Source organism: Sminthopsis crassicaudata, chromosome 4 (genome assembly GCF_048593235.1).
Source record: "Sminthopsis crassicaudata isolate SCR6 chromosome 4, ASM4859323v1, whole genome shotgun sequence".
In the NCBI taxonomy this organism is placed as follows: Eukaryota; Metazoa; Chordata; class Mammalia; order Dasyuromorphia; family Dasyuridae; genus Sminthopsis; species Sminthopsis crassicaudata.
Window position 1 is genome coordinate 312,192,890 of NC_133620.1, and position 72,089 is coordinate 312,264,978.

At 36.5% G+C, this 72,089-nt stretch overlaps 1 protein-coding gene, 2 long non-coding RNA genes and 1 other non-coding gene across 8 annotated transcripts; 3 read left to right on the top strand and 1 right to left on the bottom strand.

Moving 5' to 3' along the window:
• Positions 1–5,341: 5,341 nt before the first annotated feature.
• Positions 5,342–41,473, bottom strand: LOC141538619 (uncharacterized). 2 transcript variants are annotated; one of them, XR_012481082.1, is made up of 3 exons: positions 41,217–41,473; positions 12,353–12,434; positions 5,342–6,794 (listed from the first exon to the last, which is right to left on the bottom strand). It is a non-coding gene; the product is annotated as an uncharacterized LOC141538619 (long non-coding RNA). The 2 variants fall into 2 exon arrangements; XR_012481081.1 differs by lacking the exon at positions 41,217–41,473 and adding an exon at positions 28,268–29,531.
• LOC141538618 (uncharacterized) lies at positions 27,038–33,066 on the top strand. The gene is made up of 3 exons (XR_012481080.1): positions 27,038–27,220; positions 27,752–27,813; positions 32,273–33,066. It is a non-coding gene; the product is annotated as an uncharacterized LOC141538618 (long non-coding RNA).
• An 80-nt stretch (positions 41,474–41,553) lies between the features above and the next one.
• LOC141538617 (DNA-directed RNA polymerases I and III subunit RPAC2-like) lies at positions 41,554–49,096 on the top strand. 4 transcript variants are annotated; one of them, XM_074260222.1, is made up of 6 exons: positions 41,559–41,704; positions 43,292–43,337; positions 44,674–44,709; positions 44,809–44,884; positions 46,141–46,187; positions 48,300–49,096. In XM_074260222.1, the coding sequence occupies exon 6, from the start codon at positions 48,369–48,371 to the stop codon at positions 48,711–48,713; it is 345 nt and encodes a 114-aa protein (XP_074116323.1). In that variant the 5' UTR covers positions 41,559–41,704; positions 43,292–43,337; positions 44,674–44,709; positions 44,809–44,884; positions 46,141–46,187; positions 48,300–48,368; the 3' UTR covers positions 48,714–49,096. The 4 variants fall into 4 exon arrangements, with proteins under 4 accessions (XP_074116324.1, XP_074116325.1, XP_074116327.1 ...); XM_074260223.1 differs by lacking the exon at positions 43,292–43,337 and having other exon boundaries at positions 41,554–41,704; XM_074260224.1 differs by lacking the exon at positions 46,141–46,187 and having other exon boundaries at positions 41,558–41,704.
• Positions 43,462–43,641, top strand: LOC141542055 (small Cajal body-specific RNA 16). The gene has a single exon (XR_012482059.1).
• Positions 49,097–72,089: the final 22,993 nt, after the last annotated feature.

Genomic DNA, 72,089 nt, shown 5'->3' on the forward strand with positions numbered 1-72,089 from the left:
GTTGAATTAAATGCTTTTCCACCCATAAAGCTATCTTTAGTCACTCTAGTGAGTGCCATCTAGTGGCATCTCATATTACCTACTAGCCCAAGTCAAATAAGCATTTTAGAGATACAAGGATCCTTTGAAATTCAGATATGATTCTCCTAAGCATTTAAGGAAAATCAGAGAACCTGTTCCAGACACTCGTTGTTTTTTTTGTTTGTTTGTTTTTGGGGGGGAGTGGGAGAGATGGATGTAGGAGATGTAGGGGAGACAGCAGTGACTCTGAAGCCTCTTTGACCTAAGAGTGCTCTTGTCTGTCAATGATTCCTCTGGCCTAGGAATGTATAAAAAGTCTTCTAGACTAGGAAAAAGCCCTTTGACCTAAAAGTCAATAATTGTGGAGATCCTCTGGCCCAGGAATGTAGTGGTGTTTCTTCCCTTAGATATACTAACAATTTTGTCTGTCAATCATTTCAAAGTCTTCTGGCCTTAGAATAGTCATACAAACATTAACAAATATATTCTGTTGGTCAGTAATGACCAAGTTCCCAAGACAATAGTGAATAGACCACCCCTCAAACCTACCTGTAAGCCATAAAATTAGCAAATATACTCTGTTGGTCAGTAATGACTAACCCTGAGACAATACTGAATCTGTAAAATTACCAAATATAGTTCCTGGAATAGACCACTCATCAAACTTACTTGTAAACCATAATATTAGCAAATAAGTAACATGAAGCTCTGATCCAACTTCATTGGATTCCTAGCTAAACTCCCTTATGAAGAGTTCAGTAACCTAGTTAACTTGAAGACTGACTGTGAATTCTTTCACCATATCTGCAACACCAGCCTGAGTGATGAGGTCTAGAGTTAGGGTGGTCAGGGAACCAAATGATGAGATTAGGATTCCTGGTGGTCAGGGAGTTAAATGATGAGGTTAGTTGCAGATTTGGGGTTCAGGGAACCAAATAAAGAAGTTTGGCTCCCTTAAATCCCCTTGGGATTTGGCACATGGGTTGGGATTTTTGGGAACCCCCCTTCTGGTGGCACAGAGATCCATCATAAAGGAATTTAAGAACCTGAAAACCTAGATTGATAAAAGAGGTTTATTATAGGCATTGGGAAGTCAGCCTTTGCTATGCATGAAGAGAAAGGCTGAATTCCTTAGGGGCAAAGTCCTAACGGAGAGATACAAAGTTTCTAGCAGAGAAATTCCAACAGAGAGATATAAAGTCTTGTTAGAGAAATAGGTGAGGATAAAGAGAGGATAGCGCTGGAAGAGAATATCATCCCAGTGGGCAGAGTTTTTCTGCTGTGCCAAGGATGGCATTTTAGCTCCTCTGCAAAGAGAGTATTTCAGATTGGCTCTTTTATAATAGAAGCTTTGGCTAAAATAGAGGCCTGCTCCATTGGGGCTGAGTTTTCAGCTTGAGCTGAATTGAATACAAGATCTTTATCTGATTTCCCTGGGTCGGTCTCTCACAGAGGCAAGGTTGAAGGAGAATCTCTCCTTCAAGGAGCTTCAAGTGCTTTACTTCATGGCTCATTCCCAAAGTCAGAGAGTGAGAAAGAGAAAGAGTTTTTGGGTTCCCCTCATCATGTTGGGATGCTCTATCCCTCAACATAGGTAATCAGGGTTAAGTGACTTGTCCAAAGTGACACAACTAGTAAGTGTCAAGTGTGTAAGTCCATATTTGAACACAGATCCTCCCAATTCCAGGGCCTAGCCACAATGGTACCTAATTGCTCCCATGTGCTACCTAAGTGCCACTAGGCAACCACTTTTTCATTTAAAAGTGGAATTATCAGCAACTGTCACCAAGGAAAATTATAACAACCTCCAGGTACTGGGTGGATTTTGTCCTGTTTGTATCTGAAAGACTGCAGTTGCCCCTATTATCCAGAATCTAGCTTCTGTACTCTACAAGTGATTATAACCAAAGAGCCTATAATTATTTTCCCCAGATTTTTTCTATTACTTATCAGTTCTGCTCTGAGGCTCATAAAGATCCCCATATAACTTTTGAAACAAGTAAAATTCCTAATACAGGCATTAAGACTCTTTGACCCATTATTCCCTAAAAAAAAAAAAATAATAACCTAATTTTCATATATATATCCTGTTACTTCTGGGCTTGCATACGGGCAAAACTTCTTCCTGTCTTCAATTTGGAATTTCTCAAAGCAAGGGTACATTGGTAAAAGTTTAACAACCAGCTCTCCAAAAAAAAAAAAAAAATTCTCACGACATACTTTTCATTCTAATCTATGTTATTTACATTTTCTCTATCATTTTTTATGTCTTGACAATCAACAAAACAAATCAAGTTCTGATTTATAACTTCTGATTTGCTAACTTCCAAGATATGTCAGGAAAAAAAGAGAGAGCAAGATAACATGTTTTGAGAAAATTTGAGGATGATGGGAATATTTTCTTCTGAGTGAATTAGACCCTCTGAAAAGGCAACCAGTCCAAGTTTTACTATAAGAACTGTTATAGAAGGATTCTGGGAAGATGATAGAATAGGTCAATAAATTTCAAGTTCTCCAGATTTTTCCCACAAACAGAATAAATTTGCACCTTAGGGAGAACATAAACTGGTTAAAAAAAAAAAAAAAAAAAAAACAACAAGAAGACTTGAGATAGAATAGGAATTCTCCTGGTATAACTCAAGAAGATCAGATCCCTGGTTTAATCAATGTGAAGCATAAACACCCCCTGGCTAGCTCCACAGAAACACCAAGTAGGGAACCTTGGGACTAGCTGGGTTTAGCTGGAGGTTTAGCAGAAACCACAGAAATTTTCATATCACAGACAGTGTGTGGAGTTGGGGATCTGAGTCAGAATACTGAGGGAAACCTCTACTGTTCAGGAGTGCCAGACCCAGCTGTGTTACGGAGACCTGGCTATGAACAAGAAGGTAGCAACATATCTGGTGAGTGCAGAGTCAGTGGGGCAGGGATGCTGCTGGCACTTGTGTAATGTCACAAAACTGAGGCAAGACAGAGATTAGTTTAATTTCAAAGTGGAGAATTTAATAATAAGCCAGCTGACTGAAAGGACTAATATCCAAATCATTTGATACAGAGTGACTGAGGAACAGCATTTATATAGGATTATAACTAGCAAAGCAAGCAGGTGATACAGAAGCAAAAAAGAATTATATATATTTCTCACAGCCTAAAGCAATAACAGGATGCATACAATGATGGGAATGGGGCTTAAGGGGACCTTCCAGGGTCAGTATTTTCAGAGAATAATAACTGATCTTAATTGTAGAAGCACCTCACAGGTGTGATGCCTAATTAAGCAGAACAACAGAAATAGGCAAGGACATTCTATGGTCATACTTGCCACTTTGATCTAGTGTGTGAGGCTAAGTTCAGGTTCTTATGAGAAACTTACAGGTTCCTTTTTAGTTCAATATTTGCAAGAGGAGTTCTTGTTTTGGGGTTCCAGGTCAGAGAGGAGAGCTAAAGGAAGCTAAAAGCATCATTCCCACACAACACAATTAGAAGTGCTTACACTACTACTTCTCATTTTTAAAAAATAAGCCAGCAGAGAAGAAAAAAAAACAAAACCTAATTATAGAAACTTACTGTGGGAATAGAGAAGATTGGGATTCATCTTTAGAAAAGGACACCGACATAAAAAAAAAAAAAAAAAAAAAAAAGCTTCTCCTACCCCAAAAAGTAACATTAAATGGCTCCCTGCCCAAAGAGAACTTTAAAAAGAATGTAAAAATCAAGTAAGACATTGAGGAAAACCTGAAAAATAAAAACCATCCAAAAAAAACAAGATTGTGAAAAAAAAAAAAAAGTTAACCAACTAATAAATAAGATACAGAGTCTTAAAGATGAAAATAGATCTTTGAAAATTACAATTGGTCAAGAGGAAGCCAGTGAAGCTATAAAAGACCAAGAAATAACAAAACAAAATATAAAGAATAAAAAATAGAACAGAATGTGAAACATCTTATAAGAAAAACAATAGATCTAATGAACAAATCAAGAAAAGAAAATATAAAAATAATTGGACTACCTGAAAATTATGACCAAAAAAAGACACAATAATGTAAGAAATAATCCAAGAAAGTGGATTGATAGAGTGATAGAACATATGAGGAAAGTAGAAATAGAAAAAATCCACCAGTCACCACCTCAATGAGATCCTTTGAGGAAAATACAAAGGAATATTTTTTTATTAAAGCTTTTTATTTACAAAGCATATGCAGGGATAATTTTTCAACATTGACCCTTGCAAAACCTGGTATTCCAAATTTTCCCCTCCTTCTCCTCATCCTCTCCCCTAGATGGCAAGTAATCCAACATATGTTAAATATGTTAAAACATATGTTAAATCCAATATATGTGTACATATTTATACAGTTATCTTGCTGCACAAGAAAAATCAGATCAAGAAGGAAAAAGAAAAACTGGGAAAGAAAACAAAATGCAAGCAAACAACAACAAAAAAAGTGAAAATGCTATGTTGTGATCCACACTCAGTTCCCACAGTCCTCTCTCTGGGTATAGATGGCTCTCTTCATCACAAGATTATTGGAAGGGATGTGAATCATCTCATTGTTGGAAAGAGCCATGTCCATCAGAATTGATCATTGCATAATCTTGTTGTTGCCATATACAATGATCTCTTGGTTCTGCTCATTTCACTTAGCATCAGTTCATGTAAGTGTCCCCAGGCCTCTCTAAAATCATCCTGCTGATCGTTTTTTTATAGAACAATAATATTCAATAACATTCATATATCATAACTTATTCAGCTATCCTCAACTGATGGTTATCCTCTCAGTTTCCAGTTTCTTACCAGTATAAAAAGGATTGCCACAAACATTTTTGCAAATGTAGGTCCCTTTCCCTGTATAGGAATATTATTGCCAAATTTTGAAACCCCCAGATCAAAAAGAAAACTTTGCAAGAAACAAGAAGAAAAAATTCAAATATTCTGGAGCTACAATTAGATAAATAAATTACAAGATTTATCAGCAGCCATAATAAAAGAACTAGGCCTGTGCCCAAAAATATTACCCCTTGTAAAATTATCTATGATATTAAATGAAAAAATATGGACACTCAATGAATTTGCAGATTTTCAGGACTTTTCTTTCAACCAAACCCAAACTCAATAGAAAATTTAACATATAAGAGCCAATAATCAAAGATCAATTTCAAAGAACTTCACTTGGAAAAATTGTTTATTTTTTTAACAGTATATATATACATATATATATGTATGTATATATATGTATGTATATATATTATATATTTTATATATATAATATATATATTATATATATATATATTATATATATACTATATGTTTAAGTTGACATCAGCACTTGGGTAGCTCAAAAGAAAGATTTGGGCAGTTAAGGTAAAAATAGTAATTATATAATATATAAATGAGGTACAGTGGAAAAAGAACAAACACAGAGGCATTAGAAGGGGGAGGAGGACTTGTAGTTCTGAAAACCTACTTATATCAGGAAAAGATTAAATAGGTAACACTATATATATATATATAAAATGAAGAGTAGAGTACCCTCCAAAATCTATAAAGAAATAAAGGTGGGGGGAGGAGGGAGGAGCAAAAGATAAGTGAAGAAGACAAGGGAATAATCCAAGGTTGGAGGGAGATTAAGTAGTAAAGTAGCAAGGCAAGTTAAGAAGCAGAATTAAAGCAAAGAGTTAGCAAGTATAGGAAAGATGTGTGTGTATATATGTATGGTGGAGTGGAAAGGAGTGTGTGTGTGTGTGTGTGTGTGTGTGTGTGTGTGTGTGTGTATTATGGTGGAGTGGAAAAGGGTGTGTGTATGTGTGTGTGTGAGATTTTAAGGTCCTTTGACCTTAGGGGCTTCTGTTCCAACAATCTATCAGTGATTCTAAATTCTTCTGGCTTTGGAATCTCTGATCCTAATGTTCCCCACCCTCAACCTAAGAATACTATTGTTCTAACAATCTTTCAACAAACATTACTGTCTGTTGTTTGGTGATAACTAAATTCTTGACCATTCCTTGGTTCTACTCTTAGGCCATAAAATTAGTATATCTATAACATGAAGAACTAGATAAATGTGTCTCCTTGCTTCAGGTTCCTTGCTAAATTCTCTTGGAATTTAAACTGTTTCAATTGTCACTACAATTACAATAAATTTTGTCCCTTGACTTGAAGATGGGTTCAAGCCTACAAATTGCTTTGAGACACCTCTCAACACCAGTCTGTGACCACCCCCCCAATCTTCTGGGGTCCCTTCCCAACCTCAACATGTGTGTGTGTATATATGCCTGCTTGGGGAAAGTAGGGGGAAGTGAAAGGAGAAAAAAACAATAAAGTTTTAAAAAGTGCACAGCAAAGAATAAAAGAACAACCTACAGGGAAGATGGACATTCATAAATACATATTTTTTCTTTTATTTATCCTTTCTTGAACTGGTAATTTATTCAAGATAGAGATTAGAGAGTTTTTAATATTTTATTTGAGAGGGAGAGATTGTGCTGTGGTCATATTGCCCCCAGGGCTAATGTCTCAAAGCATCCAGCAGAGAATGTGAGTTCTCGATGACATATATATGGCTCTAAGCTCAGGTAGCTAAATAAAGGTGGGGGAGGGGGAGAAGAGGTAGAGGGAGGGGGTGGGATGAGAGTGGAGACTGAAGTCCAGACTCTGGTGAGTAGGAATTTCCAGGCAGGGACCATCAATCCGGTTTTGACAGGTTGGGAGTAGGACCATAAATTCTTACAAATTGGAAGGATTTAGGAGGTGTCCCAAACTAGAGCCAGGAAGTCTGAAACAGAGATATAGATAATGCCAATTAGGTATCTGAGATAGGACATCTGAAGTCTTACCTTATGGAATGCCAAATCTCCACAGCCCTAATTATCTCAGTTCTAATAAGCAGAAAAGGGGGAGGGGGTTGCAACCAGGGGGATCAAGGCAGAACAATTCAGGGAAACTGAGGCAGAACAATTGGGGAAACTGAGGCAGAACAATAAAAGGGAATTGTGGCACAACATTCAACACTCTCTCTTCTGAATATTCAACTCATTGAATTACCTTCCCCTAGATACTTGGAAGGTTTTAGCACCATAACTTTGACCAACCCTAGAAAAATGCCAAGGACTTATGGAAACAATAAGTCTCTACCTGACAACCCCAGAGTTAATCAGCAATATAAATACCCTGTTGCAAACATGTTAGGTACTCTGCAGTGCACCATCTCAGGCAGAGAATCCAGTTTGATTTAGATTAGACTGCGAATTAGATCTGCAGTCATTTGTGCACTTAACTCAACATGCCCAGAACTGCCAGCAGGAGGGCTGCAATGCTAAGGGCAGTGCCAGCCCTATCCCTACTATGAAGGGAAGGAATGGCAGAGTACCTCTCTGTCTGATAGACTCCAGGGGGAAAAATGGGACCAAAAGTGTCTTTATCTGTCCCCTCCTGGGAGAACAGACAGACTGGGAAATACTGCTACCAAGATACAGAAAGGATCCGGATTTCTGAGCGGTTTTATCAGAGTATGTACAATTAGATCATCAAGGTAGGCAAACTTTAGAGGTCTGATACCAAAACTGTAACGTCCTTTGAGAATGCTAAGATATTAATTAAGGAACTGGGTTTACAGGACTGGAGAAACAGATCAAAGAGACTTCCAATCACAGGATACCTGTATCTTGGAGATTTCCTAAAAAATAATCCCAAAAACTGAGTCTGCCAGGGCAATTCTAACAGAGTAAGAGGTTCCAAAGTTAAAGCATAACCAGCAATCACAGTCCAGTAAATTTAAACAAGGAGTAAAAACGAAAAGAACTGCTAAAAAGACAGTTTTCAATTCAATCTGAACTAGTGAGATAGGAGGTAGGGCAGAAGTCCCTAAGGTAAAGTGAATAGGAACTAGGGATTCCCACTCTTTCAGGTACTTTGAGAAAAATGCACCAGTTTCCCTAATTCCCCATATCTCTTCCTCCCCTTTTTTTTCTTTAGGCAAATGAAATCATCCAAAGAAAAACAAATAAATTATCAAATAACATCCCACATATAAATTCTGTGAGTAACATAAAACAAACCAGTACAGAAGGGTTTCCTAAAAATCCCACAAACATAACATCAATAGTTACACAATTATAACAATTTCCAATCCAAATCTTAAACACACAGTAATACAGTTCCATCCCAAATCTTAAACACACAGTAATAGATGACTCAATCAGGGTTTAACAGTCATTCATCAACCATTTCCAAATTCCCCATATCAGTCCAAAGTACATTAAGAGCAGCTCTCCAAAGAATAAGAAACAGGTTTGCTTCACACGACAGGCTAATAGCTATAGTCCCAATAAATAGCAGTTAGGTCTCACAGACAACTGTTAACTTTCCTTTCATTATTTAGAAACCTTTAAAAACCTGAATATCCACAGACACAAATATCCAGGAACAAAGAGATGACAGGCTAAATACTCATCTGTTTAAGTATGTAGAATATAATGATTACATATAACTAGATTGGAAACAGCAAGATATGACATAATTGAATTGCATTAACAGTATTTATTGACTATTGTTCTGATCATAGAAATCAGTCATAGGAGGAAAAAATGCAGGGACATAATCATAACTTAATATAAGCAGTCAAACTGATCCTTCAGCACATACAGGATAAAACTGCCTTAACTTAGTTTTACTCTAGTTAATTGTCCCACTAACTATCAGAGGGTGGAGCTTTAAAACTCCCAAATAGTATTAACTACTAGCGCAAGAAATTTTATCTTCAGTAACAAATCCCATTAACCAAATTTTCAGATAAATCCTAAACAAGTATTTGCCATGACCTTCTATTGATAACAGTAAGAAATTTGTCCCAGTAACTTCATAACTTATCTTACATACTCAAGTAGATAGTTTCATAAGTTGAACATTATACAAATCATTTTGCATTAAAATACCCAATACATAGAAAAATTCCAAATTGTATATTGCCCATAACAGAAACATTTCCAAAAGGACATAAAAAAAAAAAAAAACAACTTTTATTTTCAGAAGCACTTTAAAGGATGAGCATAACCTTAGGTTACAATCGATTAAAACTTATATGGAATATCCAATACAGAATATCCTAATTCCACATAAAAGAATCTAAGAAATTCTTTAAAATATTAATTAAATTTTTAGAAATAACCTTACCAAATTATAGACCACATTTATGAGCATATTCCTAAACAAGGAAACCATTATGTATCTAAGGAAACAAATATTCAGTCAATTAACTTAAAAGTAGACCTATCTCGTTAAATGATTAGCTCTTTCCAGCGGAGAGCTGCAGCTAAGAAAAAGGGGGCTATATCAAGCTTAATTGGGGGCAGGGGATTCCATGTGGCTGCCGTTCCCCACTCCACCTCCAAAGAAGCAGCTGCATCGAGGGGAGGGAAAGGGAAGAGGAGCTAAATCTTCACTCCTGAAAACAAAAGATTCCTTCCCATTCCCCACTCAATTTTTCCATACAGAAATCCTTCCATTAAAAACTTTCCTTTTTCTTGTCCCACTTAACGCTTCTCTTTTCCTTAACTACATGCAATTTTCCTTCTTGTTTCTCCTCCAAATAACTTCCCTATACTTTCTCTTACTTCCTAAAATCTGCAAACCATTAATTGCTCCTACAAATCAATCCTTCATAAATCACCTTCATTCTCTTTTTCTTTCCCCTCAAAATCACAATACAGTGAATAGCTAAATAACTCCACAAAGCTCATATACATGTTCAAAACAGCTGACAAAATCTTAAAGCATAACTTACAATGTCAATAATTACTCAATTTGTTTCAGAAGGTAACATAAATTGAATCAAACCAAATACAATTTTTAAAAAAAAAAAAAAGCTTTTTCTTTCTTCTGCCTGTATTTGGCAGAACAATTAGAGGAGATTAGGTGGCACAACAATATATTTTGAATCCTCCCTGATGCTCTGTTGACAATGTTCAGTTTTGTCTTGTTTTGTTTTGTTTTCCTATTTTAAATTATTATTATTTTTTAATAAAAGGGAAAAGAAACTTTTGACATAACTTTTTTTAAAAAAGGACTGTTACATATTCATGTATTCCATTACCAAGAGTAGAGAGCTCATATAGCTCATGAGAAACAATTGTTAAATTTCTTCAAGTTAAGTCCCAACAGATTCCTTCCTCAAAGCTTTACACATTTTAGCTTCTCTGCCTGAATGCTATCCTCCTCTCCCCATCCTTGAAAATCCTACCTAGCTCTTTTTATTCTAGTTATCCCAGTAAAGACTAAGCATGTAAATTAAATTGGACCTGGGATTTGGCGATGGTGATGGTTTGCTGAAGGGAGACTTTTTTGAAAGGGGATGAAGTATATATTCTGAACCAGAAATTTAATCTATGAAGAGAATTGATGGGATAAAGGGACTGAACCTCAAAAATTATAAGGGTTTCAGGCCCAGTATCACAAGCTGTCACAAAAGACTTTGTAGGCATATATCATCTCCAAATCAAGAGGCAAAGATTTTGTTACACTGTTGGCAGCAGGCTAAAGTTTCAAGAGGAATTTAGCAGAAAAACATTGACTGGTGGGCTAAATGCCAAAAAGGAACTAATCTTGCCATTACTGAGGGGAAAACCAGGAAGACCTGATGTCATAAGGCAGGCTAAATTCCTAATGGGCTAGCAATTAACAAGGGAGAAAGAGTAAAGCCTTATATAATCAAGGAATAATCTAAGGGAGTGGGGGATTGGAGGGAGAATTTGTGATCCAAGGAATTCAACTAGGGCCTACGGTAACAAAGACTCAAAGACAACAAAGGCCTACTTAAAGACAAGATAATCTTATCTATGCTCCTCTCTACTTTGAGAGTAATTTGGCCTTTTGTTTGTTTGCAGTAACTATGGAAATTCAACTAGGGCCCACTCTAACTCACTTAAGGCCCACTTAAATTCTGCTTAAATTCAACAAAGGCTCACTCCTTTCCACGTCCTTTTCTATGGCCCACCCAGCTACCTGATCTTTTGCTGGGATGTAATTCATCCCAACAGAATTTAACTATAGTTGTAGCTCATTTATAAAGATGGGGTCCTGAACGGTGGATATGGTGGTGAGATTAGTTCACCCTCTGTGGAGGTAATCCAGTCAGAAATCCAAGTTATATCAAGTCCCTGAGGCTAAATTTTCTCTATAAAACTTCTGATGGCTCCCTACTGCCCTCCTTTGAGTCAGTCTGTCATGGTGTCTTTCCCTTTACTATGTGTCTTTTGCTCCATGCTATGTGTCTCCTCTAACCCTACTCTGCTTCTCACTCCTACTTTTCCTCCTTATAGCTAACTCTTTTAGGGTGGATTTAGCCGGCCAGCTAAGGACATACCCCAACCTCCTGTGGTGTTTCCTTTCTTCTTCATAAAACCCTTTTCTATGCTCTCCCAGCTCTTTCATATTGACTTCCTGATGTCTATTATATCTCTTTATTTTGTCTGTAACTTCTCATAAATAAACATATCTTTGCCAAAGATAATGGCCATTGTGAATTCTTTTACTTGCCCAACCCTAACATTTGGTGCTTCTCCTAAAGCCCATTACCTAGTGCTATATCATTTGCTACATCGGCCACATCATATATAATCTTAACACTTCCTTTGGGGCAATGATGTTGAAGCATCCTAACAGCAATGGGAGTCCCCGAGCCAGTGTCATAGATTTTGCAAAAGAATTTCCAATCCCAGTCTCCAAACAAGGTTTGACAAAAATAGATTTATTTTCACTAAGAAACTCTTTCTCTCAGTGGGCCCTTTCCTGATTAAGAAGACAGCAAAGATTGGAATACAGAGTCTTGATTTTATTTAGCTTTCTATGGTTTGAGGCTAGGAAGCAATTGAGGGGCTAATTTCCAAATCAATAAGGTAGTGATTGTTTCCCAACCAAAGTGATTCCCAGATCAATTGAAGGTGGGAGTTTTCCCAGAACTGGGAGGGGTTGAGATTCAGGGTTTTTCTAATCCAGGTCCACCCCCCCCTCAAAGATCAGGGGGACACAGGGTCCTATTATATCACCGAGACTCTGGAATTCTAGTTCATTTGGTTAGCAGGTGCCAGAGAACAAGACTTTGAACTCAAGTCTTTCTGTCAGCAATGATGTTGCCTCTCTAGAATTACTTATAAAGAGATCTGTATGGTTCTATTTAGTGTGGTGTTTTTTGTGTATTTTATCTTGCACTAGCCACATTTTTTTTTCTTAAACTAAATGTTCCTTGAAAGCAGAAACCTTGGCAGTATGGTCACTGGATTAATACCAATTATTGATTAAGAAAATATATCATGTCCAGAATTTTACTGTAATACTCACTTGGGTTGTGCAATTTGCCTTAGAATCAACTCTGTGACACCATATATTGCAACTCAAGAAAAGGTGAGTCAAAGTTGCTTATCTGCATAAGAGAGAAAGAACTTTGAATGACCAAAAATTTTTGAGAAAGGAAAATCCTGAATTTTTCAATCAAAGGGAAGCTGACCTTATCCCTAAAAAGTCTCTTGATATTCAGCACTTAAAACTCTTCAGTGATTAAGGATAAGTGAGAACTGAGGCAAAAATGGCCTCTTTTACTTACTTAGTCAAAAAAAAAAAAAAAAAAAAATCTAGAAACCTCAGGGTTTCTGGCCAAAACAGAAAATTTGCTATATACATTCACTCTGAGTCAATCAGGGCCCAAACAATGACTAACTGGGGCTTGGTCTAGGACTTACTATTGACCATTCTGTGAGAGCCAGAGTTTAAATCTAGCTCACTTGCATGTCATAGTACTACTTCCCTGAAGTCATGGTCCTCCTCAGGACAAAGTGATGTAAATTGTGTCTCCTTTAACCTTTGGGGGATCCCCGAAGTATCCCTTGGGGAGGGTGAAGGGTGTTCCTGAGTCTCAAACATCCATTCATGATAAAAAATCTCATTCAATTGGAAATCTGAGTTTGGGGCAATCAACATCCTTTTGAGTGGCTCAAACTCCCAGTTTGAACTGGGAAGTTCCAAAGGGATTTGGAATTCAAGTTTGAATTGAATTGAAACCCTAAATCTTAAAGGGCTAAAAAAAGATGATTCTGAACCCCGAATCTTTGCCAAAATCCTAATCAGAAGTTTGCCTGCTAAGAAAACTCTCTTCTTAGCATATTGTGTTTTTAACACATCTATGCTAATTCCTAATCAGGAGCTTTCTGCTTTTCTGTCTTTCTGGATTTGGCCCACAGATAAAGATATTTTCTTATCAGTGTAAACCCCACTTTGAAAAATCATTCTAATGGAATTCTTTGCCCACCAAGAAAGCTGTTTTCTCAGCAAGCTGTCTTCTTAATGTAAATAAATCCCCATGAACTTTGGGTTTATGAATTCTTTCCCAAGGAATCCCCAACATCAACCAGAGGGGACCTGTCTTACCCTCAATTCTTGCATCTCAGCAAAAGGACAAACAACTATAACAACAATAACAAGTTGCAGTTCTAGAAACTGCTAAGAAAGAAACTACCCTTCCACCCCTGTTTTCTTTTCTTTTCTTTCTTTCTTTTTTTTTTTTTTTTTTTTTTTTTTTTTGAGGCTGGGGTTAAGTGACTTGCCCAGGGTCACTCAGCCCTATTTTCTTTTCTTGGTAGAATTGAGAAAGGGGCAGCTAGGTGGTGCAGTGGATAGAGCCCCAGCCTTGAATTCAGGAGGACCCAAGTTCAAATCTGGTCTCAGACATTTAACACTTCCTAGCTGTGTGACTCTGGACAAGTCCCCAGACTAAGGGAAAAAAATTTTTAAAAAAGAACTGAGATGTTTTTTACTTAGCCACCAAGTTCCTTAAATTTTGCATATTATTGCCCTCTCCTAAGCTTTATAAATTCCTCAATTTCAATTTACTGTTCCCTTGGGATAAAGAGGTTTACTAGCTATTAAAAAATGGTATCTTTATGTAATCTTTTGAAGTAAAGGGATTAAGTTGATATTAGTGAGCTAAGTGTTACCTTCCTTCTTAAGAAAGATCAGAGAAAGTAACATTTATCCTAGACTCCAAAGCCTTATGACCCTATACTATCAATATTTGAAGTATGATAGACATAATTCTAGTTTAATATATCTTTTTAAAATAGGTGAAAGAAAATGAAAGTGCCTAATTATGCCTTTTTCCTACTCTCTACAAAGGTAGAAATTACAGGCTCCCTTGGAAAGGGACAAACCAAATCAAATATATAATTTACATGAACCTAATCATATTAATATTTAGCTACCATGCACATATATCTTACACTGTTATAAGTTCTATTATGCTTAAAAATGAATTTGCTTTTGGAATTATGGCAAAATGGCAATCAAACTGCACACCCTTTGATCCAGGAATGTCACTAAGTCTAAACCCCAAAGACGTCATAAAAAACGGAAAAGGACCTGAATTTATAAAAATATTTATAGCAGTTCTTTCTATAATGGCAAAGAATTGGAAATTGAAGGGAATGTCCATTAATAGGGGAATGGTTGAACAAACTATGGTATATTAATATATTAGAATACTATTGTGCAATAAGAAATGAGGACCAGGAGAATTTCAGAAAAATATGGAAAGACTTACATGAACTAATTTGGGGATGTGCAGGCTTTTGATGAGACAAGGCGCGGGTGAAGTAAAAGAATTTACTAAATTATAAGTAAAAGTAGAAGTAAAGGTTTATTATAAATCATCAAGAGATCTCAAATGGAGCAGAACTCTGATGTCCATTCTTCCCACCCTCTTATATATGATTTGAGACAATAGAGCTATTGGGTTTGAATAGGCTTCAGTAAGGCTATAGAAAGTTTGATTAGTGATAGTTCAAATTGTATAGAGCTTAAGTGGAGGTACTTAAGGTGAATTCAGTTCTATTGAAAGTTAAGTAGGGGTACTTAGCTTTAGTTCAGCTCTATAGAAAACTTGGGTGGTGTCAGCTGAACTCTATAGAAAGGTAAATTAGTAGTACTTAACAGAGGTGGGGTTGGGCTGGCTTCTAGGTCACAATAACGTGGAAAGTTATTTTTTGGGGGTCTCCAGCCTCAGTTTCCCTTGTCAGATTCCCATCACTAATGCTGAGTGAAGTTGTAGAAAATATGCTTGGAAATGTTGCTTCTGCATCAGTGGAGACACTTATATGATAACATACTTGAAAATGCCACAAAGAACACATAACTGTTTTTTTTCCAATATGTTCACTTAAGGCTACAGTTATAGAGAATTATGACTAAATAAGGTATAAAGAAGAGAAGTGAATGCTGATGAGAGATGTAATTAGAAGTGTAATTCCTTGGGGAATTAGATGTTCTGGATAAGCTATAACCTCTATTATCCCCAGCCAATGGGGAATCAGGAGAGGGACTGGCATTTGGGGACAGGGAACAAAAGGTTATGCTTTGATGCTTTAAGGATGCCTACTTGTGGACATCTGTTCTTGAAATATCATGAATAAAAATCTTTTCCTGGCAAATCTAGAGTTCTTGTTAAAGTGTTTGTTTCTTACAAAGTGAATAAAACCAGGAGAACATTGTACATGGTAGAAGTAACATTATGTGATGATCAACTATGACTGGCTTAGCTCTTCTCAGCAATATAATGATCCAAAACAATTCCAAAAGACTCAGAATGGAAAGACAATTTTATCTCATGATAAACCTATATCATATTGCTTACTGTCTTGGGAAGGGGGGAAAGAAGGAGTGAAAAAGAAAAGGGAAAAAATAGTGTTGAAATAGTCTTTACAGGGTAGCTAGGTGGTACAGTATATAGGGCACCAGCCCTGAATTCAGGAGGACCTGAGTTCAAATCTGGTCTCAGACACTTAACACTTCCTAGCTGTGTGATCCTGGGCAAGTCACTTAACCCCAATTGTCTAAGAAAGAGAGAGAAAGAAAGAAAGAAAGAAAGAAAGAAAGAAAGAAAGAAAGAAAGAAAGAAAGAAAGAAAGAAAGAAAGAAAGGAAGGAAGGAAGGAAGGAAGGAAGGAAGGAAGGAAGGAAGGAAGGAAGGAAGGAAGGAAGGAAGGAAGGAAGGAAGGAAGGAAGGAAGGAAGGAAGAAAGAGAAAATTGTTTTTACATGTAATTGGAAGAAATACTTTTAATTATAAAATGAATTTGCATTTTATTACTCTCAACATGTACCTGCATTTAAAAATGAGTGATATGTGTGTGATATTTATTCAGTCTCCAGAAGATATAATTATTTGCTTATTATAGTAATCATGCTGCATATTGTTGGAGCAAAATCAAGATAAACATCCTTGATGTGTGTACAGATTTGAAAGCCCTCAAAATAATTCCTTGTATCCATCATCCATAAGTTGAGAACCAGAATGTAATAGAAAGAGTACTGAAACTTAGGAAATCAAAAAACCTAGGTTCAAAAATTGGCTCTAACATTGACAACTGTGTGATCTTCAGTGAATCAGAGAAATTTTCTGAGTCTAAGTTTAAACATCTATAAAATGGAGAAAGTAATAATTATATTATGTGCATGGTGGCTGTGGGGAATCATTTTATACTTTAAAGCACTACTTAAATATTATCTATTGTTATAATTAGTCTCTCTATAACTAGATCTATAACCTAACTGGGTCATTTGAGGGTACTGACCTATTTTGGTGTAAGGTAGGTATAGTAGTGGCACATGTAATGTGATATCTATTCTCCCCTTCTTTTTCCCTGGGCTGGCTCACTAAACTCTAAGCAACCTTCATCCTGGTATGTATTAAGAGGGAGAGTGTTTCCAGATGAGGTATCATCTCAGTTACCAGGTAATGATCATTCAATTGAATTTACTCTCAGTCCCAGAAGCAACCCTGGTCTGTAAATGGACTACATGTGATCTGTAAACGGAATACACTCCCAGTATTCACCTCTACAGCTCCTAAAGCCCCCACCTATATACTTCCTATTTACAACCATTGTGATGCAATTAATTCTTTTAAAAAATTGTATTAATATTTTTGTTTTTGTACCAACTATATTTCCCTCTATATCCTTCCAACCATCTCCTCTCAAAGAATCTATCTTTTAACAAAAAATTTTTGAAAAAGAAAAAGAGAAAAACCTAAAAAATTGATAAACATATAAAAAATAGGACATAAAACACATTATTCTACACATAAAGATACCAACCATTGTAAAGGAACAGGGAAAGGGATGTTCTCATATCTCTTCTTTTCAACCAAGTTTGTTCTTACAATTTTGCAATATTTACTTTTTGATGGTTTCATAGTTGTTCTTTCTACTTAACATTGTTGAAATCATCATGTATATCATTTTCCTGGCTCATTTTATTTTACTTTGCATAAGTTCATACTACTCTTCCTAGCCTCAAACCATAGAGAATATATTCATCAAGCTGATTTCTTATAGCACTATATTACATTGTAATTGTATACCAAGATCTGTAGACACCTACTAATAGATTAGACATCTACTTTATTTATAATCCTCTGCTATCACAGAAAGTGAAATTTTAAATATCTTGGTGTATATGGCATTTGTCATTGTGTCAATAACACAAATGATATATATTTAGCAGTCTAATCTCTATGTAGGATCTGGAATTCCCCACCCAGGAAACTCTGAGTCTCTTCCCCCCAATGAAAAGGTGATCTTATTGTTCCAAAGAAAAAGGCAATTATGATTGTCTTTATGATTATATGAGTGATTTAATAATCATAATGGCAACACCCAGACTATTCAGTGGATTCCTGCAAAGACCCTCCCCGCAAAAGTCCCATGGTAATTATAAAAATAAAACAAAGGAAAGATGAGCTGCAAAGGGTTATTAAATATGTCATCGGGGATTTGCATTATGCTTAGCAGCAGTTCTAATTTTGGACCTGGACCCAAGGCTTGGGTGACATGTCAGCACCCTTAAACCTGGACATCCAAAGTTATGTGATGGATGGTCACAGTGAAGGTTATGTTCTGGTCATGTCTTGTCTTGTCATGTCTTGCTATGGTTTGTACCTAGTTATCAGATCTTTTATTATTATTTTCAATCCAATAGGGATTACAACATTATGGGCTGGTCAGTTTAAATAATCTCCCAAATACCCACAAGGTTATTTGTTAGGTGCAGCAATAGCATGACTTTGACTAATTAGGATCCCACAATTCCACAATTAGGATCTGGTTCAAAGTACATAGATATTTTTGTCACTCTATATACATAATTCCAAACTGCTTTCCAGAATAGTTGTACCAATTCACAGCTTCACCAACAATTCATTGGGGACACCATTAATTTTTTTTTTTTTTTTTTGCTGAGGCAACTGGGATTAAGTGACTCACCCAGGGTCACACAGCTAGAAGTGTTAAGTGTCTGAGGCCAGACAGGTGCTCTATATACACTGTGCCACCTAGCTACTCTGACACCACTAACTCTTAAACAAGAATCATTAATTAAACTTTGGCAAGAGCAATTATTCAACAGGAATAATTAAAACTTCACATTTACTAAAAAAAAATCCAAATCAGGAATAATAGTTTTTTGAAAAAATCTGATCCATAATCTACATTACACTCTCTCACCAATGCATTCAGTATCTTTGGGAGGGAGGGGTATGAGTATGAGGAAGAGAGCATAAATTTATAGAAATTTAACAGTAAAGTAATGATTAGGGAACCCCATCTGTTAAATGCAACTAATAATTCTTTTTTTTTCTTTTTAAAATTTTTTTATTAAAACTTTTTATTTACAAAACATATGCATGGGTAATTTTTCTTTTTTTAAAAATTTTATTAAATTTATAATTATAACATTTTTTGACAGTACACATGCATAGGTAAGTTTTTTACAACATTATTCCTTGTACTCCCTTCTGTTCCAAATTTTCCCCTCCTTCCCTCCACCCCCTTCCCTAGATAGCAGGCATTCACATGGGTAATTTTTCAACACTGACCCTTGCAAAAAATTATACCCTCTTTACCCCCACCCCCTTCCCTAGATTGACTCAATCTTAATCTTCTCAAAATCTCTGGAAAAGTTTCCCATCAACTTTTTAAATGGAATTTTGCCAGTAATCTGGACAAAGCCACATCCCTCCCAGACCTTTTTGCCTCTTAAGAGCCGCATCTTCCAGTCCCCTCAGGAAGCATGCTTGTCCCATATATTTTAAAACGGGACTCAGTTTCCCTGATTTAGTCATCCTGCCTTAGAGCAATGCCTCGGATCACAGCTTTTCACTGTAGAAGCCTTAAAATTATGCTTTTGTGCACTCTCAAGGCTGTCTACAAAGATTTCAAACTGCTCTCGTTTTGTTTTGGTTTTTTTCCTAGCCTACTATTGATAAATAATCTTTTGCTACCAGCATTTTCTCCTACTTCTCTTTGATAGTTAGATGGGCCATCAGCATTCTACAAGCAGCCCACAGGAGGGATCTGATGCATTTCCCCATTCACGAATGTTGGCAATTCCACCTTGGATGACACCCCAGTTTTAACCTGCTCCCGAGATCTGTTTTCTGTAGGCTTCAAATTCTGGATTCTCAACTGCCCTTCAGCCTGGAGAATATGGGACAACTGACTGAGGACAACTGACCAGGATAAACACTCCTTAGATGCCCTGCTGCCATCCCCAAACTCCATACCTCACACCTTACTCTTGGCATGAAGCCCTCCAAAATCTTTACAATTCTTGCCAGGTCGAAGCAGTTAAGAGGGGATCGTCACCCCTTTTATCCCATATGCATTTGGAGATGACTGCTTGAGGGAGGAATGAAGAGGGGACCCTGAACTCGGAAAATCCTTGAAGGAGAAAATCTTCAATTCTGCCTCAATAAGAGACTCTGCCCCAAGTCTTTTTTTTTTTTTTTTTTTTTTTCCTTAAATGAATTTAAGTTTTAACTGCTTAAGGGGGGAATGTTGTGGGTTGTGGTCCCTTTTAAGAAACTAGTCCTTTCAGATTGATTTATTCCTTTCTGATTCCCAATCCCTCCTAGCTGATGTATTATCAATTCAAGAAGCTAGGACCTTTGATTCACAAATCCTGGACAAAAGCACCCCTTTGAATTCCAATAGAAGATCCAGGCCTGTCTCAGCCCCCAACCCCTACTGATCTGAGCCAACTTGGGACTCTACCCACAGGCCCCTTTAGCTAAATCTCTTATTATAGAAGAGCCAAGTTGGAGTCCTCTCTTTGCAGAGGGTTGAAACATGCCAACCCCATGCCTGGCACCAAGGACTCTCTACCCACTAGAATCCTGTTTCCAATGCCCTCTTATCTCTACCTTCACCTTTTCCTTAATTAGACTTTAACCTTACTTCCAAATCCCATAATAAACCTCTTTTATCAATCTAGGTTTTTGGGTCTGTAAATTCCTTTACAATGCAAGGACTCTTGCGCTGCTACTAGACCTCATTTAACTCCGTATCCTTGCGCTGAATCCAAAGGGTTTGCAGGGGAGCTCTATTTGCCTCCCTGTACTCTGAACCTGCCACTAGACCTCAATTAAACCCAAGTTTCATTTAGGTACCCCAATTTACACCTCATCACTATTGTCATCTTTATTGTATTCGCTGGACCTATCCAAGAGCACTTGATGTTTTTCCAATCATTTAGATCTGACTTTATTTGTGTGGAAAGTGTTTTATAGTTTTGCTCCTTACTATAGTTTTGTTCCTGACTTTCCCTTGGTAGATAGATTCCCAAATATTTCATACTATCAACAGTTATGAACTATTGGATGGAATTTCTCTTTATATCTCTTGCTGAAACTAATAATTTTAAACTGTAGAGCTTGATATCCTTGGTCCCTTTAGAAAATAGTTTAAAACTAAGCGCCAGAAAGGATAGCTTTTTTTCTCAGGCAAAGTCATTTCACTATTATTTTTGGTTCAGAAAAGATAATTATATTCTTTTAGAAAACAGAAGCATTATATCATTTCAGTGAAAAAGTGGTCTTAATTCTGAGGTTTGCAGCTTTGTGGCTTTGCTGCTTTTCCTATGTATGGAAGCAGTGTTAAACTATTTGATAATAATCAGTTACCAGAAAATTGCAAAGATCTCAAGATTTTTTCTTGGGTCTCTGTGAAATTTTCTTCCTGTATGATGTAAGTGATGCTAAAGAATAATAAAGTCCAGTGAGCTCATCACAAGAGCAAAATTCTACCCTCTCTAGTCAGCTTTCAGCAGCTACAGAGTTCTCCTCCTATCAAAACAACTCCCAAATCAATCGTAGTCCTCAAGCATTAGTCAGTTCTTGAATTGTATATGGCATAAAGGAGCAATGAAGACAATCTCAGCCAGCTCTTTACATAGCAAAATCCTGATTTCTGATTTCTCCAATCAATTCCCAGCCACTTCAGAGCTTCCTCTAAGAAGCTCCCACAAGTAACTACAGAGCCTGTTTCCCTTCAGTCAGTCTCTCAATTGGCTCAGCCTGAAGAACAGTTCTTAATCTACCTAATTCTCCTCCGTGGTATTTCTTCCAAGCAACAGGAGGCAGTCTCTGCTTTTTCTTCTCTCTGGCTTCAAATCCCTTACATCAAACCCCTAAATTCAAAATAAAGCAACTAATTGAATATCAAAATAATTCTTTGATTTGTAAGTTTCTTAGTTGTAATCTTCAAAACCCTAAAAACAGTTTCATATAATAGGCTGAAGAACAAGATAGTATTTTAGATCTGTCAGTATTTTTGCTTCAAAAAGGAGCTGTTTTCGGAACAAATAATGATGAATGTTGGAGGGGATGTGGGAAAACTGGGACACTGATACATTGTTGGTGGAGTTGTGAAAGAATCCAGCCATTCTGGAGAGCAATTTGGAACTATGCCCAAAACGTTATCAAACTGTGCATACCCTTTGACCCAGCCGTACTACTACTGGGCTTATATCCCAAAGAATTACTAAAGAAGGGAAAGGGACCTGTATGTGCCAAAATGTTTGTGGCAGCTCTTTTTGTTGTAGCTAGAAACTGGAAGTTGAATGGATGCCATCAATTGGAGAATGGTTGGGTAAATTATGGTATATGAAGATTATGGAATACTATTGTTCTGTAAGAAATGACCAGCAGGAGGAATACAGAGAGGCTTGGAGAGACTTACATCAACTGATGCTGAGTGAAATGAGCAGAACCAGAAGATCGCTGTACACTTCAATGCTGTATGAAGATGTATTCTGATGGAAGTGGATATCTTCAACATAAAGAAGATCCAACTCACTTCCAGTTGATCAATGATGGACAGAAATAATTACACCCAGAGAAGGAACACTGGGAAGTGAATGTAAATTGTTAGCACTACTGTCTATCTACCCAGATTACTTATACCTTCGGAATCTAATACTTAATGTGCAACAAGAAAATGGTATTTACACACATATATTGTATCTAGGTTTTATTGTAACACATGTAAAATGTATGGGATTGCCTGTCATGGGGGGAGGGAATGAAGGGAGGGGGGGGATAATTTGGAAAAATGAATACAAGGGATAATATTATAAAAAAAAATTACTCATGCATATATACTGTGAAAAAAAATTCTAAATAAAAAAAAAAAGGAGCTGTTTTCAAAAAATTCCCTAAGTATTTCTATCTAATGAGATTACTTTCAGTTCTTCAACCTTTTTCTTTCCTCAAGCTCTTGTATTTGTGTTTCTTACATAGATGTCTTTTTTTTTTTTTTTTTCCCCCTTCAGCAAATAAAATTTCCTGGAATATACAGAGACACCTCAGCCCTAGCCAGATGCCCTCTCTCACTAGGGAGGATTAAGAGAGGTAGTGAAAGAATAAGTATTGTAAGGACTCACTGTCTGAAACTCACACCATACATTCATTGTAGTATGTTCTATTGAAGGTAGTGAAGGTATTGAAATGATTTGCCATTTCCTTCTTCAGAGTACTTGTTTTACAGATGAGGAACTCAAGCAAGTGGGGGTAAGTGATTTATCCAGGATTACAGAGCTAGTAAAATATCTAACACTTGATTTGAACTCATATCTCCATATGAGTTCAGTACTTTCTCTACTATTTCACCTAGTTGCCCCATACCATACATAAAGAATTTATATACTGAAAATGCTCAATCAGCCCTATTAGCTAACTGTGGCACCACTGATTGATTCAATTCAATAAATATTTATTAAGTACCAGAGATTCAAAAAGAGGCAATAAATAATCCCTATCCTCAAGAAATTTACAATTAAATGAGAGAAAATATTTGCAAACAAATGCATACAAAGCAAGTTATATACAGGATAAAAAGGAAATAATTAACAGAGGAAAAGCACTAGAATTAAGAGGGGTTATGGAAAACTTCCTATAGAAGGTGGGATTTTACTTGGGACTTAAAAGAAATCAGGGGCAGCATAACACTTTCCCTTTGAACTAAAAGCTTCCATTGCAAGATTAGCTGACTCCATTCTCTGCATTCACATTCACAAAGTTTTTAATAATATATTAGTTTAATGATTTGTGGCAATGATTCTGAGCAAATTAAATATACAACACAAGCAAGCAAGCTAAGTGGCTTGGAAAATACATTTAGTACCCATAGAAAGACAAAACCATTAGACAAGAATGCAAAAAAAAAAAAAAAAAAAGCACTAATTGGCCGAGGTGTTCCTCTTCACAAGTGATTCATGAAATTATAAAAACCTATTAGTTTAAACCTTGAAAGTAAACATTTTTTTAAATGGGTAAATGACTCCATGTATTTATCTAGTACCCATGTTTAAGCTAGAGCTTTTGTTACTTTATTCTTTATTTTTTTCAGTCACTGGAGAACATAGTAGCTGATTGGTAGAAGCACAGTTAGATAAGCTGGACATGTCTTCTTAAAACATTTCTGGAACAATTTACTTTCTTATTTTATCACTACCTTCAAGATTCATTTCATTCATACTGAGTCTGGTCCAAATTTTCACAGAAAAAAAAACAACCTCCTTTTCACCTTTTGATTTCTTATTTTTGTCCCCTGAGGGAGTTAGGAGGAGAGTGCTTCTTATAAGGCATATTAGAATCCTATAAATCATGCAAATGACTCAAGTGTTTTGGTCTGATAAATTCTTTCCAACCTACTGTGAGGCTCAGCTGCAACATGTCACAGACAATTATGCAAATATAGTATGTGGGGGAGCAAATGTGGCCTGGCAGAAAGTAGCTAGGAAAAGATGAAGAGGGTTATAGAATGGGGTCTCTTTGCTTCTTCCTCTACCTGAAAATCCAATCTGGAGCTGTCAAAGGTGCTAAATTTTGTAAGGTAGTTTGAAGCTCTAGATTATGGCTGGGGGAAACTATCAGCACTTTCATTTCTTCTGGTAATAATATGTTCCTCATCATTAATGACTGTTTTCATATTTTAATTTGTTCAGAACCAAGGATCATCTTCAAAATATGAATGTCTTTATAGTCTAAACCTATTTTCTTTTTTTTTAAATTTATTTTTTATTTTATTTTATAATTATAACTTTTTTTTTGACAGTACATATGCATGGGTAATTTTTTACAATATTATCCCTTGCACTTACTTCTGTTCAGATTTTTTCCCTTCCTCCCCCAGCCCCCTCCCCCAGATGGCAGGCAGTTTTATACATGTTAAATATATTATAATATATTCTAGATACAATATATGTGTGTAGAACCGAATTTCTTGTTGCACAGGAAGAATTGGATTCAGAAGGTAAAAATAATAGTTTACACTCATTTCCCAGTGTTCCTTTTCTGGATGTAGCTGATTCTGTTCATCATTGATCAATTGGAATTGGATTAGCTCTTCTCTATGTTGAAGATATTCACTTCCATCAGAATACATCCTCATACAGTATCATTGTTGAAGTGTATAATGATCTTCTGGTTCTGCTTGTTTCACTTAGCATCAGTTGATGTAAGTCTCTCCAAGCCTCTCTGTATTTCTCCTGTTGGTCATTTCTTACAGAACAATAATATTCCATAACATTCATATACCATAATTTACCCAACCATTCTCCAATTGATGGACATCCATTCATTTTCCAGCTTATAGCCACTATGAAAAGGGCTGTCACAAACATTTTGGCACATACAGGTCCCTTTCCCTTCTTTAGTATTTCCTTGGGATATAAGCCCAGTAGTAGTATGGCTGGGTCAAAGGGTATGCACATTTTGATAACTTTTTGGGCATAATTCCAGATTGCTCTCCAGAATGGTTGGATTCTTTCACAACTCCACCAACAATGCATCAGTGTCTCAGTTTTCCCACAGCCCCTCCAACATTCATCGTTATTTGTTCCTGTCATCTTAGCCAATCTGACAGGTGGTAATGATATCTCAGAGTTGTCTTAATTTGCATTTCTCTGATCAATAGTGATTTGGAACACTCTTTCATATGAGTGGAAATAGTTTTAATTTCATCATCTGAAAATTGTCTGTTCTTATCCTTTGACCATTTATTAATTGGAGAATGGCTTGATTTCTTATAAATTAAAGTCAATTCTCTGTATATTTTGGAGACGAGGCCTTTATCAGAACCTTTAACTGTAAAAATGTTTTCCCAATTTGTTACTTCCCTTCTAATCTTGCTTGCATTAGTTTTGTTTGTGCAGAAACTTTTTAATTTGATATAATCAAAATTTTCTATTTTGTGATCAATAATGGTCTCTAGTTCTCCCTTGGACACAAACTCCTTCCTCCTCCACAAGTCTGAGAGGTAAACCATCCCATGTTCCTCCAATTTATTTATGATTTTATTCTTTATGCCTAAATCTTGGACCCATTTTGATCTAATCTTAGTATGTGGTGTTAAATGTGGGTCCATGCCTAGTTTCTGCCATGCTAATTTCCAGTTTTCCCAGAAGTTTTTGTCAAATAATGAATTCTTATCCCAAAAGTTGGGATCTTTGGGTTTGTCAAACACTAGATTGCTAAGCATTTTTATTCACTATCTTGCCCTGTGAACCTAACCTATGCCACTGATCAACTAGTCTATTTCTTAGCCAATACCAAATGGTTTTGGTGACTGTTGCTTTATAATACAGTTCTAGATCAGGTACAGATAGACCACCTTCACTTAATTTTTTTTTTCATTACTTCCCTTGAAATTCTCGACCTTTTATTGTTCCATATGAATTCTGTTGTTATTTTTTCTAGGTTATTAAAATAGTTTCTTGGAAGTCTGATTGGTATAGCACTAAATAAATAGATTAGTTTAGGGAGTATTGTCATCTTAATTATATTTGCTCGGCCTATCCAAGAGCACTGAATGTCTTTCCAATTATTTAAATCTGACTTTATTTTTGTGGCAAGTGTTTTGTAATTTTGCTCATATAATTCCTGACTCTCCTTTGGTAGATATATTCCCAAATATTTTATACTATCGACCGTTATTTTGAATGGAATTTCTCTTTGTATCTCTTGCTGTTGGATTGTGTTAGTAATGTATAAAAATGCTGAGGATTTATGTGGATTTATTTTATATCCTGCAACTTTGCTAAAATTCTGAATTATTTCTAATAGCTTTTTAGCAGAGTCTTTGGGGTTCTCTAAGTATACCATCATGTCATCTAAACCTATTTTCTTTGAACTTTTTAAACATGAAGCCCAGGAAATAGGAAGGGGATAGAAAGGGTTGGGACAGGGGAAGGGAAGGCCACAATTTTTTCTTGTCCTTTTCTAATATTTAAGAAACATAAAGAAAGGGGAGAGTAGCAAATTTCAAATGAGAGAGCTTCCTGAAAAACGAGAAAAAAAAAAAAAAAAAAGAGAGAGAGAGAGAAAAATAGGGTCATTCCAGATATAAATCATCATAAATTCATATAACCATGGAATAATAAATTTGGAAAGATTCTTGAGGATTATCTAGTCCAACTCCTCTCATTTTATAGATGAGAACACTGAGTCCCCTATAGATGAAGTAATATATTGTTATAGATTAAGACTTGATTTGGGTCAGGCTGGCCTAGAAGTTCAAATTAGAGAGTGGAACAAAATGAAATACTGATATGACATCTAACAGGTAACAATAGCAGGTTTAATTAGCCACAGTACGTATAAGACACTTCAAAGAACACACATTAGCTTAAATAGGCACAGTCCCCTTGTCTCCAAAAAGAATAAAGTCAGAACAGTATGGCTCACATCACAGACTTGTAGCAGTCCGTCATTAAGTCTAAGAAGCACGGATGGTTCACTGGAGTTTTAGTCCTTCTGGACATATCATGTCTCAGCCACAGTTTCCTCATCTTTGATGGGGGGAAAAACAAGTCCAATTTATGTGGTAAGGATTTTGGTGGGTCATGTTCCTGTCACATGTGGCGAAACAAACCTAACTAATTATTGCCAAGCGATAAGACTTGAATCGAGGTATCTTGATTCCAAGTAGGGATGGCAAAAAAAGAAAAGGATACTCATGGATTCATCTTTCCCTTTTCCTTCCTAACTCAACCAGCAAATATGCATCATTTGTTTATTTTTGTGTTGGGGGATTTTCTTCTTTTTAAATCATTAGGAAAGATTTCACAATTTAAAAAAATATATATATAACACCATCATTTGTATCTCACTTTCCCTACAATCACCTGAATATAAATCCCTCCATTTTAGTGTAAACCCAATTTCTTCTTTTTCTGTTTTCAGTCAAGAGAAAGATATTAGGCACTTTCCTCATAATGACCCTTCTTCCCTCATACATTGACAATAATCTTCAGCATATAATAGACCAAGAGAAATAATCTTCTTTAAGATTAATTCTATCTTTCTAACAAAAAATTATAACCAGGTTTGATGATTTTTCTTCCCTTTATCCTAGAGATATATTGTCTTTAGAAGACTGCTTTCACTTGGACAAGAGAGAAATGATATATACACAGGGTGAGTTTTAAACAATCTGTTTCTTTCCTATGTGATTGACAGAGAAATCTCTGGAATGATTTTGGGGGGAAAAGCAAATAATTGTGATCTGATTTTTCACTTATTTTTAAGACTTAGAACTTCCAGCATTATAAATGACAGATATTTGCATAGACATATATTAGATACAAACACAGATACACAGCTTCAAAAACATATATGTTGGATATAGAACCAGGATGTAAGAGCAGCAAGATAAAGTACAGCAGAACTGCCCTTCCCTCCTGTCCCTCCCCAAAATGATAACATTTCCAAACAGATTTAGCTAATGTAACAAAGCAAATCTTGTTCAGAAAATTCAAGACAAAAATCACAGTGAGTTATTTTTCCAGCCCAAGTTGGCAGAGGGAGACAAATTCAGTGTGTGCTGACACCGAGGACGAAATCTGTCCAAGAATAGCCAAAGGGAACATACCAGGACAAGAAAGCTGTTCATCAGTGCAAGAAGTCCCAAATCCAGCACAGACGGATCTAAATTTGTGTAGATGCAGGAATAGTTGCAAAGTGTCAGCTCTGCTACTCCCTATCCATTTTTCCAGGTCACAGATTTAGGGTGAAGAGGGGACTGATATCTGGAAATTGTGTTCCAGCAGGAGGAACAGTTGCCAGTCCTAAGCTGTGCACTGTATAAGAGCAAATTCTGAAGCAAGAATCAGCTATCTATGTAGCTCTAACTTCAGGAGTAGAGAGGATTCTTAATTACAACTTCTAACTTGGTCTGAAGCCTGCGGTGCTTCAGGTCAGAAAGCCCAAGCCAAAAGGGAACTTGCAGTTCTACCACCCTGAACTAGCATTCTTTTCCAGCTGACTAATCACTATTGAGTCCAACTCCATGAGCTGAGCAAGTCCACAGTCATGCTGCTCAGACAAAAACCCAAGTCAGGAACTTGCAAAGCTCAGACCCGGATGACAATGCCTTTGACTGGGCATCAGATTACTTTGTGAGCACAGAAAGCTTGCAGATCCCCAATCTGAACTACTCCTGAGGTCAGGGAATAATATAATACTCAACATCCCAATATGCCAGATAGCCAATAAGAATTTTTAAGTACCAACTTTATGCTAGGCATTCTGCCAAATGCTGGAGATACAAAGATAGTCAAAAGGCAGTCCAGGTGGCAACATGTAAACAACTATGTAGAAACAAGATTAAGTATAGAATAAATTAGGGATAATTAAAAAAGAGAGAGAACGCATTAGCATTAAGGGGGAACAGAAAAGAGTTTTTCCAGAACTCCTTGACACTTAAGCTGAATTTTGAAGTAACAAGGGGAAGAAAGGAAGTGAAGATGAGGAGGGAGAGCATTTCAGGCATGGGAGAGATGAAGTATCTTGCTTGAGGAAGAACATGGAAATCAGTTACACTGGATTGCAGTAAAGGAGGGAGATGGGAAAGGATGAATTATAAGGTAAAAAAGACTAAAAAGGTAGTCAAAGAGACAGGTTATGAAAGGCTTTAAAAGCCTAAGAGAGGATTTTATACTTGATCTGGTGGCAATAGGGAATCCTTAGAGTTGACTGAATGAGGAGAGGGCTGTGAGATGGTCAGACTTTGGAAAAAATATAACTGCTACTCTTTAAAATTAATTTTTACTGATATCTTTTGTTTTTTACATCACTTTTATTTTCTTCCACACTTTTATTTCTTCACCTCTATCCCTTCTAATAGAGAAGAAAAAAAAAAAAAAGTCCCCAAACTAACCAATATTTTTTTAAGTTAAATTTTTTAAATTTATTTTTTTAATTAATTTTATAATTATAACATTTTTGACAGTACATATGCATGGGTAATTTTTTACAACATTATCCCTTGCACTCCCTTCTGTTCCAAATTTTGCCCTCCTTCCCTCCACCCCCCCTCCCCTAGATGGCAGGCATTCCCATACATACTAACCAATATTTTGACAAAGCATACAATGTTCCACACTCAGTCTGTCCACAATGAAAATACATTCTTATATCTTTTCTTGGAATTTCAGGCATGGCCATAATAATTACATAACATTGTTCTTTGTAGTTGATCTTTCTTTTTACACTGTCATAGTCATTTCATTTTTCTGGTTTTGCATACGTAAGAGGGCAGGCACAAAGTTGCCCTACCTACTTCTAGATGACTATCAATCCAGTACTTAGAGAATAACAAATTCCCTGATTCCAGTCAGCCATAAGTGACCACACTGAAAAATTCAGTCCTTTGAGGTGAGAAAGAAATATACTAATTGGCTACTGAGCCGGTTTAATGGAATGACCTGTGTTCTAATTTCTTTCAACTCTTAAAGTGGTATTCTGTAACTTAATATTTTCTAAAAGGGAAATGTTTTATGTTTTGTCTTAACCTCTTGACAAAGTATAATCATTGCCATTTATTTACTTTGCTAACTTTTTTTTTGATTAATATGCATATGTGAGAATCTTTTATGTTAGGTTATTTCATTATGTGTGTTAAGACATAAAACTTGATTTTTCATTGTACATAGAGTACTTGTTGTTCTCTACTTTAGGAAGACCCTAACCATGAGCTAAAACCTAAGTTTTTAGGAATGCCAAAGCAGGGAGTTTAACAAACCAATGAGTATGAGAAAAAGAGTCTGATGCTTCTTTTAAGGTGGCCAGGTTCCCTGAGGACTGAACTTAGTCCGAATAACATTTGGGGGTCCATGGGAAAGGCCCCTTTTAGGGGCCACAACAATTCAACCCTTAGTAGGCTGGGGATTTGTCTGAGATCTAAAAGGCTGAGTCCAATCAAGTGCATTATTTTTTGGGGGGTGACCCTACATATGTTTGGCAATCATCTAACTTAACTTTCTGTTTTTGTGAATTAAAGCTACTTTTCCTATCATCATATGATATAGAGCCTCTGCTTAGATTGCTGTATCCTGTGCATTGGCAGGAATCCACTGAATCCAAAGAATCCCTTATGTGTCCCAGAGGAATCTGGGAAGATTTGTGTGAACAGAGATTGAGTGAAATGAACAGAACTGAGAACAATATACAGAATACAATAACATTATAGAGAAAAACAACATTGAAAGGCTTTAAAAGTCTGATCAATGCAATGATAAACCACAAGTCCAAAAAAATAAGAGATGAATCATATCACTCACCTCCTAAAAGAGTTGAAAATGCAAAGTGCTGATTTTCAAATTTGACCAATGTACTAGACTATGCAGCTAAGTATCAAGGGTTTTATTTTCTCTTCTTTTTAATCTGCTTAATTGAGACAAAGTATGGAGTGTCAGATTAATACCCCCCCCCAAAAAAAAGAAGAAAAAGAAAAGAAATGGATGGATATGCTATGACATAATACATTTATTTAAACTTAATTTATTCTTTTGTAGTGATGCTGAATTAAAATTCAGGCACTGAACCACCCTGCCAAAGAGGAATAATAAAAATACACTGCATGATTTTACTGTTAAAAAAAGTATTTCAATATGCTGTTTTGATGGAGTAAAATAGCTACTGATATTATTGTTATTGGGGAAGTACTTATCAAAAAAATTTATTGTGATAAGGCCAAAGGGCCTTCTTTGCTGTATATTATCTATAATTTATATTTTAATGTATGGATATAAAGGGGTGTGTGTGTGTGTGTGTATGAAAGCTTCATACTACATTGGGCCAAGCAAAAACAAAAAGAGTAAGGGCATGTGCAGAAATCATGAAAAGGATCCCTTGGACATTTTATTTTTTGATTAGAGACCTAGAATGTAAATTGAGATCAGTGTTTACTGATTACACGGGTAACTGCAACTACAGCTTTGTGTTGTCAAGAAACATAATGAGATTGCCTCAGGAGCAAACATTTTGTTCTGCCACAGATGGAATGTCCTTTCCCTCCCTTCCTCTTTCCCTACACCCTTACCCCTCTTCTCTTTCTTTCACTTTCGCTCCTTTTCTTTCCCTCTTTCCTCTCTCTCTCCCCTTCTTTCTCTCTCTGTCCTTCTGTCCCGCTCTCCTTTCTGTTTCTCTCTCTTCTCCCTCCCTTTTTTTCTCCCCTCTCTTTCTCCTCTTTCTCTCTTCCCTCTCCTTCAAAGGCATTTTCTTCTGCCTTTAATAGGATGAGAATTTCTTTTTTTTGAGAGAGGTTAAAACATTGTGTGCATGAAGAGGATCTAAGAGAGCAAGAGTCAAGGAAGAAGGAGAGGGTGGAGGAGGAAAGAATAGTGATGGGGCTTGAGGAAAGGCTAATACATTCTGACACATGCACCATTAGAAGCCTACAAATAGAAGTGACATCACATGTCTCCCAGCTGCTGCTTGCTTTTCAAAGTGATATAACACAGAGGCTCACTGAAAAGACTTTACATGTAAGCTGATGAGCCAAATATAGAGCATGCTTTCTAGCACTCCATCAGCTTCTCATAATTTATCACCAACCTTTGCTGTTTTTTCCTTTCTTTCTCTTCCCTTTCCCCAGCTCTTGCCGGCAGATGTTGCTGTTAAATCAGAGGCAGAGAACATATCTGAAGCACAAAATTCATCACAGACCAACTGGCTCTATTGACAGCAAATATGACAATCTCCTCTATCTGCTGATGCGCCCCAATGTGAGGTCTTGCCAAGCTGTCACACCAACCTCTCCTGTTCTTTTGCACATATAAGCAATCTATCAAAGACTGACAGATGCAGAATACTCTAGAGAAGCTACAATTGTTGATCTGACCCAGATGAGCCTCTTAGACAAGAAAAACTCCTCCTGAGGAGCAGCCTCTGAGAATTTAAGCTTGTTATTGTTTACTCTCTGTAATTTGTTACCTAGTTATAAGGGGTTTCACAGAAAAGTTCTGTCTGTAAAATACAGGAGCCAATAGGGAAGAAAAAAGAAGGGGCCCATTATAAATCATACTCTGAAAATTTTATCTCATTTAATACTCAAGAACATTGTGATCTCCTGAAGATCCTGTTATTAAAAAATAAAAATAAAAAAACAACAAAAAAAAATGATTTAAGACAATGCCAAAGGACTTATGATGAAAATGTTATCCATCTCTGGGGGTATATGTGATAGAATCTGAAAGCATTTTTTTTTCTTGTTTTGTTTTTTGGGTTTTTTTTTCCCTTGGGGGAAGATATTCTGTGTTTTCTTTCACAGCATGACTCATATGGAAATATTTTGCATGACTACATATGTACAACTTATATTAAATTGCTTGCTTTCTCAATGAGGTAACCAGGGAGGGAAGGAAAAATAAAATTTGAAATTCAAAAAAATTTTAAAAGAATGTTAAAAATTGTTTTTACATGTCATGGGGAAAAAATTAAAAAATTTTAAAGACCCTGTTATTATCTCCATTTTAAAGCTGAAAGAAAAGATAATCAGAGGTTAAATTACTTGTTCAGGGATCATATAACCAATAAGTATCTGAGACCAGATTTGAATTGAGATCTATCTGTAGGCCTAGACACTTTCCATGTCACCACCTAGCAGCCCAATGCTTGCTACCACTTAATTCCTTTGTCAAGTATGGTGTGGATTTTTACCTGGTCTCTAGATGGAGACCATATATTACTGGTTTAAATAGTGGTAAAAACTGGGGGTCTTAAGACTATACTTCTCAATAATTACAGAATCTCAGAAAACATCTCATTTACTATTGTAATATCTCAAAAAAATTTTTTTCAATACCTCAAAAAGCTGTCATCTTGTTGTGCCAGTTCCCTTTTATTGTCCTGACTCAGTTTCCCTAATTGGTCCTGTCTCAGTTTTCCTAATTGTTCTGCCTCAGTTTCCCTAATTGATCTTGCCTCAGTTTCCCTAATTGATCTTGCCTCAGTTTCCTTAATTGTTCTGCCTCAATCCCCTTAGTTGCAAACCCTCCCCCAATCCGGTTCATTAAGACTGGTATAACTCAAAGGTATAAATTGTCAATGTGTAAACTCAAAAAGGGGGAGTCCAGACTTTTTGGCTCTAAACTAGATACATCTTTAACTCCCAGTTTGTTAGAATTTATAGTCCTAGCCCCCAACCTGTCAGAACCGGATTGATAGTTCCTGCCTAGAGATTCCTGCTCACCAGAGTTTGGACTACACCCCCTCTGTCCCCCTCACCCCACCCCCTTTGTTTAGCTACTGTGTATAAATATGATTAAGAACTCACATTTGCTGCTGAATGCTTTGGACATCAGCCCTGGGGACATCATGTCCCCAACACAATCTCTCCCTTTCAATAAATTATTAAAAACTCTTTAATCTCTATCTTGCCTCAGTTTCTCCAGCATTACACTCTCAAATCTACTTTAAAAGTGTGCTCTATAGGGGGCAGTTAGGTAGTGCAATTGATGAGTGTTGGGGTCCCTTTAAGATTCCTTTCTAATTGCCCAACCCATGACTGACCTTGATTCACAAATCCTGGTCAAAGGCACCCTTTGAATATCCCGGCCCAGCCCCCGCCCTCAGCTCAGCTTCCCCCAGCCCTCATCTGATCTGAGCTAACTGAAAAGCCCGCCAAGAACTTAGGGGTACCGCCCATCATCTTTTGGGTATAAAAGAGGTGAGCCGGAACGCCCTCATTGCAGGAGCCCTCCCAGCCAACATATGGTATCCTTCCAGCCATGTAAGGGTTCCTGCCCGCCAGAGGTCACCTTCGGCCCTGGTGTCTTTCTTACTGAGCTTTACTTCCAAATTCCTACAATAAACCTTTTATTTATCAATCTAGATTTTCGGGCCTGTAAATTCATTTTACAGGGGACACTGCACCTCATGGGATTATCTATATGCCGAGAAATGGGGTTCCCCCTTTCCTTTCCCTCATTACAGTGATTAGAGAGTACCAATCCTAAAGTCAGGAGGACCTGAGTTCAAATCTGACCTCAAACACTTAACACTTTCTAGTTATATGACCCTGGACAAGTCACTTAACCACACAACTGCCTCAGAGGGAAAATATATATATGTTCTATGTTCCCCAGTTAGAGAAGAAATATATAAAGCCAGAGTTTCTGGGTGGAATGAACCTCCATTACAAATCCCAAACTCAGAAGCTAAAGTGAAGGAGGCTTGGAACTAAAGCACTAAGTGCTTAGTTCACATTGGCAATATCTTATGGGTGCACATCATTCCTTGCCTTCTTGGATGAGACTATTACGCTTGCTTGAAGTGTAAATTCAATCTTGTCTAAGGGACCTAATAAACAAAGAACAGTCTGGCATAAGTTTTCACTAAATAGAACCCCTGCCCAAACCTAAACTCCCCAGTGTTTACAGTTAACAGGGAAAGAAAGAAAAATCAGTCAAGGGCTGCAGTCTGGCCTCAGGCTTATTTAGGAAAGTATATATTTAGGAGGTCATCTTTGGGGATAGAACTAAGGAAATAGTGCCGAATGGAGGAAGGCCACTTACCAACAAAAAAGTCATCTTGAAAGTCACCTTAGAGTTTTCAAGAGAAGAAATCCAAACTTATTAACAAACATATAAAATAATGGTCCAAATTGCTTATAGTTTTAGAGATTCAAATTAAAGCAATTCTGAGGTTCTATCTCATACCTATTAGCTCGATAAATTATTAGATGACAGTTAAAAAAAAAAAAAAAAAAAGGCATACTAATGCCTTAAAGCAGTTTGGAATTATGCTGACAAATGACTCACCTGTGCATATCCTTTGACTCTGCAAAACCACCACTAGGCAAAAAGATCGAAAAAAGACAATAAAGACTCAAAAGTACAAAAATATTTTAGCAGCTCTTTTTGATAGATCAATGAACTGGAAAACTAAAAATTTTACTTGAATTCAGGGCTGGTGCTCTATCCACTGTGCCACGTAGCTGCCCTTTTTTTTTTTTTTTTTTTTTTTTTTTAACAGTTTCCTTTGTGTTTGGATTATGATGACTTGAAGTGAGTATAAATAGTGATTTGTTTCAGGTCTGGCCAGAAATTTTAAGGGTTTTCCTCTCCTGATAGGATTTTTACAAGGTACTTATGCACTTAGTTCACACCTTTAAAGGAGTTCAAACCTTTAAGGGAGTTTACACCTTTAAAGGCGTTCATTCATTGGTCCACACATTAAATTCACACTTTAAAGAGAGCATACTTTTAAGGAGCTCCCACAAGCTCAGGGAGTACCCACAAGCCCATTCTCTGGGAAGATATAAAAAGCCAGGATTGAGTCAAGGGGAGAACTTCAAGGAAGCTTGAGAGAGCCAGGATTTCAGTGGGGAGATTTGCAAGTCTAAAGGAAAAGCCTGCTCGTGGACTTCAGGGAGATTCACAACACAGAAGCCCACAAGCCCACTCTTGGAGGTAGAGTCTGATTCCCACACTCTAAGAGATTCGGAGTCAAGATTTCATTCCAACTTGGATATTTATGCTGGCTGGAGATACTCGGACAAGAGCTCTTAGGAACCAAAATGAGAGAGAGGCCTCTAAGAAAGCGAGCTGAGCCCCAAGTGAAGGAGACAAGACTTGAAGAAGAAAATAAAGGATCTGAAGATAAGATTTGGAAAGAGACAGTAAAGGACTTTAACTCCTGGCTGCATTTTGGGATTATTGAACTGAACTGAAAGAAGGCTGCCTCCAGAAGCTCAAGAAACCTGCCTCCAAAAGAAATCTGCTCCCAGAGAACAATCACAATTTAGATAAACAGAACATTACACTCTCCCAGATTGATTTTTTTGTGAAGACAAATTAGACCATCTTTGGCTTAAGCTTCTAATTCTTCTCTTCCCTTATATTACTGAATAGATGTTGCCTAAGACAAACTGAAACTTGGGAAAGACTTAGCTTAAAAAAATCAAAGTCTCCTACTACATGGGATCAGACCCATGTCTTGCCACTGAATTCTGATGATCCTAGAGGAAAGAGTGAGGCTGATTGACAACTTTGCACAACTCTGCCTCATTCAGATCCAAATCACTTGCAAGTCAAGATATCACTATATTGCTGTCATTGGTCCTCTATACAACAACAACAAGAAATCACTGAACAAATTGTGGTAAATTAAAATGATGGAATATTATTGTACTGTAAGAAATGGTTAAAGGAAATGTTTCTGAGAAACCTGGGAAGATACAAACTGACAGAGTGAAGTGAGCAGAACCAGGAAAATAATTTACACTATAATAACACTATAAAGAGAAACAACTCTGAAATACTTCAAAAGGACTGATAATGAAGCATTCTGCCAATCTCTTAGGTAAAGGAATCAAGACAAGCTGGGTTTTTCTGCTTGGAGTCGGAATCTGGGCAACTACCACCAGATTGCTTAGTAGGGGTCTGTATCAATAAACCTGATGCTATTACATCTCCTAGTTGATAAGTCATACATTGTCTACCTGTATTAGTGGCTGGGATATTATCTACACATTCCCCAGTTTCCCACATCAATGTATGGATGGACACTGTTTTGTAAGTATTCTCAGGAGGTGAAATGGTCAAGCCTACTGTGTCTGGAGGCATAGGCTAGAGAGGAACAGATTTCACCTCTCCAGGGGTTATCTCAATTGTTCCAGCTGCATACAACTTTTAACTTCCTTAATTGTAGTCCCTTTGTCCCATCAGATTGCTTCCTGGCTGATTCATCATGTCTGGGTAGAGTCTAGGCACTCTCTGGGTGTAGCATTGGCTGCCATCATGCCCCAAGTATTTTTTGCCTGGGTCCCTGGGCTGAGCTCCTCATCCTGTTTCCTTGAATCAGTCTACACTCTGATGCCCAATGGAAGCCTCTGTTGCATTTTGGACATGGAGTATTGGGTCTTGTTCTCCCACCCTGTTTTCTCACTCTGTCTCTATGCCAACATTGAGCTTTCAGATGCCCTACTTTACCACATTGAAAGCATTGACGAGTCTCTCTGGAAGTCCCTTGCCAAAAGGGACCCTGTCTTCCTATGTTGGGATCTTGGGAAGTCTGCATCATAGCCTGGCTATAAAAGGTATTTGTGTCCACTGGGCACAACATCTTATGATCTCCTCTAAAGGAGCATCCCTATGTAGTCCTAGTATAATCCTTCTGCAAACCTCATTAGCATTTTCTTTAGCAAGTTGCCTTATAATGTCTGTTACTGTATTTTCACCATTAGTCCGTATGACAGCTGTCTGAAAACATCCTACAAAATCAGCAAAGGATTCATTTGGCCCTTGTACAATTTTTGTGAAGGTTTCGCCCTTGTTGTTTTTACCGGGGAGAAAAACCCATATTTTGATTGCAGCAACAACAATTTGCTCATATGCTGCTAAGGGGTAATTAATCTGTGCTGAAGAGTCTGCATAAGAACCTACACCAGTTAGTTGGTCATAGGTGATTGAAGTATTAACTCCACTTTGCTATTTTGTTGGGTTTGTATCCTAGAGAGTTCACTATATTCAAAAGGCCACAACAAGTTTTGTCCAGGTTCTAAGCATTCCTTGCTATAGATTTCCAGTCACTAAGGGGTTAAGACTTTATAAGTCAAATTCTGTAATAACATCTTCACATAAGCTGATGTAGCCCCATAAAGAGTGCAAGCCTGTTTAGGTCTTTGAGGATTTCTATTTCAAAAGGATTGTATCTTCTACTTTCTTGACCTGAAGAGTTAAACTGTTGAATCACAGGATACATTTCTATTTTCAAATCAGCTAAATCCTGCCCTTCTTCTGTGGCTTTAAGTAGTGCCTTTTGCAATCTAGTCATTGGGGGGGGGGGGTGATTGCTGGGGGGAGGTGCTGGTGATGTCACCACCCCTCCCACTCCTCCTCCTCCCTCCATCCTGGAAAGTGAAGTTGATGGGGGCATGTCAAGAACAAGTTCCAGTTTAGGGTTGAATTTGTCTGGACAGAGGGAGAATTACCAGGCCCTTCACTAAGCCCTTCATCTTCACTTAACTCCACATACCCTCTAGTGATATATCACACTTCCTCATCTGGCTGTTCTGAAAACTTTTCTTTTTTCTATAACTTGCAGGATTCTTTAAAGCGAATTGTATTATGCTGTATATATAGAATATTTCTTTGGAGATTGAATGAGGACTTTTGTCAATGTAGTATTCACATAAATGTTCTCCTACCAGCTTACAATTATCTAGCCCTATTTCTTCTTGTTCTAATGTACCCAAGAGTTTAGCCCCCTGATCATCATAAGCATGCTTCCTATAGCACCCCCTCGGGGTGGGGGTGGGGGTGGGGCTGGGGGAGAATCTTTTCCTAACATCTGCCCCATTTCAGCTAGAAAACAAAAGTTACTAGTTTAGCCCTTAATAAAGTAAATTCCCTATTTGTCTATTAAAATACTCACCCTATTTCCTGGTCTCCAAAGGCTTCTTCAGTGAAATTAGAGTCATGGGTTCTGTGTTAGTCACCAAATGTGATGACTTCTTTAGCACCCTGGATACCTTAGAATCAGACTGAGTCAGGATAAGCAAAAACCTTTATTCTTGGTCTTTAGCGGTAGAAGTGAAGGGGAAGGAAGCAGAATCTCCGCCACCTCACCTCTTCATCTCCCGCCCTGAGTGAGTCTGGCTAGTCTCACTCCAGCTCCTAGTCCCTCCCACAATTCTCTGTAGACACCAAACGATTGGGCCAGCACAGGAGAGTGGCAAGGGCCATTTCGCAGGCATATTCTTATAGAGTATTGTCCAATCGGTCATTAGCCTCAAGTGCTTGATTGTTCAACCTCAGTACATTGACTCAAGAGTTTCAGCCCTCTACACACATCCATCATAAACCCCTTCCATTGTTCTTTGAATGATTCTCAATTTTAATTTTTCAGCTAATAAAAATAATTCCCTCAAAACCCAGCCTATAAGTCACGTTATAAAGGACTCACAAAGTAGGGGAGTACCCACAGGGACTTCCTGTGCAGATGGACTGGCAGGAATTTAAAAACATTGGCTAGTCTGGTTCTGATGATAGCATTGGTTAGTCAAGGTAATAAAACGGAGCCCATGAATCTAAGAGAGACTGTTCTAAGATAGACAGAAAAGAGTAGGCTTGTAGACTGGCCCTGTTTAGAATGGTCTTGAAGATTATGCTTGATATAGAGAACCTTTGGGTTCGACTACCACAAGTAGGCAAATTACACCAGAAAAAAACAGAAATAACAATACTTCCACCTGCTGGAAATGTTTCAAATGCTAAACTTTGTCTGCATAACATAAACACCAAGGAGAGATGAAGATAGGTACAGAGACTTACCTGAGGGAATTAGGTTTTTCAGGAGGTACTTGGATTTGGAGATAGAGAATAAAAGGCTGTGCTTTGTGCCTCAAAGGCAATGCCTCCTAGTTTAGACACCAGCTCTCACAAGAACTTAAAATCTTTTCCTCCATTCATCAGTAAGTCAGTGATATTATTAAGGCATTTTGTTAAGATTTTAATGGGGGACAATATACAAACAATAATAACTAGCTTCACTCAGCCCTTTGGGGTTAGAAAATTACCTTACAAACGTTATCTCATTTTATCCTCACAATGACACTGAGAAGTGGATGCTATTCTTTTTTTTTTTTTTTTTTTTTTTTTGAGGCTGGGGTTAAGTGACTTGCCCAGGGTCACACAGCTAGGAAGGGTTAAGTGTCTGAGACCAGATTCGAACTCGGGTCTTCCTGACTTCAGGCTCTATCCACTGCGCCACCTAGCTGCCTCTGGATGCTATTCTTATTTCCATTTTTTACTGCTAGGAAAACTGAGACAGATTCTGGGTCGGAGGTCACTTGCAGGCCTCCTGTTGCGACAACAAACCACCAAGCCTTTCCCGCCCACATATACAATGTGGAGGTTCAAAGGAGATCTCAAAAGAGTGGGGTTTCAGAGAGGGTTGCAGGGATCTCAAATGAATTTGCAGGCTTGAACCCATTTCCAAGTCAAAGGGCAAAGTTTATCGTAATTATAATGCCAGTCGAAGCGGGCTAAGTTCCAAAAGAATACAGCAGAGAACCAGGAGCACGAGGACACATTTAGTGGAAAAAGAGAGAGAGCCCAGCGCTTCATGTCACTTGTTTGCTCATTTTTATGGCTTATAGGGAGATTTGAGGGGTGATCTATTTATTCACTGTTGCCCCAGGAACTTGGCTTCCTCCGACGCTCCGCAATGTACTCTGCAGCCAGGGGGTCCCAGGACTAACACTTCCCTAAAGTCTGAGGGAAGAAATGGAGAGCCACGCATTCCTAGGACCTCAGGTTCATGGCGCCGGCTGCCTAGAAGCACACCCCATTACATATACACAAGCACGGCTGTCTGCCAACATCACTTTATTTGATCCTCACAGTTCTGAGAGGCAGATGCACAATTATCCCCATTTCTCAGAGGAGGAAACTGAGTCAGGCACTCACACAGGGTCACTCCACTAGTGGAGTTTGGGCAGAATTCGAACTCGGTCTTTCCACAGCAGCATCCTAGCTGCCTCTCAATCCTGATTAGTAATCCCATAAAGTGATCACCCCTATTTCATTTCTCACCATTCGAAATTATGTGTCCAGTCCAGAAGAAACATGAAGTTACCTTCAGAGTAAGGTCCCTGCCTGAGAGTCCTTCTTCACACTAATTAAGACACGGCTGCCCAGCACTCCCCAACTCTTTTGCTTTCCCGACTTCCTTCTCTGTTTAGCATCAGAAAGGGGGTGGGGAAAACATTTACAAATTACTCTCATCGCAATAACAGCCATTAGATGAAGTATGGCCCTTTAAGACCTTGCTGGAGGACCCACTCAAGGACGAGGGCGGCGCTCTCTCTTCCCTTTTCTATGGTAGTTCCTCTTTCTCTCGCGTGCCTCTACAGGATATCCGGTTTGTACTTGGATTGCCGGGTAGACACGTTTTTGGTCCCGGAAGTGTAAGTTATCGCTGCCTTCCTTTTCTCGGATCCATCTATTAGAAGTTGGCTTCCCTCCGTCCAGGTGACTTGGTTTGACCTCCGGCCGCGGTAGAAACCCACTCCTTTTCCTTGGTAGGTAGTTCTCGATGTGGGGAGAGCTTTTCCCCACGCGTCGCTCGCGGGGACGGTTCTCGGGGTTTCTCGGACTAGGCGCAAACCCTCCAGAGCTGGGCTGCGCTGGTCCGGCCCCGCCGAGCTCGGGTTGGGGGCAGCGCGGGGAACTTCTCGCTCTGGGGGCTCTTGGGTCGGGCCCGGGAGCAGCCTCAAGTTCTGCGTCGGCGATGGGGAGGAAAGGGGGTGTGGGCGGTAGAGGCTTGGTGGCTTGTTGTCACGGCCGGAGGTTTTTTAAAGCAGGTACAATTAAGTATATGTTTACGAAGTCTCTTGTGGTGTTTTTGCTGTAAATTCCTATTTCGGGTGTTTTTAAGTCAAAACAAAGTTCAGGAAACTCAGTGGCCCTCAGCCATTAATGGACCGAGAGGTCCTGGCTCTCTCGTTAGTCCAATGAAGCTGACCTAATCCAGTCTGGGCCATAGGCAGACATTTGGAGAGGGAAAATTGCGTTTTTATTTCTTTCTCTTTGTTTTTAGAATAAGAAAAACCTTTCGTTTCAGCAATTTAACTTCAAAATATTGACTTTAAATATGATACAGTTTTATGTATTTTGACAGGAAGCTCACTGTACAGATGTTCTTTTTTTTAAGTTAAAAGTTTTTTATTTTCGAAATATATCATTATTAGCTTCAACATTCGCCCTCGCAAAACCTTGTTCCAAATTTTTTTTCCCTCCCTTCCCCTAGACGGCAAGTAATCCAATATAGCATTTTTCTTTCAATATAGTTTGTTTCTCTTTTATTCTTAACTGTGTCACACAATTAAAAACATTATCCCTGCTATTATTCACCAACCTGTCAGAGGTCCATGACACAAACAAAATTAACCCAGCTAAGCTCTTACATAACATTAAAAGTGGCAAAGCCTTTTACAAATACTTCATTGAGTCCACACAACCCTGAGAACTAAGTGCTGTCATTACCCCATTTTACAGGTGGTGAAACTGAGGCAGACAGATTAGATGAACTTGCAGGTTCACACAACCTGAGTAACTGAGGCTGGATTTAACTTCGGGTTTTCCCCCATTCTAGCCCCAGACTCTCTCTAGTAGGCACCTGGCTGCCCTATCTTTCATTATATCTTAAAGGGGCTCAGCCTGGGTCCAAACAATGTAAATAGAAATTGTTTCTCTTTTGGTCAGAAATCCTGGAAGTCTTCCCAAAATGATTTTTTTTTTTTTTTTTTTTTGGCTTGGGTAAAAGTGGCCATTCCTTGGTTCATTACTTTTTTATCTAATCTTAAAAATAAGTGGGCATCACCTCAGGTCTCTGTGTGAGACCTGATAAAGACTTTAGTTTAAAAGGGCCAAGGTCTTCCACTGCAACCAGGATCATCTCCAGTCAATCTACCATTGTGGAAATTAAGTCTAACTCTTTTGAGTTTATGATAAATAACATTTATATTTACTTCACAGTTTGATGTTGAGGGTAAAAGGATATTAAGTGGAGGGGCTAAGAATGTCATTGGGACAAATGAGGGCAGGGGACATTAGGTGAGCATCTGATGAAACTGTTCTCACATCAACATTGGTTCTCTCTTCTCCAGGGTTTTTGTCACAGCAAATCAGAAGTACCCAGTTCCTGGCCTTTGAGTGAGAATACTATTTTCTTTTTTTTCAATTTCTAATTGGTGACTTTCACAGTTGATTCAAGTTTGGAACCAACCGCAGTTGTTTCTGGAACTGTTATGAGAAACCTTGGGCCCAGTGTTAATACATGGTCTGGAAAACGGCTACTGTGTGGTTGAATCCCAGAAACTTGGATGCAGCCCTGTACCAGTCAGCCTAATTCTGACCTAGAGTAAATTCCCAGGCAAAATGGGATTTTAATTTTGCAGTAACAGGTGTGAGCATTCTAGCAGGAATTTGATGATCATGTATAATACTGCAAACAATATCTGTATTGAAAGGAAAAACCACAAAGTAATAATATAAGTTCAGCATATATTAAGATATTTCTAAAACTGTCACATGCTTTTCAGGTCCTTTCCATTTAACATTAATACAATGCCTATGTTGAAACCACTTCATTCAAAGTGCTGTTTGAGAATTTAAGAATGATTGAGTTAAGACTGACAGACAGAACTAAAAAGAACGTTATAGGCTATCTAGTATAACTTCAATTTACAAATGAGGAGAATTAGAGCTTAAGTTGCCCAGAATGACCCCGATAATAGTAATAATAATTGCTAACATTAAGATTCGCAAATTTTAGGATTAGGATCAAATAAAAGACAGAAATAACCAATACCATAAGACGCTTGCAGTTTGAAGACAGGATTTGTCATCTTTTAGCTGATTCCAGAAGTTAGGAATTTCAGCAATATCATCTGACCAAATTGAATTCAAACTAGAAAGCATTTTTTCATTTTTGTTGATCTTTTTATCTTTATATCTTCAGTTCCCTCTTCTTCCCCCTCCCCCAGGCAATTGGGATTAAATGACTTTGCCCAGGATCACACAGCTAGGAAGTGTTCAGTGTTTGAGACCAGATTTAAACTAAGGTCCTTCAGACTTTAGGGCTGGTACTCTATCAACTGCACCACCTTCAGTTCCCACTTCATCCCTCCCTCAACCACTCTGTCTCTTAAGACAAAAAAAGAGAAGAAAATTTAAAAAGCAATTCATTAAAACTAACCATATCTGTTGCGTGTCATGGTATATTCAGTGTTTCATATCACTTCTTCGGAGCCAGGATGTAGGGATATTGTAATTATAGAGTTCAGTTTCAACTTTTGGTTGTTGTCACTGTTCTCTTATTCTCTAGTATTGCATAGTCATAGTTCTTTGCATTTTTATACCATAATTTGCTAAGTTATATCCCAGTTTCTGAACAAAAAAAAATTTTTTTTTGGTTATTACAAGAGACTAAATATTTTAGTTGCATATTAAACATTTCTAATTTTTTTTTTTTTTTTTACCTCCTTAGAGTTTATGCCTAGCAGTGAGATCTCCAAGCTGTAAGGTATTGATGTTTTAGTTATGGAAAGAATAATTTTTGTGTAAAGAATATTAATGGTGAAATGGGATTATGTTGCTTACTAAAATATAAATTTTTTTACAGATCAGCTAACCAGATTTCTTCTGTATTAAGATACATACATTTCATGTGGTCATGATTTTCAATTTGTATGGTCAAGGTAATTTCTCTATTTTGTTTGGTCTAGTTCTTAGTCAATTAAAATTAAGGTGTAAACTTTAGTCAAAAATTGTAAACCTATCAGATATTCATGTTTTCAAATTTTCTATCAAAAACTTTAAAAGATTGAACATTACAAAACAGAATAAAAAATTGGAGAAATATAATTACTCATAAAAGATACAAATATTGTTGTATGAAATAATTATCTGTAACAGTATTTGCCTACAGTGTATAACAGCCCACACTATGCTTTTATGCATTGATTTTTTTTTTTTTTTTAAATATATTCTTTAGAGATATAGAACCCTGAAGTCAGGGTTTTGATCCTTAATCACACAAGATTCTATTATATATATGTGCCATTGGAGATAGTTTTGTTCAACAACTGAGCTATAAAATAAGAGGTTTGCTCAACATTTTCATCAGTATTTTGGAAATCTTTGCAGTATTGAAACAAAAAAGGATTCATTTATTGTTAACAAGTTTTTTTTATATGTTCTCATACACAAAATTGTATACCAAGTATGAGAGCACTAGAAAGTCTCAGTAGAGCCCATGATATTAGAAGAAATTAATTTAACCACTATTCTAGAAAAACAAATTTGACCCAAAACAAAACAAAAAAAAAAAAAAACGGTCCATGGAGTCAGACCATCAGTATGTAACAGGTTAGCTAATAAGTTGGGCTTAGATTTGAACAGTAGATTCAGAGAAATAGCTGGGAAGTTGAATTGTGCTTTCAATCATCTCAAATTATTCTCTGCTTCATAAGCTCATATCTTTAATAGCAAAATCACCTAAATGATGCTATATGACTGCAAATAATGCTACATTATGATCAGGAAGAATAAAAATTCCAAATAACTTACATGACAATGAAAAGGTGCAGTGAATGAAAGCAAATTGCAGTGTATTACCAATGATGACTTGAAAATATAGAAAGGAGGAACCACCTAAAGAGCTAGAGCTATAATTGTGTTATATAGTGAACATGCAATTATTACAAGGCAGTAAGGTCTGTAGTGGATGAAGCATTGGTCTTAAAGTGTCAAAAAGAACCTCTTGACTATCAGTTTTGTGACCCGGGGGGAGGAGGGGGAAGTCACATGCTTTCTGTCCTTGTTTCCTTTGAATAAAAAGGCTGATCTAACTAATTTGCATCAGATGTTTTTATGAAAGTTGGAGTTTATCTATAGATGTTAATATGTGAGACAAGTGATGAAGTAGATGATGGTCTTCTGTTTTTACCCACAGAAAATTTCTCCTGATGTGATAATATTGTGCTACAAAGTGAGCCACAGGTGGGTACTAAAACATCTGACCAATAGCAACAATCACTGTGTACATACTTGTCAGTTAAAGATTTTTAGTAAAGCCTCATTCTGTGCAATTCTTGAAGTCTTTTTTAAGTTATATAGGTGTGTGATAGTGCAGCAGAAGGCCAGCCATGTGACACATAGATGTTGAACCTAGTGTCAGGAGGACTGAGTTTAAATCCTGCCTCAGACCTCATAGATGTGACCATAGACAAGTTCAATTAATTCTTGCTTTATATTAAATTGACCTTTTGCAAACATATTTCATTCACTGTACCTTTTCATTGTCATGTAAGTTATTTGGAATTTTTATTCCTGTAGCATTATTTGCAGCCATATAGAAATTTCTGAAAGAAATCCACATGTCAAGAAACTATCTGTGTTGACTTTATAATACTGTATTCTCTTCGCTTCTGCCCAGCTATCTCCTATCCACCCATCACTACCACCACCTAAAAAAACCCTCCAAGTGAAAGCAGAAGGAAACAAGCCGCTGTTTCCATATGCAAGATTTGGCTCGAAAGCTTTAGTTCTAAGAGGGGATTCTGTATACCTCCACCCCATGCATCTGTCCTGTCCATCAGTACTTGGGTATCACATCACTTACACTCTTTTGTATATGTCCAGCCCTCAAGTCTGTCCTCCATCAAGTTCTTCCTTCTCAGTTCCAGTAATGCCTCCCCTTTCTCTTCCCTTCTCCCCACTTGGTTAGCTTCTTCCCTATTCCCTTTCCTGTTCTTGCTTTTCTGTCCCTAAACGCCATGGTGTCCTGGAACTATATGCCACTTCCTTCCCACCATGGGTGCAGGACCCTTTTCGGCTTCCCTCTGCCCCCTACATCTATAGGCAAATACTCATTCCATTTAAAAAAAAATCATTTTATATAAAAGTTTGCAGAATGGTCCATTTATGTAAAGTGAGAATTGCTTGTGATGGAAAGTCTTTGGCTTTTAGTTTCTTTAGTGGTAAAATAAGTGGGGAAGGAGGGTTGTACTTAAGATTTTTTCATTTCTAAGACTGTTAGACTAGAATTGTGGGATCATCTTGGTTTTCTAATGTGTAATTTTCCCTTTAATGCAGTTGCATAAAGATTACGATTTTGACCCATAAGGTAGAAGTTTCCATAAATAAATAAAGATTTCTGAAGGAAGCTGGGTAAATCACTTATGTTCTAATGTAGCAAAGTTCTCAAGGGCCAAATAAGTTTATGGATAAACTTCATACTTACTATTTTTGTAGTTTCTACTACTACAAACTACTTACACAATGCCTTACGAATTTATATTTCTTTATCTTGACTTTGTACTACCTAAACTTGGCTCTGGAACCAAGATTGTTCTTATAGTCTTTCCAGCTAACTCTTTAAGCTGTAATTAAGAGGGATCTTGGTTCCAAATATCTTACCCCCTCATTTAGAACTAAGCTTTCACTGAGATTAAATACCTTCTCCAAGGTCACAAAGCTATTAAGTGATTGAACCAATGCTTGAATTTGGCTTATGTCTCTAAAACCATTATTCATTCCATTCTGTTACACTGCAGTGGTTCCCTAATTCAGGAAATGAGAAAAGCCTTTGCTAGCAATGGTTAGTAAGATGAAGTTTTAGAAGGCAAATAGTTGTTACTAGTAGGTATAGCTTGACAGATTTTGAGTTAGAAAGCCCTGAATTCACATGTCACAAGACTATTAGTTACTAGTTTTGTGACCCCAAGCAAGCCACTTAACCTCTCAGCCCCAATTTCCTCTAATTTAAAATGAGGATAATAAGCAGGTTTTCTGAGGAACAAATTAAGTAAAAGTAAAAGTACTTTATACTTTGTAAAATTGAAAGTTCTATATAAGGAGGCAGCTAGGTGGCGCAATGGATAGAGCACCAGCCTTGAATTCAGGAGGACCTGAGTTCAAATGTGATCTCAGACACTTAACACTTCCTAGCTGTGTGACCCTGGGCAAGTCACTTAACCCCAGCCTCAGGGGGAAAAAAAAAAAAAAGTTCTATATAAATGCTAGCTTATTATATTGGGGTATGATTGAGTGGGGAATATGTTTTAGTTCATGTTTTAACATTTTATATTTTAATTGTATATGCAATTATAGGTAGACCAATGTACTAAAACATTTTTTAAATGAACTGAAAAACAGAAGTGTTCGTTAAAGAAGTTCAATATGGTGGAAGAAGCAGAGAGGAAACCAGTATTGGAAATGGTCCAAGCGGCTGGAACAGATGGAAACTGTGTCACATTTGTGTTGTATGATGAGGATCATACACTAGGAAACTCTCTACGCTATATGATCATGAAAAATCCAGAAGTGGAGTTCTGTGGGTACAGTATCACCCACCCTTCAGAAAGCAAAATTAATTTCCGCATCCAGACTAAAGGGGGTCTTCCAGCAGTTGAGCCCTTTCGTCAAGGCCTTAATGATCTCATGGATGTCTGTCAACATGTGCTTAATAAATTTGAAGCAAGTATAAAGAATTATAAAGATCAAAAGCAAGTTGAAATGGAATAATATTACATTCTTGATCAGATTAGAATGCATACCTCTGTGCTGTCTGATTTTATAGAATTGATGTTTTCCTTTAAAAATTTAACCCTAAAGTAAATTTATTATTTTTGTTAGAATATGTATATGTAAAGATATGTATGTACAGTACTTAATAAAATCACAAAAGGCAATAAACCTGAAACTCAGATTAAAGATAATATTACATTCTTGATCAGATTACAATGCATACCTCTGTGCTGTCTGATTTTATAGAATTGATGTTTTCCTTTAAAAATTTAACCCTAAAGTAAATTTATTATTTTTGTTAGAATATGTATATGTAGAGATATGTGTGTACAGTACTTAATAAAATCACAAAAGGCAATAAACCTGAAACTCAGATTAAAGATAAATCTGTAATTTTCTGTTTAAGGAATTTCTGCAACATTCCATTATTGGTGATTTCAAACCAGATTTTTGTTGTGTTGTTTCAGCATCAATGGAAGCTATCCAGCCCTCTCGTTTTTTAATAATTCTTGTGTATGTTGAACACAGACAGCCTCATTATGCTTAGGACCTTCTTCCACATAATTTTATATTTCTTTTGTCTTTGCCTTATTGGAAGCTGAAAACTAGGCTTTGCTAGCAGAACATAAGCAAGTAGATTTTCATGTGCTGAAGAAATGAATACCATCAAAAAGTATAGGAGACATGAGCCAGCTTTGTATATATAAAGTTTCCCTTATTGCTAAATACACATTTTTAAAAACAAATACACAAGGGTGCAGCTAGGTGGCGCAGTGGATAGAGCACCAGCCCTGAATTCAGGAGGACCAAATTTGGTCTCAGGCACTTAACACTTCCTAGCTGTGTGACCCTGGGCAAGTCACTTAACCCCAGCCTCAGGAAAAAATAAATAAATACACAAATGGGGGAAGGTTGGTATTTATCACATTCATTTCTTGGTTGGATTCTAGTACATTATTTAACCATTCCTAAATCTTTTCTGTTGCTATAATTATAACAATAAATGTATGTATTACATGTTATATATGGTAATATATATAATAAGTATAAAATGTCCTGTTCTTTTCTTACCTGTCTTGACTGTCCCTCAGTCTTCTTTTGATCTTCATCTGGGTTCTGTTTAACAACCTTGATGTCCTCCTGGACTTTATTTACAGTTTTTGGTGATCTCATCAACTCATGCATTTAGTTCTCTATAGAGATTTGAGTCTTGAATTTATCCAGGCCTAATCTCTCCTTATTTCCAGTCTGTAATCAAATAAATGCCTGTTGAACATCCTGAACCAGATGTCCCAAAGACATTTTGTTTTGTTTTTTTGAGGCTGGGGTTAAGTGACTTGCCCAGGGTCACACAGCTAGGAAGTGTTAAGTGTCTGCCAGATTTGAACTCGGGTCCTCCTGAATTCAAGGCTGGTGCTCTATCCACTGCACCACTTAGCTGCCCCTCCAAAGACATTTTGACAAGTCCAAAATCAAACTCATCTCTTCCACATCCTTCCTCAATTTTCTATTGTGTGTATATACACATATAGGCAAATAAGCAAAATAATGAAACATAATTTACATGTGTATGAGTGAACATGGGATGGGCATTTATATTTTAGCACACAACCTGCACTGGTACAAATCCTGATCAGAGCAGCATTCTTGTTAATCTAAACCCAAACTTAACAGAGGATCCAATCTGACTAGCAGTGTTATTAGGCTATGAGATGTAATCATGTCCCAGGAGTTTATAGTTGAAGTACTAGACAAAAAAGATGTTCAGTCCTTTCTCATTTGAATTCATTGTTGGACTATTGTATGTAAATTCTTCAACTGAAATATGTTTCTGAACATAATGTGGGGTAGGATAGCTCAGGCTTACATAAAGTTATAATGTGTGAGTCAATCTGTTACTGATAAAATCTTACTAATTCAGCAAATTCTAAAAAATTTTTTTATCAAATATTCCTGTCATATCCAGCTGCTGTAATTCCCTCTTTGGTAGTTGCTGTGAACCACTCATTACTTTCCTGTGGTTGCAATGCATTTTCTTTTCAGGGCACCTGAAGTTCCTGATCTCTTCACAGTAAGGTGTCATTCCACTAATGTGTCCCAGAAATACTGGGAAAACTCGTCTTATGAAAAGTCTTAAACAATGGGAACTACGATTTATTTCTAAGCCGACTGCCTTCTTCAACAAAGAAATAAGCTGTTCATGAATGTCTTCATTCTCCAAGATTCTAAAACCTAAATACAATTATGTATCTTACAAGAACATTAGCAGATAGTGTGGGATGTCAGTAGTCTTGTAGAATCATATTCCTGTACTATTGTGATAGGGACAGAAAGACTCGGAAAATGTTTTTGATGATCATATATAATACATTCGTCAGTGTGCAATAGAAACATAAGTCTTATATTTTTGTGAAGTAGTGTTCTTTTTTTCTTCCTATTGTTACCTTTTTTTTCTTTGTCCTTCCTCTGCCACCTCCTCCCTTTGACTAATATATTAATTTTCACTTTAAGAAGTGAATAAAAAATCCTAATCACTTCCTGGTTGGAAAATATGTAAACAATATAAGAATTACTCTTTGTTATAAGACTGGGTTGTAAGATCATTTTCTTATGAAGACTTTGTCCTTGGTCTATTTCACACAGGGAAGTATGCATATAAGGCTTAGCCTAGAAAAAAATAATTTTAGAGGAACTAGAAAGTAAATTTTATGCTTCCACTATGAGGTATAAAACTGGCAAGTTTAAGATTGAGGATTAAGCAACCAGGAAAGTAGAGGTTTTTGTATTCAACCTCACACCATTTATTGAGGCAGTTAGCTATAATTTCAAACTAATCGCTTTCCCTTTGAGACTAGGAAAAGAGAAGCTCTGGAACCTGCCCATCCCCTACTCATTCATTCCACTCCAATTCACGCTGGATTTTTTCTCAAGGATGGTGAATATATCAGTGATAACCCATATGGATATGCATATATTAAATAGTCACATAACATCTCACACTCTTAAGGTTTATATTCATATTGTCACTTAAATAAAATCAATAAATGACTGACTCATGCCTTTCTTGACATTCAGTAAGCCCAAATTTCACATTTCCTAGTGACACCTACAGTATTTGTGAACCAGTCAGATTTGTTAGCTTTAGGATCTTCAAGCAACACTAACAAGTGTTTTTAACACCTATTATTTGTCAGACACTGCACTAAGCAGTGAGGAAAAGTAAAAGTCCAACTTATCATATAAAGCTTTCATGACCTTGCAAAGCACTAATTGCTTTCTGGTACCATGTACAGGATCTGTGACAGTCCAGCATAGCTTCAAATTTTGCCATCGTCTTAGTGTCTTCAAGGTATTGCCTGTGTCAGTATTTATAAAGATGCCTCATTTCTTGCTTCTATATCTTTTTTCTTCAGCCATCTATTTTTCCTCAGTCAAGAAAACAGGAAAATGACGATTGCTGGTCCATGCATAAGAAAATTTGTGCACTAGTAGGTAGCTAGGTGGCACAATTACACAACTAGGTACAGTGGATAGAATATTGTACACGAGATCAAAAAAATCCTGATTCAAATCTCCAACAATTACTGGCTGTTACCCCTGTCAAGTTACTTAAATCAGTCTCCCTCAATTGCCTCATCTATAATATGGGGATAATAGCATCCATTTCCCTGGTTTGTTGTTATAGTCATATGGCATATAAATGTAATGGAATATTATATAGCAAATTTTGAAATGGACAATTCCAGAAGAACCTGACAAGACATGAACTAATGCAGAATAAAATGAGCAAACCAAGAGAATAATTTGTATAAGCAACATTATTAAAAAAAAAAAAAAAAAAAAAAAACTTTGAAAAACTTGTAAGGATCAAATTAGGTAATTGTAAAATGCTTTGCACAGTGCCTGGCACATATTGCATGTTTAATAAATATTTATTCCCTTCTCAACTAAAGCACTGTTAATGAAAGTGTGAGTTGGTCCAGCCATTCTACAAAGCAATTTGGAACTATGGCCATGAGGTTACCAAATTGTGCATACTCTTTGACCCAGATATGCCAATATTAGTCCTATGCTTCTAAAGAAATCAAAGGAAGAAAAAAAAAAACATATCTATAGAAAAATATTTATAGTCACTCTTTTCACAGTTGCCAAAAATTGGATACTAAAGAAGTGTCTTCTTATTGGGGAATAAATTGTGATGGGAATATTTTTGTGGTATATGAATGTGATGAAATATTACGCCATATATCTTAAAGGGGCATTTTTTGAGAAAACTGGGAAGACTATAAACTGAGACAGTAAAGTGGGCAAAACTAAGAGAAGTATTTATACAGTAATAGCATTATAGAGAAAAACAGCTTTGAAGGACTTTAGAATTCTGATCAATACAATAATTAACCATGAATCCAGAAATATGAAGTTGAAACATACTACTCACCTTCTGACAGAAGATACACTTTTGGACAGGGCTGATGTGTAAATTTGTATTGCCAACCATGCAGCTATTTATTGACTCCATTTTTAAAAATTTGCTCAAGGGGCAGCTAGGTGACTCAGTGGATAGAGCACCAGCTTTGAATTCAGGAGGACCCAAGTTCAAATCTGGTCTCAGACTAAGTGTCTGACACTAAGTGTCTAACACTTCCTAGCTGTGACCCTGGGCAAGTCACTTAACCCCAGCCTCAGAAAAAAAAAATAATAAAATAAAATTTGCTCAGTGGTAGTGAAAGGGAGATATTAATTTGAGTGCTTTTTAACTGAAAAAATAAAAACAGCTAAAAATAGTCAAAAAATAAACAGGTCAATAAGGGACAATGTTAGACACCATACAAAAGCAAATGAATATAGTAGTAGCACAGTATTTAATAAAGCCTAGTATTTCAACTAGTAAAAAAAAATTCCCTATTCTACAAAAATCGTTTAGAAGCTGAAAAATTGTCTGGCAAAAATTGGGTATAGGAAAACATTTCTCATCAATACCAAGATAAAAATCCAAATGGACACTCTAAATAAGTAAATTAGAGGAAGAAGGAAAAAGTAACTTTCACAATTATGTGTAGGAAAAAGTGTCCAACAAGATTTCGAAAAGATCACAGAAGACAAAATGGACATTTTTTTTTTTTTTTTTTTATTTTTTTTTTTTTAATTTTTATTTTATTTTATAATTATAACATTTTTTGACAGTACATATGCATGGGTAATTTTTTACAACATTATCCCTTGCACTTACTTCTATTCAGATTTTTTCCCTTCCTCCCCCAAACCCCTCCCCCAGATGGCAAGCAGTCTTATATATGTTAAATATATTACAGTATAATTTAGATACAATATATGTGTGTAGAACCGAATTTTTTGTTGCACAGGAAGAATTGGATTCAGAAGGTAAAAATAACAGTTTACATTCATTTCCCATTGTTCCTTTTCTGGATGTAGCTGGTTCTTTCCATCATTAATCAATTGGAATTGGATTAGCTCTTCTCTATGTTGAAGAAATCCACTTCCATCAGCATACATCCTCGTACAGTATCATTGTTGAAGTGTATAATGATCTTCTGGTTCTGCTCGTTTCACTCAGCATCAGTTGATGTAAGTCTCTCCAAGCCTCTCTATATTTCTCCTGTTGGTCATTTCTTATAGAACAATAATATTCCATAACATTCATATACCATAGTTTACCCAACCATTCTCCAATTGATGGACATCCATTCATCTTCCAGCTTCTAGCCACTATGAAAAGGGCTGCCACAAACATTTTGGCACATACAGGACCCTTTCCCTTCTCTAGTAGTTCCTTGGGGTATAAGCCCAGTAGTAGTATGGCTGGGTCAAAGGGTATGCACATTTTGATAACTTTTTGGGCATAATTCCAGATTGCTCTCCAGAATGGTTGGATTCTTTCACAACTCCACCAACAATGCATCAGTGTCCCAGTTTTCCCACAGCCCCTCCAACATTCATCATTATTTGTTCCTGTCATCTTAGCCAATCTGACAGGTGTGTAATGATACCTCAGAGTTGTCTTAATTTGCATTTCTCTGATCAATAGTGATTTGGAACACTCTTTCATATGAGTGGAAATAGTTTTAATTTCATCATCTGAAAATTGTCTGTTCATATCCTTTGACCATTTATCAATTGGAGAATGGCTTGATTTCTTATAGATTAAAGTCAATTCTCTGTATATTTTGGAGATGAGGCCTTTATCAGAACCTTTAACTGTAAAAATTTTTTCCCAATTTGTTACTTCCCTTCTAATCTTGTTTGCATTAGTTTTGTTTGTGCAGAAACTTTTTAATTTGGTGTAATCAAAATGTTCTATTTTGTGATCAATAATGGTCTCTAGTTCTCCCTTGGACACAAACTCCTTCCTCCTCCACAAGTCTGAGAGGTAAACCATCCCATGTTCCTCCAATTTATTTATGATTTCGTTCTTTATGCCTAAATCTTGGACCCATTTTGATCTAATCTTAGTATGTGGTGTTAAATGTGGGTCCATGCCTAGTTTCTGCCATACTAATTTCCAGTTTTCCCAGCAGTTTTTGTCAAATAATGAATTCTTATCCCAAAATTTGGGATCTTTGGGTTTGTCAAAGATTAGATTGCTATTTTTATTCACTATCTTGTCCTGTGAACCTAACCTATTCCACTGATCAACTAGTCTATTTCTTAGCCAATACCAAATGGTTTTGGTGACTGTTGCTTTATAATATAGCTTTAAATCAGGTACACTTAGACCACCTTCCTCTGACTTTTTTTTCATTAGTTCCCTTGCAATTCTCGACCTTTTATTCTTCCATATGAATTTTGTTGTTATTTTTTCTAGGTCATTAAAATAGTTTCTTGGGAGTCTGATTGGTATAGCACTAAATAAATAGATTAGTTTGGGGAGTATTGTCATCTTTATTATATTCGCTCAGCCTATCCAAGAACATTGAATGTCTTTCCAATTATTTAAATCTGACTTTATTTTTGTGGCAAGTGTTTTGTAATTTTGCTCATATAATTCCTGACTCTCCTTTGGTAGATATATTCCCAAATATTTGATACTATCGACTGTTATTTTGAATGGAATTTCTCTTTGTATCTCTTGCTGTTGGATTGTGTTGGTAATGTATAAAAATCCTGAGGATTTATGTGGATTTATTTTGTATCCTGCGACTTTGCTAAAATTCTGAATTATTTCTAATAGCTTTTTAGCAGAGTCTTTGGGGTTCTCTAAGTATACCATCATGTCATCTGCGAAAAGTGACAATTTGATTTCTTCATTTCCTACTCTAATTCCTTGGATCTCTTTCTCGGCTCTTATTGCCAAGGCTAGAGTTTCTAGTACTATATTGAATAGTAATGGTGATAGTGGGCAACCTTGTTTCACTCCTGATCTAACAGGGAAAGGTTCTAGTTTATCACCATTACATATGATGTTTACTGAAGGTTTTAAATATATGCTCCTTATTATTTTAAGGAATAGTCCACAAAATGGACATTTTAATTATATGAAATTAAAGTCTGCACAAACAAAACCAATGCAGTCTAAGTCAGAAAGAAAAAAGTTAAATAAGAAAACAATTTGACAGATATTTTCTCTAAGGTCCCATATCGAAGACATAAGGAACTAATTCAAATTTATAAGAACCATATTTCAGTAGATAAGTAGTCAAAGAATATGAACAGGCATTTCTCAAAGGAAGAAATTCAAAACATCAATAACTATATGAAGAAATGTTCTCCATAATCAACAGCAAAATGTATATTAAAGTCAACTCTGAAGTTCTACTTCATACCCATCAAATCCATACTTAGAAAAGATAGCAGGACAGCTAGATGGCACAGTGTTTAAGCACCAGCCCTGAAATCAGGAAGACCTGAGTTCAAATTTGATCTCAGACACATAACACTTCCTGGTTGTGTGACCCTGGGCAAGTCACTTAACCCCAATTGCCTCAGCAAAACAAAAAAGAAAGAAAAAGAAAAGATAGCAAAAAAGGAAAATGACAATTGGTAAAGAGGTTTCAGAAAAACAGGCACATTGATGTACTATTGATGAAGCTATGAATTTGTCCAATCTCTTTAGAATATAATTTGGAACTATGTTCCCTAAATTGACAAAATGTACATATCCTCTGACTCAATGATTCCACTACTTCACTTATTCCCTAAAGAGATTTTAAAGAAGAAAAGGACTCATGTAGAAAAATATTCATGACAACTCTATTTATTATATTAAAGAACTGGAAAGGTAGTGTCCCTGAAGATATGGCATATGAATATAATGAAATACTATAGTACTATAAGAAAGAAAGTATGAAATGAACAATTTCAGGAAAACTTGGCAAGTCTTATATGAACTAATGTAGAATGAAATAAGAATACAGATTGAAGCAAGTAATTTATTCAAGCAACAACATTATAAAGAAAAACAACTTTGAAAAACAAGAACTGCAATCAAATGAAGTATACTATCTAATACTGACAAAGAGATAATGAACTCAGACATTATAAGACCAATAATATAAGAATTCCTTTACATAGACCAGTCGATCAGTGGAACAGATTAGGTACAAAGGACAAAAAAAAAGGTACAACTATAGTAATCTAGTGTTTGACAAACCCAAAGATACCAATATTTGGGATAAAAATTCGTTATTTGAAAAAAACTGTTGGGAAAACTGGAAATTAGTATGGCAGAAATTAGATATAGATTCACACTTAACACCATATACCAACATAAGATCAAAATGGGTCCATGATTTAGGCATAAAGAATGAGACCATAAATAGATTAGAGAAATAGAGGATAGTCTACCTCTCAGACCTGTCAGGAGGAAGGAATTTATGACCAGAAGAGAACTTGAGATCATTATCGATCACAAATAGAAGATTTTGATTACATCAAACTAAAAGGTTTCTGTACAAACAAAACTAATGCAAACAAGATTAGAAGGGAAGTAACAAATTGGGAAAATATTTTTACAGTTAAAGGTTCTGACAAAGGCCTCATTTCCAAAATATATAGAGAACTGACTCTAATTTATAAGAAATCAAAACGTTCCCCAATTGATAAATGGGAAAGAATGTGAACAATTTTCAGATGATGAAATTGAAACTATATCCACTCATATAAAAGAGTGTTCCAAATCACTATTGATCAGAGAAATGCAAATTAAGACAACTTTGAGATATCATTACACACCTGTCAGATTGGCTAAGATGACAGGAACAAATAATGATGAATGTTGGAGGGGATGTGGGAAAACTGGGACACTAATACATTGTTGGTGGAGTTGTGAAAGGATCCAATCATTCTGGAGAGCAATTTGGAACTATACCCAAAAAATTATCAAACTGTGCATACCCTTTGATCCAGCAGTGCTACTACTGGGCTTATATCCCAAAGAAATACTAAAGAGGGGAAAGGGGACTGTATGTGCCAAAATGTTTGTGGCAGCCCTTTTCGTAGTGGCTAGAAACTGGAAAATGAATGGATGTCCATCAATTGGAGAATGGTTGGGTAAATTATGGTTTATGAATGTTATGGAATATTATTGTTCTGTAAGAAATGACCAGCAGGATGAATACAGAGAGGCTTGGAGAGACTTACATGAACTGATGCTGAGTGAAATGAGCAGAACCAGAAGATCACTATACACTTCAACAACAATACTGTATGAGGATGTATTCTGATGGAAGTGGATATCTTCAACATAAAGAAGATCCAACTCACTTCCAGTTGATCAATGATGGACAGAAATAACTACACCCAGAGAAGGAACACTGGGAATTGAATGTAAACTGTTAGCACTATTGTCTTTCTACCCAGGTTACTTATACCTTCGGAACCCAATTCTTAACATGCAACAAGAAAATTGGATTTACACACATATATTGTATCTAGGTTATACTGTAACACATGTAAAATGTATGGGATTGTCTGTCATCTAAAGGAGGGAGTAGAGGGAGGAAGGGGAAAATTTGGAAAAATGAATACAAGGGATGATGTTCTAAAAACAAAAAAATTACTCATGCATATGTACTGTCAAAAAAATTTTTTGTAATTATAAAATTAATTTAAAATAATAATAATAATAATAAAAGAATTCCTTTACTTGGTCACACACACACACACACACACACACACACACACACACACACATATATATATAAAAATATATATATATCTGTTATATAACAACTATTTGGATAAACTCCAAAGGTGATGCATTGCTAGTTAATGAGGAAGTAGTTTAAACTTTCTCTAAGCATTCTAGATTCAGTACTTTTTAAAATTCATCTTCCTAATCTAGACGTCCCATTAAATTAAACTTAGAGATCAAAGCTTGAAGGGGTTTTAAAATAGAAAGGAAAGGGGAACTGACTCACTCTGTCCTGGAAATGGAAGAATGTAACTAGAAGCAAGGGGGAAATTTTTAATATTGGTGACAGTAAGGCCAGCAGCTCAGACGCTGTTTCCATTCCTAGGCCATCAGGAGTTGTATAGAGACAATGTGGGAAACTTGAGAAACATTAAAACACACACACACACACACACACACACACACACACACACACACCCCTAAACTTTCTCTATCCAGCTTTCCTATTTTTTTATTCATTAAAAAGCATCGGTTTGTCATTGATTTTCATGTTATAAGATAGTGTTTCCTTTGTACTGACTTGTTCTTTCTCTCTTTAGAACAGGGTTGATTCCTTATGTCCTTTTGTTCAAATAGTGTGTGTGTGTGTGTGTGTGTGTGTGTGTGTGTGTAAACTACAGGACAAAATGTAGTTTGAACCATATGAAAAAATATTAAATGGAATATTCTCCCTTCCTGAGTTTGGGCTGGTAATCTTAATCCCTACTCAATTTTAAGAGAATTTCTCTTTGACTGGGAGAAACATTATGAGCCATTTATCCCATATATCTTTTTAATGTTGTAAGCTCTCCAATGAAGTTTAAAAAGGGATTTCGGAGCCTTTTTTTTCTCTTGACAAAACCCAATTTTCATTACTACTACTACTACTATTATAACTAATAGAATTAAAATTATCCCATTGAGGGAGAGATGGGAGGGTGATAGGGCTGTCAAAATAAAAGAAAAGGTCTTTTTCAAAATTGAACAACAACAAAAAAACAGATGAAAGATCAGAAGAGAACACAGATAAGCAGCACAACTTTGAAAAGTATATGTTGAAATGTATACTTAAACAGGAAAATAAGTTGTAAATGATAGAGATTCTCAGTTCATCTGTAATCCTATATTTCTCTTCTACTTTGTATGTATATGTTCATCTTATTTAATATTTGTTAAATTCAGGATTTAAAATTTTTTTGAGTGATTATACAATTCATTTTGTAGGCTCTGCAATATTTTAGGACTTGTAGCTTCAATACAATGTCATCTCAAGAAGGATCATAGAGAGGACTTTATTATTCTAAAGATTCTCTTTTTGATTTGGACTCTGTGATTTACATGATGGTGACAGACATTTTTGGTGAATATATATCCTTCCCTATTTTATGTCATTAAATATTTTTTCTTTTTTAATATTTTATTTATTTTAATCAGCTAAGATTTGCCTTCACCATATCTCTTCACACCTCCATACTTTAGACCATAAATCCCAGTCCCCAGCTGATAACACAAGAACAAGAGCCCTTACAAGTATAGTCCATCAAAATAAATCTCCACATTGTCCATGTACCAAAAAAAAAAAAAAAAAAAAAATGTCTATATTGAGTCTTCTCTATCCATAGACAAATAGTGTATTTTATCATTAGTCTTCTGGAATCTTGGTTTCAACATGTTATTGCTAAGAATTCAAGACAGTAGTATTTCATCACATTTCTAACCCAAAACTTGCAATCTCAAAAAAAAAAATTATACATTCTTTTTTTGTACATTCTTTAAGTTTATTTTGCTGAGAATCAATTCTTTCCTTAATCTATCCTTCTAGTTCCCCTTTCTTTCCTTTTCTTCTTTCCTTCCTATTTCCCTTTTGAGTGAATTATATTTCTGTACCCAACTGTATGTGTGTGTTTTTCCTTCTTTTAACCATTTTGGATGTCAATAAGGTTCAAATGTCAGCCACTCCTCAACAATCTTTCATCCTTATTTGTAGAAGGCTACTATTTCACCCTAATTTTGTGAGACAATTTTCTCTAACCTTCCTTTCTTTATCTTCCCTTCCTCAGGTAAACTATTCCTCTCTTTCTATTCTTTTTTTTGCTGCTGTAGTTGGGGTTAAGTGACTTGCCCAGGGTCACACAGCCAGGAAGTATTAACTGTCTGTGGCCAAATTTGAACTCAGGTACTCCTGACTTCAGGGCTGGTACTCTATCCACTACCCTAGCTAGCTGTCCCTCTCTCTTTCTATTCTTAAAATCAAGACATAATAGAACTACTCCTGGGCATTATTTAATTAGACTTCCTCTATGAATCCTGATGTTGATCAGGCTCAGAGGCAATACATGTGTCATCTTCCCAAATTTGATCATAAGCAGTTTATCTTTAGTCATTTATCATTATTCATTTTTGCTTACTTTTTATATTTCTCTTGATTCTCGTGTTTGAACTTTAAAATTTTTCCATAGTTCTGGTCCTTTCATGAGAAATGCTTGGAAATCCTCCATTTCATTAAAAATCCATTTTTGCCCAATAATTTTTTTTTTTGTTTCTGGCTGCTTTTGGTATTTTTCCTTTGACCTAGGGCTCTGTATTTTGTCTATGACATTCCTGGGACTTTTCTTTTGAGGGTTTCTTTCAGGAGGCAACCAACTTCTATTTTGCCCTCAAGTTCTATGAGATTTGGGAAGTTTCCTTTTTAAGGTGTCTTGAAGTAGGATGTCTAGGATTGTTGTTTTGTTTTGGTCTTTTGTTTGCTTGGTTTTTTTGCTGAGGCAATTGGGGTTAAGTGAATTGCCCAAGGTCACACAGCCAGGAAGTGTTAGTGTCTGAGGTCAAATTTGAACTCAGGTCCTCCTTACTTCAGGGCTGGTGCTCTATCTACTGTGCCACCTAGTTGCCCCTTGTTTTGTTTTTTTTGATCATAGAATTCAATAGCTTAACAATTAAATTTTTCTCCTTGATTTGCTTTCCAGATCAATTATTTTTCTATGATTTCCCTTTCTCTTTTGTTAATTTTTTCCATTTTTTGACTTTGTTTTAATATTTCTTGTTGCCTCATGAAGTCATTGACTTCTATTTGATCAATTGTAATTTTCAGAGAATTTGTTCTTAGGACAAGATTTTATGCCTTAAAGCTATTAATACTTTTCCAATTCTTTCTTCCATAGATCTCATTTCTATCTTTTCCTCCTCAAGAACTCTCATTCTGTTTATAAAAATATTTTTAATTCTTTTTCTTTTTAAGTTGTTAATCTCTTCCAGAGATTATATTATGGGGCATTTTCTTTCATTTGCCCATTTTTCCAGACTATTACCTGACTTCAGAGTTGATGTTAGGCTTAGGCCCTGCCATGATTCCAGAAGGAAGATCTAGGTTGATCCTATTGCTTCTTTCTTGGTTTATTAAAAATTGTGCTATTCCAGAATCTCAGGGCCAGGCTGAGGACCTGTAATTTCATAATTCCTAAAGTATTCTGATCCAGGGCAATGTCTGATTTCAGCTGTCCACCTTACTCCCTTCTCTGAGCTCTTCAAATTTCTGATTTGAGTTTGAATCTGGGCAAACAGTTAACTAGAAAGCTTTGTTGGTACAGAGTGGCAAAATTGTAAGGTACCCTTTGGTCTGGGATTCCTGCCTTGTTTAATTTTTTGTAGACTGGGCCAGAATTGGAATCAAGATCCTAACTACCCTGAGTTTAGGGACTGAATCATAATGTTGTTGTTACTGGTTTCTGAACTTCCTCCTTTCTTAGTTAGTTCACTACCCAGGGATTCCCTACCTGGGAAAACATTCCTGTGAACAAGTTTCTTTCTCACTCTACCCTGGATCTATGACCCAGAACTATATGGTGATTAACAAAGCTGCTGGTTGGCATTTGTCTCTGTCTTGTTGCTCCAGTATAGGGCTGGTGGAGCTCTGGCATGAGTCTGAAACCTCTTGCTGCCCTGATGCACAGCATGGACACAGGCATGTTCATATATGATGTTCTATTGACCCAACTCTGTCTCCAATATTTACAGACCTCTCTGTCTCTACCAATGCTGATCTGATTAGACAAATGACTCACTGTGACTTTTTCTAGATTTCCCCATCAGGATTTGGTCCCATGTGTTTTCTAGATCTGTGGAGAAATTTGTGGAGGAGAGTTCACCATGCATCTTCCTATCATTCAACCATATTAGCTTTATGTCTGCCTTATTTGATATTAAGAGATATCAGATAATATAGAGGGTTGGAACTTTGAAGAAGTATACTTGCAACAAGATGTTAAATCAGTGGAATTGATGAGATGATAGTTCTTTAGTGTACATATACTTAGTACTTACATGGTGATGTAATATATAGTATGCTGTAATGATGTGATCATACCAAGGTATTTAAAGGTTGAGAAGGACTGGAAATGAGACATTCCATCTTAGACCATCCTCCTGCTGGCTCTCCTGCCTCCTGCACTCCTCTACTAAGATCAAGACTGAGTCAGACTGTGACAGACACAAGACTGTGAGAGAGACACATTATGAAGGAGCCAATAAAGACTTTAGACTCTATTCCTGACTATTCTCATGGTGACTATCCTGCTGAGATCAAAACCTGTCTAGAGGACCTCCAGAAAGCTAGCCCGGACATTACAAGATAATAGTGTATAAACAAACAAAACAATCTCTGTGGCTAAATTTTTCAAAGACTCTTGTATAATTTTGATATATCCATGAGAGATCATTAGTTGGAGGAGAAACTTTATAGAGGTGCTTTTGTCCTCCTAAATAAAAGACTTTGTGAAACATTAACAAATATAACCCCAGTGAGACTCTCAGGGCTCTACTATACCATTAATGCGACTAAAAATGTCAGTTGTAGAATGTTACTTGTCAAAGTACTTCTATTTGAATGGAAATTTGCAATTTTAATGTATAATCATCTCCTTTTTTATGTATCTGTGAAAATGTTCATTTTATTTCATGTTTGTTGAGTCCAGAATTTATTTTAAAGAAAGTCTATTACGTAACCAAAACATATGAAATTCCAATAAGCAAGAATATTTTTAAAAATCTAGTTAGAACTGCTATTGATTTTAAGTAGCCCTCTTTCCAAAAGCATCAATTTCTAAAACCACAGGTATAGTGACTAGATACTTTCTGAGTCTGGCCTCTAATGGAGATTTTCTCCCACTTTGTCTCTTTATGTCCCTTCCTTGAAAACCTTAGGAAAATTTAGCTAGCGCTTAAGTTTGACTCATAGCTTCCTGATGGTCACTAGCTATATTTGTGTGGCTTCTTGATCACTGCAGGACATAAAAGAATAGTACCTTTCCAACTTAATGAATGTCTGAAGACCACATAAATCACTGTATTCTGTCCTTCTAGCTAGGTGAAGATAGAAAGGGAGGAGAGGTTAAAAAAAAAAAAAAAAAAAAAAAAAAAAAAAAAAAAAAAGCTAAGTAGCACAGTCTTTGTTGCATATCCTTGTTATATTAGGACCAAGTAAACTTTTGGGATTAGGATGAGATGAGGTAAGTATTGTAGCTAGCATTATGCTTGTGTTGGAGGAAGAGAACTTTAGAGAGAGTATTGTGATCAAATGATAGGACTAATGTGGCAACCAGGAGCAAGAGACCTTCAGGGATCAAGCTCTGGCTTATATGAAGTAATTAGATAAAGTGGATGCTGGAGAAGAGTGCCAAGAAGAGTAAAAAGTGAAGGTCCAACATTCCCAGGTTGTTATTGACCATCCTTCAGAAGATGGATGTCCAGAATAATAAAAGTAAAAGCACACTTGTCCAGTGCCTTCAGAAATTAGAAACCAAGCTCTCTGTTTTTATGCAAGGAAGACCAAGGGGACCCTCAAGGATTATGATAGGACAAGGGAATATGGGAGTTGGAACCTAGCACTTACCATAGGTTTCCAATCTAGAAGTTTTGAGATATGTACATACATATAAGTGTGTGTGTGAAAGCAGAAGATGGGAAAAAACTTGAAAATTCCCAGCAATAGTTAAAAAAAAAAAAAAAAAAAAAAAAAAAAAAGACATCACTCCTGAAAGGAGAGTGATTTCCTCCACTAATGGAATAGGTGTGTGAACAGTCCTTCACCACCAAGGTTACATAAGAAGTTCAAACAGAAATCAGATGAATTATTAAGATAATGGTTCCTGAGGGTATGATTTAAAGAAGCCAATGCTGCCCCTAAAGTTTATTGGCTTTGGGAGTTCTCAAAAGTCTTATTGTTATGGAATCTACCAAATCAATGTCTTCAGATAGGAAGGTCTTTTGTTTCTTTTTAGGTGCTTGGGATGGGGAGTTATTCACACCTGTCCCTGTAGAGATGAATTCCTAGTGAGGATTTGGGGAGCTGATTCCCTTATGGGGAACTGCAAGGGAAAGAGTATCTTTTTTTTTTTTTTTTAAGAAGAAATGGGAACCAGTCTCTGGACATCTAATCTTTCCCTCTGATTGGAGCACCACCAGAATATCTTTAGACTTCAGCTTTTGGATCTTCCTTGACATATAATTATACAGGTGTGGACTTATCAATTGTGAAATTTGAGCATGAGGTCAGAATATTTGTGGCTTGGGTAAATGCTGCTGTCAGTACAAATAGAGGCTTTGGGGATGGTGGTATGAGTCTCAGAGCTAGAAAAGCAGAGACTGGTGACATTTAGATGGAGTTTATGTATGACTTCTGAAACATAGGATCAATAAGATAGCAATTGGTGTCCAACCCATGGAAGTGCTAATAAAACTACTTAAGGAAATTCAGCACTAAGACAGTAGGAATCCTTCATCTCTACTCAAATCTAAGGTATCCTCTAAAATCCCTGTCCCATTTGGGTTATTCAAGGAAGGGAAGTAATATCAAGCTCTTGGGAGTCAGAATCAATATGAGTCCTTTAGCAGCTTCCATGCTAATTCTTGAAGGTAGACCCAAATGGAAATTCTTAATTGTCCAAATCATCCCTTCTAGTTAACATCAAACAATATTAAGTTCCCAGGAGAGTGAAAGATATTTCTTCTCTAATGATGGAGATGAAATGAACTGCAATATTTCATTATAACAGCACCCTTTACCACAACCTTATATTACATCTGAGGAATGCAGATGGCACTTAGATGCTGAGGATGAACTACAAGAAGTTAAATGAAGTCTTTCTCACCATCACTACAATTGTTCCTGACATTTTCAATGTTGTAGACCAGGAAACCTATGGCCAAAGTGAATGATAGGGGTTTATAAATATTACAGATATTAAAGGGTTTTCTTCCCACTTTTCTTGTGTCTCTAGTCAAGAACAGTTGTTTTATTTGAGAAATCCAGTATACTTTCACTCTTCTTTCCCAGGGTTACCTGAACTTTCCCTCCTATTGACACACTGTAGTTGTCTGGGACCTGAATGAGACCTCCCTTCCTGAGGGCATCAATATACAACACTACATTGGATGACATAATTTTAACTGAGCAGATGAGGCCACAGTAAGGGAGGCACAATCAAATAGGTTTGTTGTTGTTGTTCATTTTTTAGGTGTTTCTGACTCTTCATGATATTACTAGGGTTCTTGACAAAGATACTGCTATTTCCTTCTCCGGCTAATTTTACTGAGGCAAAAATAGGGTGAGTGTCTGGGATCAGATTTGAATATGCAAGCTAAATTTTCATGACTTCAGTCAGGGCCCTCCAGGGCCAACATTCTATTCACTTCACCATCTTGATGATTAAGGAGTGGGAAATCAACTCTAAAAATATCCAAGATATTGCTTGCTTGGTTAAATTTAGGTGAATACAGAAATGAGAAAAATCCAAATGATTTCAGTTTTGAAGAAGCTACCGCCATTTGCTCTCTTATGATCTAAGAAAAGATTTATTAAATTCATTGAGTTTTAGAGAACACATTCCCAAAGTGGGTATCCTGATAGTCTCACTCATCTTTAAATCTATTCTCCATGATCGTGTGACTGAGAGAAAAAAAAAATCTTTTCAGTGCACAAAACTCTGATTTCCTTTCCCTGAACTCAATCAAGAGTCCATTTCCCTTTGGGCTTTCAGTCAACTATACTTTCAGTCCAAACAAATAAGTCATTTTTCAGAGCTCCATGCATTTAATAAGACAGGAAATCTTACAACACACACACACATACACACACACACACACACACACACACACACACACACACACACACACACACAAACAAAATCCAACCCTAAACATAAGCGTCTATTCTTTTTAATGCCACAAAACCCATTGAAAGCAGACTAGCTGCATTTAGGCTCAATGGTGATTTTATTTACATGGAAATTGAAGAAAAAACAAATGTATATATTTGGAGGGCTCCACACATACTTGCAATAACAGAATATTAGCTCCTCTATGCTTCATCGTTCAGGACTCTTCTTTCACAAACCAGTCTTATACCCTGGAGCTTGGCCCATTGGAAAGATATGCTAAGACCCATTCTCTAGGGTCTTCCCTGTTAGCACATTATGAGCTGCTGAAATCCAGTTACATGTGCATCTCTTAGCAGATAGAGCCAGATAAATCAGGAAAAACCACATTCTTTAAGTGTCAGTGCTTAACAGGGAGTCCATTGTACTAGCAGAGGAATTCCAGGTTTTAGAATGGAGAGCTCAATCTCTGGCTAGTTGCTACCTATTTGTAAAGGTCACTAATACTGGAGGGACTCTAGCAAGCATCATTTCTAATACACCATTTTCATTTAGCAATAGAAGCGTTATGTGCACTACTCAACTTGTTAGAGGGACTATTTTGCATCATCTAACTTATAATTAGTAACTCTGCAAAAAGGGTGATTGTATGAACCTGAACTATCTGTTCAATAACAAGTCTCTTCAGGAAAGTAGATGATTTTTCTAAAATGGTAGACTGAGTTGGATGCTCTGAAGAACTTAAAGCTTCAGAAACCTTACAGTGGTTTTTGCTGGCCACTCCTTGGTGCCTAGAGATCTCCAAAAACATGTGCCTTGCAAAGTCATAAGAACCCAGTTTGACAATCTGTAGGGCACTCAGCTTTAGATCTTCTAGGGTTTACAGCCCACTCTGGACACCACCTAAAAGAGGTAACTTGTAAGCGACTTGGTATATGGGGATTTTTCTGTCAGTTCACTAAGTACTTAAGAAAATGTTTTACTGATGCTTTTTTTTCTTTTTCTCCTCTCTTCCCAATAATTATCTCCTCACCCCTGGATACACAAAAAATCTTTCCCTCTAATAAGGTAGTACAAATCAACACATTGTCAATGCCTGAAAACATATGCCTTGTTTTATATCTTTGATCCAAAAAATGAAATGTGTTATAACTATGGAGAGGATGCCTCACTTAGAGCCCAGGTTAGTTGTGGCATTGATTAGAATTCTTATGTCTTTCTTTTTTATTATTAAATATTTTTATTTTCAAAACATATGCATAGTTTTCAACATTCACCCTTGCAAAACATTGTTTCCAATTTTTTCTCTCCCTTCCCCCCACCTACTCCCTTAGACAGCAAATAATCCAACATATGTTTAACATGTGCAATTCTTCTATACACATTTCCACAATTATACTGCTGCACAAGAAAAATCAGATCAAAAAGGAAAAAAAAGAGAAACAAAATGAAAGCAAACAATAAAAAGAGTGAAAATACTATGTTGTGATCCACATTCAGACCCCATGTAATACCAGAGAATCTGAAGCAAGATAGAGATTAGAGAAAAAATTAATATTTTATTTGAAAGAGAGAGATTTACTGGGACCAAATGGATCCATGCTTTGGTCCCAGGGCTGAATGAGACTAGTGTCTCCAAGAATTCAGCCAACGATGTGAATTCTCAATGACCTATATACACATGGCTCAGACTCAGCAGGTAGATTCAGGGAACAGAGTCCAGGTGCTGAGAGCGGAAACAGGACTCTGACAATCTGGTTCTGACAGGAAGAGGGGAGGCATGGGGGAGGGATGACCTAATGAGGGCAGGAACCCCGGAGATGGGGAGAGGCATTCTAATATTCTAAAACATAAGACCTTTTATCCTTATCAAATATTGTGATAAAGAGGGAGGGGAGATTTTGCAGGACTGAACTTTGAGCTGATAATTTTAAACTAAAGCAGAAAAACTGAGTCAGGACTGGGTCAGAATAATTAGGGAAACTGAGTCAGGACAATAAAAGAAAATCATGGCATAACACCCACAGACCTCTCACTGGGTGCAAATGCTTCTCTTCATCACAAAACCATTGGGACTGGCCTGAATCATCCTATTGTTTAAAAGAGTCAAGTCTGTCAAAATTGATCATAGTATAATCTTGCTGTTGCCATATATGATGTTTTCCTAGTTCTATCTACTTAACTATCAAACTTAACTAAGTCTCTCCAGGCCTCTCTAAACCATCCTCCTGATAGTTTCTTATAGAATAATATTTCATAACGTTCATATACCATAACTTTATTCAGCCATTTCCAACTGATGGGCATCTACTTAGTTTCCAGTTTCTTGATACTACAAAAAGGGCTGCCACAAACAATTTTTGTACATGTGGATCCCTTTCCTTCTTTAATGAGCTCTTTTGGATACAAACCCAGTAGAGACACTGCTGGATCAAAGAATACACACAGTTTGATAGCCCTTTGGGACAGAGTTACAAATTGCTCTCCAGAATAATTGAATCAGTTCACAGCTCCACCAACAAGGTATTAGTTTCCCATATCCCCTCCAACATTCATTGTTATTTTTTCCTGTCATTTTAGCCAATCTGAGAGATATGTAGTGGTATCTCAGTTGTCTTAATTTGTTTTTCTCTTATCAATAGTGATTTAGAGTACCTTTTCATATTACTCTAGTCATATGAAATGATTTCAATTTCTTCATCTGAAAATTGTTTGTTTATATCTTTTGACTATCAGTTGGAGAATGATTTGAAGAATTTTTATATCTTTCAATGTTGCTTTTTTTTGCAGAGATTATTTATCTTGATCCTGTTTATTTCATTCCACATTAATTCATAGAAATTTTCTGAATTTTATCTGAATTCTACCTATTTCTTTTTCTTACAATGCAATAACATTAGATTCATAAACTATGATTTATTTAGCTATTTCCTAATCAATAGTTTCCACTTCTTACCTACTGCAAAAATCACTTGGCACCTATTTCTCTTCAAAAAAATGTACCAAGTATACAGCTATTAAGAAGAAATGATATTCTTGACCTATATAAAAAAACACCATATCAGAAGATTACTACATATTCTGGGATAAATATCAAAGTATTTTGACTTTGGATTCAGCACTAGAAATGAAAAAACAAAAAAAAAACAAACAAAAAATAAAAAACTTCCAGATTGATTTGTGAACATGAAGGATAAATTAAGGTGATTTTTTTTTTTTTCTTTTTGGCATAAGTACTTAGTTTTTCAAAAAATAATATCTAATAAATGCATATCCAAACATATAGGTGACTCCAACTACTTTAAGTCAATCTGGCTTCTATATATGCTTAGGCAATCAACAAATATATTAGCAAATATTATTGTACATGGGAAAGAGAAACAGTTAGTAGTATAGTAAGCTTGTCAAGCAAGTTTTATTTGTATTGCCTTTTGTGATAAATGATTACACATTCTTAAAGCAGTTTTTTCAAGTGCTAATAAAAATGCCAAGTAAAAAAATTTAAGTGTTGTAGGAAATGGTATGAGCAGTTTCTAGAGGCAAACAGTCATAAAGTAGGATAAGGCACATATTTTTAAAAATCCTTAACTATGGAAAATTCTTAACTGGAAAATATTAACTTTTTGTTAGTCCTCTCATATGTGATTAATATTTACCAGGATATTGTCTCCTTTCATATCTTTTCTCTTACAACAGATATAGAAACTGTAATATTCAGGTTATAAAATGACAAGTTGTAGCCTTCTGATTTATTTACTCATCCTTTTGGCTGGTTTTAAAGGAAGAATTGGCCAAATATGTTTATAAGGAGTTTCGTAGATTAATTTGATTGTTTATTTTAGTCCCTGGCTTATGTAATGGTTCCTCTGGGCTACACTTTCCCAATTCCCACTCACAGGTTTGGTACCCCAGGGGACAATTATTCTAGTTCCAAGGAATCACATGGGCCTATATTCCTGAAACTATAGAGCTAATGAGTTACATAGCTAGAATTGGGGTGTTTACTTTTACTCTAGTCAGCCAGAGGACACAAATAGCTCAAGGCAAAGGCATTTCCTGAAATGACATGCCAAAGACAGTAACAATATGACTTTTTTTTTTCATAAACCTTGTTCCTCCTTTCCCATAAATATACACAGTGCCAGTAGAAAGAGTAAATGCCCTTTTAAGTCATAAGTAGAAAGTCATACATGTAGGAAATATGTGATCATAGTACATAGGATGAAAAGCAACTCATTCACACATCTGATGCTTCAAGGCCACTCGTGTACTTAGTTGCTCCTTCCTACTCTGATCTCCTAGTCTCCAATGGATGCTTCCTCAATATTTGGCTTAGTCACCCTGGCCTTGGTTTTTGGCTTTATTGAAATCTTAGCTGACTAGGGTTCTGTGGTAGCTAAACTATCTAGAACCGTCAAATTCAGAATTCTCTATATTCAACACAAAATACGTGGTTTAGGAATCGATGTCCTTGGAATTCCTTCTTTTAGACTATATGCAAATACAGGTCTTCTATGACTCTATGCATTTGTTGCAAGATATCAAAGCTGGGAAAGGAGAAAGAAATCCCTCTTTGTTCTGCACTTAAGTAGATATGAGAAAGGAGAAGACATGATTTCTTCTTCCATAGGTGGCTCTTTTCCTTATTATCAGAACTTATTATTCAGAGTTGATTGACTTGCTTTATATGCTCCACCAGGAGCATGACTTCAGTCAATCACTAAGAGTTCCCTATGTATTATTAGTTACTTTCATCAAATTACTGATACTCTATAATTCTATAAATTGATTGAGAATTTTTTCACGCTTTATTGAGGTGTGTAGGTATATGATTAGTCTACATTCACTCTCTTGAATTAGGCCAGCTGTATCTTCTCCCTAAGTATTTTAAAGGTGTAGGTATAGCTTTGATCAACTTGATCACCCATGTTCAATATACTTTCAAATACTGATGCAATTCCATTTAATTAGTAAATTCTTTGGCTTCTAAAAGGGGATATCTATTGCAAAGATATAACAAATAAGAAGTACTATCATTTTCCTCCTAATACTTGAGGGAATACTATATTTCTCTCTTTTGGGAAGACAGGGGAT

Coding starts and splice junctions, on each gene's coding strand:
- LOC141538617 (XM_074260223.1), top strand. CDS start 48,369: ATGGTGGAAGAAGCAGAGAGGAAACCAGTATTGGAAATGGTCCAAGCG.